Source organism: Linderina pennispora, assembly GCF_002104995.1.
Source record: "Linderina pennispora strain ATCC 12442 chromosome Unknown DL89scaffold_44, whole genome shotgun sequence".
Lineage (NCBI taxonomy): Eukaryota > Fungi > Kickxellomycota > Kickxellomycetes > Kickxellales > Kickxellaceae > Linderina > Linderina pennispora.
In genome coordinates, this window is record NW_024468292.1 from 1 (window position 1) to 63275 (window position 63275).

The window sequence follows — 63275 nt, forward strand, 5'->3', positions numbered from 1 at the left end:
CGTAAATTGTAGTATAATAAACCTCCTCATCGGTAACTAAATGGATAATGAGGATATGAAAGAAGATGCCAAGCTTAGGACCAATACGTATATATACTGAATAGACTATGACAACGTACAGTGGCTAACAGTATTAACTGCAAGCAGCATGCTCAGGGATTATATAGTCCATTTCTGATCGTAGTCGTTCGTCGATTCCATTGGATTATCGACCATGTGTTTTCTGTTCGCCTCAAGTGCTAGCTGTGGGTCAATAGCTATATAAACCGCTATTCAGCTGCTTCAGAAGCGAAATAATACCAGTAATGACTCATGTATGGTTAATGGCACGCCAGTTTCTGAATTCAATAAGCTGACTCTTGGATATTGCCAGCTCCTCCTTAGCTGCTGCATGCCGTGTCTTAATAGCAGCAACAAGCGCGTTAGAACATGCAATTGATTTAGCAGCACGGTCTTTGATGCTAGGCAACCGCCAGTGGTATGACTAATAGAATGAGTAGTCCGGAAGGTAATGACTGTTTCAGCTGTAGCCCAATCTCTGTGTCCATCAGAGGTGCTGGCTATCTTGATCAACTCGATACTAGCAAAGGCAGGCTGAGCTGGGTCAACTCTTGCACCAGCAGCATCCGCAGCAACTGTAGCTGCGACAGACACAAATGCCAGAGTAGACTGTCTCTTGTGCTTATCTGGCTGCACAGATGGAGTAGCAGCGTGTTTACTTTAATAATAGCTTCCTGAGCTAAATATTCAATGCATCCAGGGTCAGAGGCAGACAAGATTGCAATTTTATAATCAGCAAGGGTAGGAAAAACATGCGGAGTGGCCCAGTCAGCTTTGATAGAGAATAGTTTGAGTAAGCGGCAAATGAATATCCTCAGTGCCCAGATCATTTATTGCTGGCATCTTGGTTACAAAGAGCAGAGACCAGATGGTCGAAATGAGGATCATGTCAATTTGTATTGCAAAGAAAAATGGCTATCGATAAGTAGCAGGTTAGAAATAAAACAATGAAGGAAAAGAGAGAGTTGGAGATGATAAGGGGTGCCGGTTTTATAGGACTGGTAAAATAAGCTTACATACTGCATCGTTGGTGCACGAAGGCCAGACACGTCTTTGTGGCTTAGAAAACCGCATGGCATGGGCTGCTATAATTAGACCGCGGTCCAGCACCACCAGGCCCTCCGCAGCATTGTTATTTTTAGCAAGCCGTCTGCTCTCCAAATTTCGGATGCAAGAAGGGGGAGCTGTTGAATTTCCTGAAACCACTCGATGCCTCCTTATCCAGCTATCCCAGTTGAGGAGGACGCTGGTTAAAGAGTTCACTTGCCCTTGCCGCAGCCCCAGACAGATTCCTGCGACCTGCAGCTGGACCCAAGACGAGTCTGGCGCCACCCGGGACTAGGTTTAATTCTCTACGCTGCTCTCATCTAAGGGCTAGGAGGGAGTAAAATTAGCATTCATATCACTCCGTGTCCAGCAACTGGGGATATTCCATTGTAGTCTAAACTGTTAGTGTTTGGAGTATCGGGGAGCTAGCTAAAGCTGTGAGTTATTTGCCTAACTATTTATTTGCAGTTGGTCCACAGATAGTCCTTGCAGGCCCGTAGTGGCAGGAATACTTCTAGTTGTAGTGTATTCCTTTTGAATCGCTATTAGATATATCGACAGCATTTGGCACCATGGCACATAGTATACTAGGATAACCGCTTCAAATATATTTATTCAGATCGCTAATATTAGACTACTCATCATATAGAGTTCACTTCAATTGAGCACAGCAAGAGCGATGACAAGAGGCGGCAAACTCCACACTAACCGATTTGCTAATAATGTCTTCTATGAAGAATAGCAAATTCACTCAGAAGAATATGTAGACTTTCCCGCTAAGCAAACGCGCACATCTGCAAAATAGAACCTGCCGCCGGTTAGGGCGACAGCAGCAAAAGCTAAAAATTCCGCAACGGGGAATCGAACCCCGGCCACGACGGTGAGAGCGTCGGATCCTAGCCACTGGACCATTGCGGATTTGAAGCGCTTTTTTGAGACAATCATCCCTCAAGCTGTTGAAAACGGTGGAAATTAAAACGTACACAATATAATGGGTCACATCCAATAACACTATTTTGCCTTTTTATCCCCATTCTCGATACTGTGAAGGCTGCGCATACGGCTACAGAGGCTCTAGGTGATTCGAAATTGGAGTCTTTTGTACGTGATCATGTCTATCCAATTGGCTACTAGAAATACTCTGCTCGCGATGCGAGCTCGGCTGCTAGTCAGCATGGGTTGACACGTCGATACAAGCATCATGGCGAACCGGTCATTTGAACGTGTCGGATGGTTGTTGGTGCAATGTCGATCATGGACATCTCCTGTCTTGATGGCCTGCTCTGCGTAGACGCTTCAGCGCTGGCTCACTGCTGCTAGCAGCAGAATCGCCTGCTGCTGCACGCCTCTTGTGCAGGTTCTTTGTTGCCAGGGTGGTGCCAGAAGCATCGGCAACAATGGCCATAAAGCGACGGAACCGTTCAGGAATACTGCCTGAATCACAGAGTGACTGGAAAATGAGCCTGAAGTTTAGAACTGCTGCGAGATCGCGGTTCAAGAGCCGAGACGAATAGGCTCGCCTGTATTGTGCCATGGCCCGCTTACATGACTCGCTTGTACAGCGGAGAAGGCCATGGCACTTCACAGTTGGGTTCTTCGATCTCTGGTAGGGCCGCGGGTTGGGAACATGCCGGAATGTCTGCAGTGACTTATCGCAGCAGAACGGGCACACCGACGATGTCCGGAATTCGTCGATCAGATAGACTTCAAAGCCATGGTGCTTGAACTTGTCGCGCCATCCCTTGCCACGAATCGGTGCATGGTGTCGGGCCATTGGCGCACTCCAATTGCCCATGATCAGCACTGGATCTGGACCGAACTTGCTCCGGAGTTTCGTGGCAAGCCTGTGGTCTGCACGGGCCTGGTTCATGAATGAATCAAGGTGCAGCTTGCGGTGAAGCGGGTACACCTTGGGACTGGTACTGACACCTGGATGGGCCTTCCAGCGCCTTTGGTGCTGCTTGTTTGACTTAGTGAGTTGCTGCTCTGGTAACCGCGCTGTCATCGTGCTGGCATAAAACGGTGCTAGGACACACCGCACAGATGCACGGGCAGCAACGTAGGCACGGAATTTTGCTGGGATAAGGGTCCGGCAGCAGTGCTTGGAAAGCTCTGCCTCTGCTCTGCGGACAGCATCTTCTGGGACTTGATCCTTTGTAGCCCGACGAATCCTGTCATAGTGGCGCAGCTTGAGCTCCTTATTGCGCTGCTGCCGTGTGTAGCGGTAGAGCATTTTTTCACCCTCTTTCCCATTGCTGCTATTTTCGTGCATCATGTATAGCAAATCGCCCCAACCTGGATCGATGAATACACAGCGGCCTTTCAGATTCTGCAGCTCTGGCTGTGGGATCTGGTGGATATAGCGACAGTCAGCTATAGTACTGCCTCCCACAGCATCACCTCCTGCAACATCACCTGTAGCATCGCCTGTAGCATCGCCTCCCACAGCATCGCCTGTAGCATCGCCTCCCACAGCATCGCCTGTAGCATCGCCTCCCACAGCATCGCCTGTAGCATCGCCTCCCACAGCATCGCCTGTAGCATCGCCTCCCACAGAATTGCCTCCCGCAGCATCGCCTCCCGCAGCATCGCCTCCTGCAGCATCAGCATCCACTGCACCATCAGCCTTGGATATCTTGTCTTGCAACAAAATGCATATTGCTACACCATCTGTTGTCGCCATTCCGTGGAATTTTCTATCACCATGCGCCTTAAATGGCTTTGATGTTAGATCTGCAACCCGGCCCCACACATCCCACACAGGTTGTGTGATCCCTTGGACTGGGTCATGTGCACAGACTGGGGGTGCTGGTGCATATGCATTGTTAAGTGCTGCAACAGTGTCTGCTGCTGCTGCCGATGCAGCAGCAAGTGAATCAGCCGCTACTGCTGCAGTTGCTGCAGTAGCCTCTGTTGCATCCGATGGCATCTTCGCTGCTTCGTGTGCAGCCTTCTTGGCCAATTTTTCGCCCCTTTCTGCTGCTTTCCTTGCCTCTGTTGCTGCCCTCTTTGCTGCGTTGATCTTGGTAACCTCCTCACGTGTTTTCGAAACAAACACCTGCTTGATTATTTGCTTGTCCAAACGCACATGGCCTGGGATCCATGATGTCCACAGAGGCAAGCATTGGGGAGGAGACTTGCCAAGCTGCTCATTCTCGATAAGCTGGCATAGGCGAATATATGCACGCAGATGCTGAAGTGGATTTGCCTTGGCACCATAGTATCGGCTGCCTTTGGCGAATCTGTACTTGGCATCATAGGCATTAAGGACTGGTGCCAGCTTGTTGTAGATTGCAAGCATCGGTGGGGTGAGCACACTGAGATCAGGGTGCCTAGAAGCAACTGCCTGGCGGAGCTTCTGTGCAGGTGTATAAATACACACTTGACATGCGTTATTGAACTCAGCCTTGGACACATTGCCCATTGTACTGTGCAGTGTGTTTTTGCGGCTGCGAATATCAATCAATTTGGCCAGAATCCGCTGTAGGCAAGTGCCATAGTGCAACACAATGTTGTTCTTGTATGCTGTCATCAGCTCGGTATCCACGTATGTTGCTACTTGATTCATTTCACGTACACCATGTAGCTCGATATCGCCATTATGCAATAGATAATCATAAATATGGTATCTAACTACATCACCGAAATCTGCGCTCAACAGTTCTGACTTGTCCTTCCGGTTGACGAAATCCTTGGCAGATATGACAGTCTTCGCCTTCAGGTTACGATAAATGAATAAATAAATAAAACGAAAAAACCCTTTTTCACAAATGTTGCAGGGTCAAAGGCATCATCGTCAGCTAGCTGATGGAGTAATATCCATCGTGCAAGCATGTATGTATGCTCTTGGATGATATTGACGCTGTATACAAATCGCTCTAGGCAGGGCAACATAGAATCACAGAAGCCAATACCACCAAGTGATGTCTTTATGACAGTAGTGCTGCGGGTAATATTCATTTGAGAAATTTGGTAGGCAAAGTAAGAAGAGAAATGATTCTGTTCAGTTTTGCTTTATTGGGTATGCATAGCATTAAGAACGTTTTTATTAAAAATGATCTGGCTTGCATGGTTCTTGGGGCCCTTAGCATTGATACAGTCTCTTGAATCAGTCTATACAGACTGGGTCCATTGTGGCTCAAATACTACTGCTTACGCATGTTCATAAGACAAATTAATTTGTAAAATAAACCCACAAATATTGCATGACCGCTAGAAGAGCTATATGGCCTTATTCAATAGATGCTCATAAATAAACATCCTAAGAGTGTTGCGCAGCTGGTGATGACTACCATGATGATGCCATGGAAGTTATCAGGCCGACCGACAATGAGAGCAGCTCTTGTGCTGAACCAATGGAGATATCTAGTGGAGACCTGTGACCACTACAATACCAGCTTGTCACCCTGGTTTCACCGATGAGGTCAGATGCCACACAAGATCAAAGGGAGTTTACAGAGCAAGTCACTCAAACCCGTGTTGAAGCTTAAGAGTTTTTTTAACCAATTAAATAATTTCTAGCGGATAGTCGGACACTTTTTTTGACTATAAAATCTTATATAAAGGTAAAGATGATTTAATTCTGAAACACAAAAGTTATCATTCACTATTTTATCCACTTTTAAAGCTGTTGTCATTATTATTGATCATTTGTCTATTTACCACTATAATATATACTTGTAAATGCTATAGTGTATTATTCAAATATTTACTCTTACTATGATTCCTCTAATAAAAAATGAATACTATAGCAGGAGCTAGTAGTGGAACATGTCAATAATTTTGAGTGTAATTAAAGTAATTACCCAAATACTGCATTCCTTAGACTACTTTATCAATGAAATCGACAAGGGTACTGGCATTTTCCTTCATGCAGCTATAAAAATAGGGACAAATGGAAGTGATTAGTTAACTTAATGGTGCTTCATACTGATTTGATAGTGAGGAGTCTATGAGAACTGAAAAATGCATATGAGATTATTTTAATTACTATAAGGAAGTGAGGGTATATAGAACTAGGCTAAATAAGTTATTCTAGTCAATTGTGGGCAATATCAGGTGTCTGGATAGCCTAGCAACTAAGGGTCATAAACTTCTGGACCAGAGCCCACAAATGCAGCAGATTAAGGACATGCAGAGCAGGTCTTTTAGGGGCTGCATCTAGATCTCAAAAGTTTATCATCCATACTAGTTGTATAGTCCATCATCTACAAGTTCAGGAAACTTATCAGACATGTCCTCTGTCCCAATAACTGATCAGAAATCCCTTGTATGGCAGCAGAAGGAGCTATCCTCATAGCCATCGCCAGTGTAGTATGTAATGATCACTCAGAGTGGCATCATCTGTTGGCATAAGCAATTTGTAATGAATAAAACTCATCATCACCTATATATGCACCAGATACTGGCATATTCTTTACTGCAAGGTTTTGATTTTGAGAAGAAAATCATTACATGTCAAGGCTCTACCAGCCCTAGGATGTCCAAGTATAAAAATTTGTGCACTTGCAGGCTGGCCAGTTTCCTTTGTCTTCCCTATAACTCCTTCGAATTATATTTTCTACCTCTTTTTCTACAGAATAGCAAAAGGCGAGGGCCAGAAGCACATGCACATGCACACACATATGCACATGCATATGCACAAACTTTACCCACTTATCCATCATCACCACTTCCCCAGCGCATACTAGAGTTGCTAAGAGCAGCTCCTCTGTTTGGCACACCACCACTGTTAGCATCTGTGCAGCTACCAACAGCATGTTCAATGAAGTCAAAGGCCTCACTGATACTTTTTCTCCTTACAAGTGTTAAGGGGGTATAAGCACAGAAATGTAGTTTAGGCTGAAGAAGATAGTAAAGTGATGCATTAGAGGAGGAGGTGAGAGAGATGAAAATATAAGGTAGAGGAAAGAGGAATTCCTAAGGAGTCAAGAGGTGTTGCTTGATAACTAATGCAAAGAAGAATGAGGGAAAAGATAATAGAGAATCCTCTACCAAAGAGTTGATATTTCTAACACAAGCATCAAACCCAGCAAGCTGTCACTCAGGCTCCCAACATGCAGCCTACCAGCACAGCTATTACTACTGTGTTGGAAGGTCACAAGTTTCAATGAGTGGTTTGGACTGAGTCAGCCAGAAAAATAGAAAGTGAAGAGAGATACCCCAAACGAGGATCAGGGTGATGGTTGTGATAGCACATGGATCCGATGAGAAAAGGAAAGATTGTAGAAACCCAGAGAACCACAGATTCTGACACACCAGAAGCCCTAATATGGATCAATAGCCTCTGGCAAGAAATATCAGTATATAGCCACCTCCCAAGCTATCTACCTCCTCCATTCTCCTTGATGTCCCAATAATATAGTTTCAAGCATGCGAAAGACTGTGGCTGATCTAGTCTCCCTTGGTCATGTCATATTCTTTCTGTCTTTGCTTTGCTCCTAGTTTTAATATATTTCTCCTAGGTCAGCAGAATGTTTGCAAATGGCCTCAGCCCTAGTTGCAGGCTAACGCCCAGGAGCAGAAGTATATGATTGACGCTTGTTTCAACGATGGCTGCTACTATATGCCTTGCAAACCTTTACCACATGTATCTGCTTATCATTTTGCATATTTTCAATCACTTATTACACATGCTTTCGTTCAGCAAGACCCTCTCGGCAATTCATACCGAAGAGTAAGCTATCGTATATGCCCGCTGATATCTGATTGACAACACCAGTAACTACAGCAGTGTAGCAGCTGCGGGATGCACAGGGGATCAAGAAAAATGGATATAAAGCATATATGAAGTGTAAAATCGCAGGTCAAAAAGAAAAAGAAAAATATCGTACAAAAATACCCCCTACATCCTATTACAGGAAGGGGATGCATCAGTGCATACCAGGGTACTCCGAATGGTCCTTGGCATTAAGTTCACTAAACGGCACCCCCAGCTCACACGTCAGGTTCTCCCCTTCGCCTTTGCAGAACTTGATATTCTCATCCCCTTCGTACCAGACTTCCTGGCCATGATGCTGGAACCCAAGGTCCATCGGGGGCATCCGCGGCACAATATCATGCCGATAGACCACGCGAAACACCGGGTGGCCCAGGTTCTCCACATACTCAGCAAATGCCTGATTGCCGGTGCGCGGCTGGCCGTATGTAAACATTTGCATCTTGATGCCCCTATGGCGCTGCGCTGTGTCCACCATGGATATGCAGGCTAGGGCGCCGCCTAAGGAATGGCCAGTGAATGAGATGGTGGCATCGGGGCATTTCGCCAGCAAGGAGTCCACGGCCTCCTGGACTTGCTGCATAGACACCAGATAGGCGTTCAGGAACCCCTCGTGGACGAGACTATTGGAGATGTTGGCTGGCCAGGCGGTTTTATCGAAATTCAGGTTGGTCAGCCAGTCAATCAGTGAGTCGGTGCCACGGTAGGCCACGATGATCTCCTTGCATGGCTCATTAAATGCAATGTAGCCGGAGCTGCCCTTCAGCGTGTGGTCGAAAGAACTGATCAGCGTGGTGTCTTTGGGCACAGTGCGGCTTGCAGGCCAGGCATCGGTGGTCTGGTAGGCGAGGCCGGCGTAGGTAGCGTATTTGACCAGGTCGGCGTGGGAGGCGGTATATGCATCCTGCGGGTTGCCCATGCCGATGAGCTGGGAGATGGCGTCCATTAGTGCGCTGGCCAGGGGGCCGAGCGTATCGAGAATCGCTGATTGTACCATGTTTATAAAAAGTGAGATTTGTGAAAAAGGTTGGTCTAAGAGGGGTAGTAGCCAGTTTGCCTGGTCTTTATATACATTAGCCCAAAGGGCCTGATTTCTCTGCTTGTTTTCTATTCTGACAACTATTGCCATGGGACCTGTTAGCATTAGTTAGCATTATTTCTAGACGCATGTTCGCTCTTGGTGTCCTCGACTGTTTTTTGATTTTTCTATCTCCACATGCAAGCAGTCAATGATCTGCGGCTGGCTGTCTGGGCATTGATTTCTTGGTCATACACGCCATTTTTTGCCAAGAATAGACATACGCACTCACTCATAAAGGGGAGATCAGGAAGAGAAATCAACGTATGCTCTGATTGGAGCCCCAAACATTGCAAGAAATCACACACCATTTCCACCACCAAAAAGGTAGTACTATGTGTTTACAATAATCAACCAAGGCCGCCAGGTTGAGCTAGCAGCAGCAAGAAATAATGAGAAAAAGAAGAAGCAAGTCTATATTCCAACACAAGGCGGGCCATGCTTACGACGCCTGTGGGGCCGACGGCACAGCCAGCTCCGTAATTAGCCTGCAGCACACGTCAAAGAACGGGAACGCATTGACCACGCGCTCCTGCGCCAATCTACTTGCGCCATTGCCGGCGCCGACGCCATCGGCGGTCAGCGACACGTCTGTGCGTGCCAATGACACGCGGCCGACGACGCTGCCGGGCATGTAGCTGCCGGGCGCCTTCCCCTGGCTACGCGGCGTGCCGCCCAGGAACTGGCCAGAGCTCTGTGATTCGGCCAGATTGCGTCTTTGGTTGATGTCGATTGCGCGCACCGGCGACTTTGCCAGCGAGCCGGGGATCGGAATACCACCCGAAGCCTCTATACTCTCGCTGGACTCTTCAAAGCCCGCTGCAGACGACATCGGCGAGCCGCCGCCCAACCGCCGCTGCATGGTGCGTGCTGGTAATGTGTCGGGCTCCGGCAGCATGTCTGAGCGGTCGTGGCCGGCTGGCAGCGATGGCGCGGGCACCTCAGCTGGAATCTGGATAGGGTAGTCCGAGTCCAGGAACTGGTCGTCGAGCGACCGCGGCTCGGCCTGCTCGGCACCCATCATCATGGCGACGTCGTCCAATACCGCCGAAACGGGCCGTGCAGCCGATGACATCCGCCGGCGGGCTGCCTGGATGAACGGTGGTGGCGGAGCTATCAGCGTGTTCTCACCTGCACGGTATGTCGGGATGGTGCCCGAGTCGCTGGCGCCCAAGTCAGCCGTGGACTTGGGGGTCGGGATAACAGCCTTGAAGTCGACCAGGTAGTTGTCACGCGAGTCGAGCTTGTACAGCTGCAGGTCGATCTTGACCTGGCGGCCCTGCGCGTCGATATACATGGCACGCAGATGGTAGGGGTTAAAGTGCTTCCACTTCATGCCCAGCTGCAGCAGCGCCCGGTAGACCTCAGCCATGACGTCGGCAGGCGGCGACCGCGACCGGATGCCGAAATGCCAGCGTGTACGCGTCAGCTTCGCCCGCTTGCGCATCACCGTGGGCTTACGCGCCGCCGGCGTCTCATCGCTGGAGCGAGCCAGCGGGCTCGGCACATTGACCGAGTGCGGCGGCACCACCGATCCTGCCGGGCTGCCGTCGGTGCTGCTGTTCTCGCTGCTGTTGCCCGACCGGTGCGCGTACGGGCTCAGGTGGCTCTGCGATGCCGTGCGCACCGATGCATGCGCCAGGCTCGCTACCGACGAGTTTGACTGCCCCGCCACGCCATTCGCACCTGGCAGTGGCGGCAACTGCGCGCGGAAATAGTTCGATGGCGTCCGTGACGGCACCGCTGAGCCCGTCGTCCCTAGCGCCTGCTGGGCAACTGCTGCTGCACCCGACGATGGTCCGGCGCGACGCAGAGTCGTGAGCGGGCGCCAGTGGCGACGACACGCGCGGGGCTGGGACGGCGTTGGGGCCGCGCAGACGCATCTTGTACATTTGCGATTCGAGCGTGTGGCCAGCGGAGCGCGGCAGGCTGGAGCCCAGAATGGCGATGCTCGACGGCGTACCGTCGTCATCGTCGTTGGAGTTGTTTGCCAGCGGCGATGATGATGCAGTGCCGGTGCTATCGCGTAGGTCGATGGCGGCGTTGAAGGCGGCGGGTGGCGATGATGCCAGCGCAAAGTTGCGGATCCCCTGGGTGTTCGAGTGCCGGCTCTGCTCAAGCATGTGGCGATTATCCAGAGTCAGCTGATACGCGACTTTAGCTGGGTTGGTGCCGCGCTGCCGCAGCTGCTTGACCAGCGACATGCGTGTCATCTCGAGCTGCTTCTCGAGCTCACCCAGAATCGACTCGTCCAGGCGTGCCAGCGACTCAATGTCAGTGCTCTCGGGCAGCGGCTTCAGGTACTCGGGCAGGTCAGTGATGAACCATGGCTGCTGGCGCACCTGCGACAGCGACATGCGCTTGAGCGGGTCGACCTGCAGGAGTCCCGACAGAACCTGCTTGGCGCCCGGTGACAGGAAGCCAGGCATGGTAAAGATGCCGGATGTGATCTTTTTGAACAGCGCCGGAATGTGGTCGTCGTCGAATGGCAGGCGGCCGCACAGCATCACATACAGAATCACTCCGCACGACCACGCGTCGACCTCAGGGCCCGCGTACAGCTTGCCGTTGATGACCTCGGGAGCCGCGTAGTTGGGTGACCCGCACGACGTCTGCAGGAACTCGCCGTCCTTCATGATATTGGACAAGCCAAAATCAGCCACTTTGACGTTATTGTATGGATCCAGAAGCACATTCTCGGGCTTCAAGTCGCGGTGCACAATGTTGCGGCGATGGCAGTACTCGACGGCCGAGACGATCTGCTGGAAGAAGCGCCGCGCGTCCTTCTCAGCCATGCGCCCGCGCTCGACAATGTAGTTGAAGAGCTCGCCGCCAGCATACTCGATGACCATGATGATGTCGGTGGGCGTGGTGATGACCTCGTACAGCTTGATGATGTGCGGATGCCGCAACATCTTCAGGTACTGGATCTCGCGGTTGACCCGCCCGATCATGTCCGAGTGCGCCAGCTTGCTGCGCCCAATGATCTTTTAGCGCCACCTTGTGACCTGTCTGCGAGTGCACGGCCACTATACACCAGCATATGGAAGCAGAGGAGGGAAAAAAGGTGAGGGTGGAGGATTGAGAAGATACCAAAAATGTGTTGGGGGAGGGCAGTTTGAGGTTTGTATTGTACTTACGCTTGACCTTGCCAAAGGACCCGACGCCGAGGGTCTGCAGCACGGTGTAGTTGCCAATCTTCTGCTTTCCGGACATCGTGTTGTGTTGGTGGCTCTTGTCTTTGGAGCTGCTTCCGTCTCGGCCCAAGGAGAACCGTCTCAGAACCTTCTTAGGGCTTAGTGCGTGAATTGTTGCAGGCTTGCTGTTTGTAGGGACTGAATATGCAGGCAGGTTGTTCTGCTGGTATATTCCAAAAAAGTATCGCTTTTACCACAGAGTGGTTATGAAATAAAACTGAGGAATAAGAGTGAAATAATTACACGAGCGAAAAAATTGAGAGGAGAGCAGGAGGAGCTCATGCCAGGGGCGGGTGGACTGAACGTCGTCAGCATGAAAAAAAAAATCGGAGCATGTGTTTGCAATCACGTGTGCCAATCAAATTGTGGCACCTATCCTTCCCGCACCGGTCAGCTGGTGGTGGTGTACCGTCGCATTCGCAGCGGGGCATCGAGCAGCGAGCCGTAGATGACGAATCCACAAGTATCGGCATCACCTGCGTCATGTGGGCCGACGATCTTGGAGTCATGGGCAAGATCACGATCATCGACGAGGATCAGCTCCTGGGCCAGCTCGCCCACCGGCTCGATGCGGTCCACGGTGGACTTGCGAGGCCCGGGGCTGGTCGGCGGCGACCTGCATGCCAGCCTTACCTGCTCCATGCCCTCCAGCGCAATCTCGCCCACGGGCCTGCCCATCCACTCACGCACTCTGACTTGCTCGTGCCAAGGCGCCGGTGCAATGCGTGTCCGGTCCGGCAGCTCATCGAGCCACGGCTCGTGCCGTGTAAACGCACGCACCACCAGGTTGAACGAGCAGTGGGCGTCAATCAGCGGCATGTGGCCGGCGCCCTCGAGCCACACCAGCGGGCAGCCCAGCAGCTTCGCCAATGTGCGGCCGCAGACCGGCCGGATCACACGATCCTTCCGCCCGTGGATCACCAGGAAGCGCGTCGTTGGGTTCTGCGTCTGAATGCGGCGCACGCGCGCGGGCGTCAGCCGGTGGCCCAGGCAGGCCATGAACTGGTGCAGGTCGCCCGAGGTCTCGCGCTTCTGGTCGGTGCCTGGGGTGCTCTGCGTGCCATGCCGGGTCATCTGCACTGTGCCGATTATCGGTGAGGACTGCGTATGCGGGAATCTGGGCGGCTCTGGCGACTCGGTGCTGACCGATGTAGTGGCATGAGCGGTTTTGGGCGGCGAGGCTGTGCGGTACTCGGCCAAGTCGGACTCGATGCGTGCAAACAGCGTCCGCAGCATCTGGCGGTTTGTTAGATCGCAGCCCACAGCCTCTGAGCCGATCGGATCGCGGAACGGCGCCTGCGCCCAGTCGCGCGAAAACACCAGGTCGATCAGATGGCCGGGGTCGCTGCCCAGTGCCGCCATGCCATTGAATGCAAATTTGACTTCCTTGGCCGTCGGCAGCGCCATCGATGCGCTATGCCACGTATCCACCAGCGCCACCGACGCATACCGGTCTTCCCGGTCATTCATCAGACACAGCTCCTGTGCAATCATGCCGCCCATCGACACGCCCACCAAATGCACATTATCATGCCACCCCAGATGCTCCATCACCTGCATTGCGTCCCGGGCCATCTGCGTGATCCGGTACGGCCCACTGGCCAGTGTGGTGCGCCCGCTGCCGCGGTTGTCGAACACACACACAGTGTAGTCGCCCAGGTGCGCAAAATACCGGGTCTGCAGCCGCCAGAACATGGTGCTGCCCAGCATGCCCATCAGCAACAGCAGCCGCCTAGGCCCACTCCCAAACACCTCATAGTATACCTGGCACTCCTCGCGCCGCTTCGGCCCGACGCCCAGCCGCCGCCGCATCTGCGACACATCCACCAGTCCGCAGTCCACGCGGTCCGGCAGGTCCATCAGCCCGTCTATCATTCCCTGCACTGCCAGCGTCTCTGTCGGCAGTGGCGGTGGCAAGCGGCGCTTCTCGGCCATTGCCACTGCCAGCGCACCTTGCTCCGACCACTGCTCCTCGCGAGTGGTGTCCGGCGACATCGACGACTCGGTGCTGCTTGCAGTCACTGGTATAGGTGTCACTGGCTGTGACGCTGTGGTGAGCTTGGTGTGCGGCGAGCTTGGCATTGACTGCGCACCCAGATGCTTCAAGGGCATTAGTGCCCGCCGCAGTCCGTGCGCCATCGAGTGCGATAGCCGCTGCACCGGCGACCCGTGGCTACTGCTGACCTCGCTGCTCGCGTGGTTGAGCCGTGGAACCGGAAATGCGCCAAGACTTTCTGCCGATCGCTCTTTTGAAGAATCCATGCTGGGCGTTTCTATCATGTAATACAAGTTTTCCGAGCTGGAAGGCGTCCCCCTCAGTCGATGGTATGTGAATTAATTAAAACCTATATTAAAGAGGGTGGAGATGGAACAAGAAAGAAAAGAATTTACAACCTGAGGAGAAGAAGGGCGTGTTTTGGTGGTATTTTTTCCGCCAGCCTGTCTTGCACAACTGACTTTCACACTCGCTGGCATCGCAAAGCCAGAAGCTGACTGCGAGAATCCTTGATTTTTCCCCTCTGCTCGGTATTGGGGGGGGGGGATCGAACCTGGCCTCTGCCGGCATGCATTCCAGGTTCTGCGAGTCGTTTTGCGAGGTTTCCGGACAAGGCAAAACACAAAAACATAAAGCCTCCTCTTCACATCCATTATGCCAATGCCAGACACATTGCAATATGCACTGCTGCTGCCACCACCGCTGCTATACCACTTGCCGGCCCCGCCGCAGCCGCCGACGTCAGCGACTCGCTTGCCACCGCCAGCACCGTCGACCCCTCCGATGCCTCAGCCATCAGCGTCGCATTCGGGTGCACCGTGGTTGAATTCACAACCAAGATCTTGTCCCTCTCCAGCCCCGCATTCTGGGCAATCCAGTCAGCATAATACGCCGCATACGTATAGAACCCGGCGCCACCTTCGGTCCCGCACATGTTGCCGCCACTACTCGCCTTGCCCTCCTCGCCATACGATGTCACGCCCACCAGCCCCCAGTCGCCTGCGTCATTATACTGACCCATCAGCGGCCCGCCGCTATCGGCATTGCACGTGTCGCGGCCCACGGTTCCGTCCGTGCACATCTGGGTGTCTTGCTTCCAGTGGGGATTCAAGCTCTTGCAGTGCGTCACATTGCCCAGCCGTAGCTCCACCGCCATCAGCTGCGTGGCCAAAGAGCCCTTCTGGTTCGTCGTCTGCCCGTACCCGGTCGCCACCAGCCGCGCTCCCCAGTCATAGCCCTTGATGATTTTCATCGGCGTGCTAACGTTGGCGGGCACCGACGAGTTCAGCAGTATCAGCCCAATGTCATTCGATACTATGTCGGCAGAATACGATGGATGTGCAATGGTCTTGTTCACAAAATACGGGTGCGTCAGATTGAACCCCTCGCTGCTCAGCTGCCCCACACCCACTGTGAACTGCTCCGGCTCGTAGTTGTCGCCCAGAAGGCTCTGCACACAGTGCGCAGCCGTCAGAACTGCGCGCGGCGATATCAGCGTGCCCCCGCATACTGTCGTCTGCTTGGCCGATGTCGCTACCAGCACAAGTGCTGTAGCGTTATACTGGCCGGGAAGTGCCGCCTGCCCGCCCAGGATCCGCGGCCCGTTCAATGCTAGTGTGAGTGGGAGAGCGAGGGCTAATAGTATGGACAGTGTATGCATAACAGAATAAGTAAATAAATACTCGGCAGAGGTAAACAAAGAGAGGGAGATTGTCCCAGTATGTGTGCACCATGCCTCGCATCTATTTTTGCCCAGCTGAGGAACTTGGCAAAGAGATCTCATCAGTCCACGATCAAATCAACCAGATCAGCACATGCCGTGGGGCGTGTCACAGCACGTGATACATCATTTGGAAGTCACTTTCTCCAAATTTCACGCATGAAAAAGCGTTGGGAGCCGGGCACTCCGTCCACTATTTCGGCCCGCTTCTTCTCTTTCCGCCATACATTTTTTTCCCTATATTAATTCACAATGGCGTACATTCCCTCGCAATACCTGCCCAACCTGAAAAAATACAAGTACGCGGCCATCGACAAGTCGCTAATCAGCAAGTATGTGCTGGCCGAGTACTGGAACCAGCTGGTGAAGATCTTCCCGCTGACCATGGCGGCGAACATGGTGACTTTGCTGGGCTCGCTGCACGTGCTGCTGGCAATGGGTTTAATGCAGGTGTACGCGCCGAACCTGACAGAGACATGTCCGTCGTGGGTGTACTTTGCGTACTCGCTGTGCATCTGGATCTACGGGTCGTTTGACGCGGTGGACGGGAAGCAGGCGCGGCGGACAGGCACGGCGAGTCCGCTGGGAGAGCTGTTTGACCACGGGTGCGACTCGCTGGTGGTATCGCAGATTATGATTCTGTATGCGGCGACGTGCCAGCTGGGCGAGACGTGGTGGACGGCGGCGCTGGTGTTTTTTTCGCTGGCCAATTTCTACATGTCGACCATGGAGGAGTACCATACACATGTGCTCTACCTCGGGTACTTTTCGGGTCCCGTTGAGGGCATCCTGAGCTTCTCGCTGGCCACCCTGGCTACGGGGATCTGGGGCCCAGAGTTCTGGCACACTAAGGTCTTTGCAGTGCTGCCTACGGCCGTGTCGCAGTACCTGCCGGAGCTGACGCTGGCGCACTCGGTGGTGGTGGGCATGGGCGCGATCCTGATCCCGACCATCTACGCCAGCCTCGATAACATTTCCATTGCCTGCCGCGAGCAGAACAGGAGCGTGGCCGTGGCCGTGGCCGATGTGGTGCCGTTTGTTGCCTCGATCAGCAGCGTGACGCTGTGGCTGTATGCGTCGCCGGAGATTCTCGGCCAGCACCTGGTGCTGTTCCTGCTGTTTGTCGGCTTCGCCTTCTCGTACATCGTCGGTCGCGTTATCGTCGCCCATGTCACAGGCGCGCCTTTCCCCAAGCTCAACAGGATGCACGTGCCTATTTTCCTCGGCACCCTCAACGCCGTCATGCCCATGCTGGGGCTGCCCAAGCTGGCCGATGGCGTCCATGAGCTGTATCTGGTGTACGCCTGCCTTGTCTACACGGCCGTGCAGTACGCCCACTTTGCCCTGGAGGTCATCAGCACAATCTGCCAGTACCTCGACATCAACTGCCTTACCATCAAGCACAAGGCCGACGCCAGCAAAAAGTCCAATTAATCGTCCCGGTTTTCCTTCTAAATACATTTCACTTAAAATTCCAGTTACTGCTTGACGGTAATGCCAGCCTTGCGCAGTGCATTGGCCAGGTCGCTAACAAGGTCGTCGACGTGCTCGATGCCCACGCACAGACGGATCAGGTCTTCGGGCAGGTGTCGCTGCTTGCGGATCTCCGCCGGAATAGACGCATGCGACATCTTGCACGGCATCGAGATCAGCGAGTTTACGCACCCGAAGCTGACTGAGATGCCCCACAGCCGCGCGCTCTCCACAATGCGCTCCGACACGCCGACGTCGCCGGTCTCGAAGCTCAGCACCGCCCCGGGCCCGCTGGCCAGCGACCGATGCAGCTCATACTGCGGGTGCGACTTGAGCCCTGGATAATGAACCTTGAGCCCCTGCGCCTCCAGGAACTCGGCAATCTGTTCGGCATTCGCCTGCTGCTTGTCCATGCGGATCGCCAGCGTCTTGACGCCGCGCAGCAGCAGCCACGAGTCGAACGCTCCCAGCCCCGAGCCGTTCGAGTTGATCACAAAATACAGCTGATCCGCCACCTGCGCCGTCTTGCACCCGATCACGCCCGCCATCAGATCATGGTGGCCCGACAGATACTTGGTGCCCGAGTGGTACTCGATGTCGGCGCCCAGCTCCAGCGTGTTCTGCAGCAGCGGCGACATCATCGTGTTGTCCACCACCACCAGCGCCGCCGGGCACTGCTCGTGCACCTTGCTTGCTATTGTGCGGATATCCGCGATCTTAATCAGCGGGTTCGTCGGCGACTCCAGCAGCACCAGACGCGTCTTCACCGGGTCCAGCCGCTCCGCCACCTTCTCCGGCTGCGTTGTGTCCACATTGTGCACCTTGACGCCGTTATACTGCGACACGTATGTCAGCAGACGGTTCGTCCCGCCGTACAGGTCGTCGCCGGCAATGATCTCCTGCCCACTCTTCACCAGCCGCAGAATCACATCCAGCGCTGTCATCCCCGTAGACACTACGAACGCCCGCTCCGCCCGCATGATCTTTGCCATGTGTGCTTCCACTGCCGTGCGCGTCGGATTTCCTGACCGCGAGTAGTCGTACTCGCCGCCCGTTCCGTCCGCCTGCGTCTGCTTGAACGTCGCCGTCTGGTAGATAGGCACCGATGCCGCATTGTAGTTGTCCTTGACGTTGTCGCTGTCCATGTGGACCAGCTCCGTGGCAATGTGGTACTGAGGTCTAGTGTCGTCGCTGCCAGCCATGATGAAGGGGTTTCTGTGCAAAAAAGAAAGAGAAAAGGTGAAGAAAAATTGTTGCTGAGAAGAAAAAAGTGAAAGAATTGCTGGAGTTGGCCAGTGCTGCCCCCACCCATTTATAAAGCGGGCCACAGGCAATTAGATGACCTGTTACCAAGAGCAAATCTTCACACCACGCCAGACAATGACACAATCATTGCCGACGCTGATTGGTGCGGGTCGCTCACAGCGGATTTTTCTTGTGCAAATCATCACAACACTCCGAACCCCCGCTGTCGGTCCAACTGCTTTGCCGGGGAAACGCCCCCTGCTGAAGCTCTAGCACACGGGGGTGTAACGTATACACCGCCCTGCTGAGTCATGTAGACAGGGCAACCCGGGGATCGCATGTTGTTTTCTGAGAGATTACTCTAAAGTTGCCGGTATGAGTCGAAAAGGTCTCCAACGATGTCACTTCACTGTCGCGGGTTGGAAAGCTGAAGCCTGCCACCCTGCTTCTGCTAACTGTTGAGTTGAGAAGGAGGGAACATCAATGGCCGTGGCGTGCACTCTCTAAAGACAGTGCGAGAGGCGCCGATACACAATCCGGAAACATGCGAAGGGGAGACCCCGAGTGTACTAAAAAATATCCTTGACAAATTGACCTTATTACAGCAAGAACCATTCTGTTGTCAAGCCAGCCACCAACTGTAGAGCCGCCATGCTACCAGAAACATCACAGGAAATGCTACTGCTTTATGGTTTTCCTGTCAGGTAATACCAGTCGCCCATCGTCTCGTGGCCAGCATTGATGTAGTTTGGATCTTGGCTGGAGAGAGTGACAATATTAAACATGAGCGAGGTTAAAACAAGGGCACGGAGCTGCTTGTCCATGCTCGGTCTAATCTCCAGCTTTTCAGGATGGAGCTTCCTGATATTGAGTGTCGCAGCAACAGACTCATTGCCATCTCGCAGCTCCTACTGACTACCTTTGATTGGAGTGTTCCACTTGTAGTCAGTACCGCTCGCGTCTTTGAACTTCCAACCGAGCCGTGTAACTCCTTGCTCCAGTTTAAGTGTCATATCTCGTACTATTGCATATCTACAACTGGTGTTGCCTCCGGGCGATCGCTGCTCTTGACTTTGGATATGATGCCAGCAACCAGCATGGCATTGTCATCAAAATCGATTTCAACCGAACTGAGGATCAAGTTCGGGTACTTTACATATGCTCTGTAGACAGGCTCGCCAGAACCCTGGGCCGCATCGATGCTGTCAAAACAGCCGCTGTAGAAAACGACACACCTCACAGCGATGGGAACAGTCTTGGAGAAAATTGTAAATGGATCTGTGGACATGATAGCTAACTGGAGAATGACTGAGGGCGATGCGCACGCCGGTTTTCTGTGTTAAAATAGACTGCAGAAGACATGTGGAATGTTCTTTAGCAAAAAGTAGGTGTCCCTCGCCGTCTTGGCACACTGGTATGTCAGGACTGGACTACAGAAAGCGCGTCTTGCAAACTGAAGGTGTGTGCTAAGGAATATTCTCTGTTGATTTCCGTCCCTTCCAAAAGAAAGCAGACAGCCTTCAATAAAGAACCAACCCCCAGAATCGCCTGATATTACGCTGCCAGGTATAGTCCAGGTGTATCCTTATCAGCACATGTTAACAAAATCGTAAGAGGATATCATACTGCGTGAACAAAAAGCGCATTTCTTTGAGCCAGTAACTCGCCTCACTACCAACCATGAGCAAACCTGGGCTAACTCCATGATGCATATATGGCTACATTGCTGTGGCTGTTGGCATGGGTCCTTGTGATAGTGAGTGCAGTTATGCCAAGTGCCAAAAGAGAAAGCACTCGAAGCTCATTGCTAATTCCAGTCTTGAATTCCAGGATGCCAGGACCGTCCTTCCAGAACTTTGTGCAGTCAAACGTGGCAATGGCTGCCTTTTTGCTGTCAAGTAGCTCCCACTGAGTCTTCAGCGCTTTAGTGTTCCACTTGTACTTGACCCCTTGCGCATCTGTAAACTTCCATCCCAATTGCATATCTCGCTGCTCCATTTTGTAGGGAACACCCCGAGCTATGGCGCTGGCACTTCTCGTCGAGACCTTGTCGATTAGTGCATTAGCTACAGTACTACCGCTTGTCGGCATCACTCCAGCAACAACAGTAGTATCGTCATTCACATCCACCGTCAGGAGGGTTACGTGAGGAAACTGAGCTACGATGCGATAGGCCTGCATGCCAGACCTTGCGGCGGCTTGTCTGGTGTCGAACCTGCCATTGTAGAGCACAATGTTCTTGTGGTATTCCAAGTTGCGCAGGGAGGAGCAGGTATATGTTTCAAGAGACATAGGTTATAGCTATTTAGTAAAGGAGAGTTAGTAGAAGAGCGAGGCGCCCTCAAGCCCCTTTATATTCATTCAAAGCGCCAGACTGCCATTCTAGTACCTGTGGATTGCTTTCACAGGCTTGGTACGCTGATGTCTCTGAATGTAGCCAATAGCCACGAGCCTCTCGGCTACCGAAATTCTGAAAGAAGCCCAGGGAAATAGCTGCAGGTGCAAATCCAGGATTGAAGATCACCTGACCGCTCCTCTCAGAAAACTTGGAATGGCCGACGAATACAAACACGTACAAACCACTTGGCAATTGGCAACACGAACACCCTAAAGTGTGCTGAGGAGTCATCTTTTTCTCTACTAGATATCTACATGGAGACAGTTCTGCAAAATCGCACGTCAAAATCGTACATGGCTGCCCTGTCCATGAAGCCCGCGGAGGTATCCATGGCCGCTTTGCTTGGGAATCAGTCGCTAGGCATTTTCTCAGCAGCTATCCCTTGCGGTATATATCGATACCCTAAAGGCTATAAAAGCGAAAGCAGAGTACTGTCTACGAGCACTTGGAAGGCAATGGACAATGCACCTGCCATCCACCGGGTCATGGATATAGCTGAGAAAGGCAATCTCGGGTGGGATGTGACTCTAGTTAATTAGTGTAGCTCGTCTCGGAATACATGCCAATGTGATTTCTTGCATGGCCCAAATAGTCGCCAGGTGTCTTGATATTTTTGAAACAACTCTGACAGCTGTAGTTTCCTTTTGCCTTAGGCTTAAGAAGAGTGGCCATTGTTCTTGAGAATGTTCTGGTTTGTAGAAATACGATGTTCAAGGCAAGTATTCAACTACCCCAGTGCTGCTACCTAAGCCCATCCTCTGGTTTTATATTGCTCTGAAACATCTTTATCAGCCATGCCTGCGTTTGAACGTCACAAGAGATAAATGACAGCATATTGCATGCCATACAAACCGTCACCATCAACTAATCACAATGTGGCGTGTTCTAGTCAGTGCTTTTCGCATCTTCGTTTACCAGGGAGCTGTCAGCAGCCATATGAGACTGGGATAACTCACACCTCAGGCGTAAACCCACTGGTTGTGATATAAAGCAATGCCCCACACTTCAGCTATTGATTTACACATCAGCAAGCAAGTGACAGTGCACACTGAAGGCTGCTCCGTCATCACCCGCAAATGAGGGTAAGCGAATTCAGGCTTGCTAATTGCGTTGCTGCTACCAAGCTGCGGAACCCAGACTAGGGCTTTTGTGTTTTGCCATTTTCTCTGCCCCAACGGTGGAGTTCCGGAGCGACGAAACGAAAAGGGCAACAGCAGCAATTGCAAGGATACTCACACTTCCCCAAACCCCACCACGTGTTACTTTCAGCGCTTGGTGATGATGCGACAGGTCAATCTCACCAATGCCTCCATTTGGGAAGCAACTCACGGAATAATGTCACGCTGAGGGATTTTGGTCACAATAATCACAAACCTGTCGACTCGGCCTTTGCTCGCCACCTGGACCGCCACCTCCGCTCATCCGGAAAACAAACCTTTAAAAGGTCACTCAATGGCCCAAGAGCTGCAGCAAAATGAATTTTCTCCACATGATAAAACCGGCTTCAGCCGACAATCATACAGCCCGCTAGTGCCATTTTCTACCGTGCACCTTGCATGCACATCGCCTGTAGCTCGCGCGACCACTATAGTATTTCATATATTGCATACTATCATGCAAAGCGTATGTATGTAGTGTTGGTAGATGGCCACCTAACATACAGCGTATTTGCACTTCCGCCACACGTGGCAGTACAGCTGCCAATTGGAATCCCTAGATCCAAATCCATACTCCAAACTCCAAATCAGTTCCCATGGCACCTATTTCGGCATAGCGGAGCTGCAAAGCCTAGACGGATCTACCATTCCTTCTCATGAGCTATCTGCTTCCCTCATCTGCCTTCTGCGGAACAGTATCCTCTCGGCATGAATAAGCATTCATGTGCAAACATACCAAACATCCAGCTTTCCCACCCAATGAGCTCAGAATGATACCGCCTGGCGTGATCGTTGTGCGATATTAGTTGTTCTTCATCTTTCCCCCAAAAACAACGTCGCAACATTTCACCGATGGCATGCTGATCGGCGAATTCTTCGTTAAACTAGCAAGGAGTGCCCAGTATAGCTTGAAGAAGGCAGCTGTTGGGTTGCGCTCGCCATGCACGTCGCCTATAGAATGCCCAGGCTGCAAGCCGATCTGGATGCAGCTGCTTGACACCTAATGTCGGCGCAGCATGGGCAGAGTCATTTGGGCCACACTCCATTCCCCAGCCTGGTCAATCCCTGTTCTGCCTGCACCTGCCTAATACGTGGGAAGGCACAGAAAGGCCGCAGAGGATGTATGGTGCAATCGCCCCATTTTGCCCCTTGCTGTACCACATATGGAAACCGCTACATCTGTGCGGCCCAGTAATATTTCTATCCCAACTGCCTTCGCCCAATGAGTACGCTACAGAGCCCCGCTTTTGGGGGACAACGACCACGGGCGCTGCCAACCAACTCAGCTGTGTGATTTTGGACACAAGGTGCGGCTAGACTGTCGACTATCTCTCTTTCTAGCCCCCTAGCTCTAGCATAAGGATTGAGCTGACCAATGCCTTTGCGACCCGATGGTACCATTGCTAAGCAGAGAGGCAAAATGGCCGAGAGAGCATTCGTATCCACCAGGTTTTTGGGTATAAAACCCCTTGAACTTGCCCTCCAGGAACGCAAAATTTTTCTAACAATCTAAAGAACCCCTCACCACCTTTTTGTTCCGCTCTCTTTGTAATATTCCTACTCAACTCATTACTAGCGAAAATGAGCAATTCCGAGTCAACGACCGCTCCCCCGAGCCGTCCAACCTCCGTCAACAAGAACTTTTCCAACGGGAAGGCTGACTACGCCATCTCCCAGACCGGATCCGAAGCCAACGGCGAGTACGACCACATCCACCGCACCAGCTCCTCCTTTGGCGCCTTCTTCAACATGGTCGGCATGGTCTTGGGCTCCGGTTCCCTGCAGCTTCCCTACGTCCTGGCACGCGGCGGCTGGGTTGGCCTAATCATCATGGGGGTCTGCGGTATCATCGCTGTGTTCAGCTCCATCATCACCATCCGCTGTCTGCACGCCGTGCCCGGCAAGCGCCTGCTCGGATTCGTCGACATTGGCCAGGCCAGCTTTGGCAAGCCAGGTCGCTACGTCGCCTATTTCTTCCATGCCCTGTACTGCTTCGGCAGCACCTGTCTGTACATCATCCTGGCCGGCACTACTATCCACACGCTGCTCTTGCCGACGGGCGTGAACCTGAGCGAGAAGTTCTGGATGTTTGTCTGCACCTTCATCATGTGGGTGCCGTACATTATCCTGAAGCAGATGGCTGAGACCGCAATCATCAGCATGTTTGGATTCCTCTCGAGCGTCGTTGTTGTCCTGATAGCCGTTGTTATCGCCTTCAGCAAGCCGTACCTGCAGAGTGATCACGCCCCCGCCGACAATATCCACGCTGTCATCCAGGGCACCGATATCAACCATGTGTTCTGGGACTGGGCTGGTGTGCCCACCGCCATGGCCACCTTCTCGTTCGCTTTCGCCGGCAATGCCATCTACCCGTACATTGAGGGCAGCATGCGCAACCCGCAGCACTGGCCGTATGTCTCCATGTGCGCCATGGCTATCATCACTGCCTTCTACATGCTCTGCGGTGCCGCTGGATACCATGCGTACGGACATCTTACAGTCTCGCCGATGCTCGATAACCTGCCGCGCGGTGCCCCTAGCGTGGCGGCTCAGATCATGATCGTCATTCACGTGATTATTGCCGTGCCCGTGCTTATGACCTCGTTCGCTATGGAGGTCGAAAAGTCCTTCAACATCACGCCCCAGTTCATGGGCAAGTGGAAGGAGCGCATCACCCGCACCACCATGCGCACTGTGCTTCTGGCCGCACTCATGGGCGTCTCTATGGCCATTCCGTACTTCTCCCAGGTTATGACGCTTGTTGGTGCCCTGTCCACGGGATGCGTGTTCTTGATCGAGCCCATTCTATTCTACTGGAAGCTCTACGGCATCCGCAACATCCCTTGGTATGAGCACATTGTCGGCGTCATCATGCTGTTCCTGGGTATCCTGGCCATGGTGCTGGGCACCAAGGACGGCGCTATTGCCTTGAGGGATGCCATCCACGGCAACTAACCTCACAGGAATCCCCTGCTAGACATGCACTTTCTCACATTAATCATGCATCTTCATGTAATTCTTTTCATTATCTTCCTTTTGAAAAATGCAGCCACCCAGTACCAGCTTATGCTAGTTAGCGATGACGTGACAGATGTGTCGGAGAATTGCATAGATCGTGCTTGAGCAGGGATACTGCATTTATTAAATAATAGATTGAAAAATACGAGAATAGTTGGGTACTTTGGCAAGCAGACAGGTAAAGCAACAGAGGGTCTCAGTGCTTGCTATCACGATTCTTCTTCTTTGATGACTTGGAATGCTTCTTAGACCGCTTCTTGGATGGCTTTCCTGAAGCAGCTGCCTTTGCCGCCACCTGCATAGCTTCGACATCAGCACTCGTGCCTTCACCATCGTCCTCATCGTCCTCGTCCATTTCCATGCCATCTTCCTCCTCGGCGTCATCAGTGTCGTCCTCGGCCTTTGCATGGCCCTGCGCGCTAGCAACAGCTGCTGCTGCCGCGGCTGCCATAGCACTGACATCAACATCAGAGTGGAACGCCGCGCTATGATCCTGCAGCTCCTCCTCTTCCTCGACTGGCGACTCGCCAAGCTTCTCTCTGAGTCTCCTATTCTCTGCCTTGAGCTGCTCGTTCTGGCTCGTCAGCTCCGAAATCGCCTGGTCTGCCAGCAGCTTCTCGATCGTCCACTTCTCAATGTTCTTTGCCTCAGTCGCCTTCAGACGGTGGATGTAGTCAACGGCCTGGGCCAGGATGCGACCCTTGTTCTTCTCTGCGCTCGGCACCAGCTCTGCCAACCGATCAATTCCCTGGTTGATCACCTCTCGCCGACGCCGCTCCACCTCCTTGTGGCTCTCCTTGCGCTGCTTGTGCCACTCATCCGATCCAGGAGGAGGTGCTTCACCGCCGCTGCCGCCGCCACCCGTCCGCTTGCGCTTACCCGACGTGTTTCGGTCTGATAGGAACGGGTTGATGGGTGTGCCATCCGTGCGGCTCTCGGTGGCCGGCGCTATTGGCACAGGCGCCGGGTGTGCGCTTGTCGACGCCGTCTGGCTCGTGTTGGTGATGCTGTTGTTGCGTGGTGCTATCGCTGGGTAGCCTGCTGGCGCGCTGCTGTTGTTCGAGGCGCGTCCTGGCAACACGTGTGCCTTGTCTTCGATTTCCAAAAGTACGCTGGCCTGGTCAGCGGCTGTTGTTGGCGACGCCATTGGCTGCAATGGTCAAAAGGTGGTGTGAATGGAGTTCAAAGCGAGCAGAAACAAGAAATTGTTCTCGTGAAATGTACCTTCCAGCACTTAAAGAGGTGAAAAATGGCAAAAATGTGGGCTCTGTCACGGGAGTGGAAGAGGAAGAAGCAAGCTCGCAGCAGTAGGCATGCACCGCCCTGCCCCTACGCGCCGCCCACCAATCACGTGGTCGGGATACAATCTCACTTGAAAATGGGCCTCAATAATCGACCTCTGCACCCCCAAACACGTGATTGGCTGGAATGCAGCATCGGCAGAACGAGGCCGTAAAGCACAGGTGACAACAGCCGGCTGGCGAGTGAAGCGGGGGCAAACAACAGTATGCACATGCATAACAGGGGTCTGCCTAGGGATAGCACCTCTGCCGTCAGACCATGCTACCGCGAAACAGCGAAGGGGGTGCTTCAAAACTACAAGCAGCAGCCTAATTTGATAGCCAGCACCTGCGTCGCTTTTTTTTTTTTTTTGGACTACTGTACCAATGCAGCTGGTGAACATACAGAACTACTCAGTACTACGTTTGTCTAGGACCACTCTGTTCGCCGTCTGTGTTGGCATCCGATGCATGTTTGAGCTGTCCAGGTGGCTGCCCATACTCAGACACCTATGGCCAAGATCCTAACCTTGAGTTGTTTGATACGGGGTAGCTAGCTACAAATGCCTGTGTCAGAATAAAAGGGCTGCATGTATGGATATCGAGCTTGGTGATGAGTAGTGCATATATACGACTCATCATTGCAGCTAGTAGAAACATGGCGCTCGATACCTGTCCCAGATTAAATTTGTCGCCACTGACAAGCAGAAGTTTTATGAATATCGACTCAACGCCGCATACAGCTAGTATTGGTTGCATCTGTACGGGTCTACCAAGTGAGAAGTTCCAGAATTGTGATGCTTTATTGGTGCCAAAGAAGAATTGAGTGAGACTCGTCCTGAGGCTTGGTGATTAGTGTAATGTCATTGGCTATCTAAAAATGGGCATTTCAAGACTCCGCTTCACACATATGACTCAGGCCGGTTGTGACAGTTGTGCATTGTGTACACAAGCTTCTCTCATTCACATCTCTCTGATTTTTAAGCCTTATTTACATTCTTTCACGGATAGACTTACTTTAAACCTAAACACGTTAGCTGCCGACAAGCTTGTTGCTGGCGTTCTGTCCTGTGTAATCGAGACAACCAAGAAATGTGAGCATTCCCCCGATACATTTTTAGTGGTGTATCGACTATCAGCTGTGTGTCGTCAGTGGAGAGACCACCTAAAACAACCACTATGCAGCAGGGCCATCTTGCACAACAAATGAACAAGCCGCTCCAACATGATAAACTCCCAACGCACACACGACAAGGGGTATACCAATATTGGATTCATCGTTTCCATGGGGCTGACGACAGAAACAAAACAACTCGATATACACGATATCCCACCTGAGGGCACATGCACATTCGCAGCGGCACTAGATGAATTCAAGTTAACTTCACGCTCTTGGGAGAATATCACCTCGCTTCATCTTCGTGGTCATACACCTGGTGATACTGGGCGTTTACCAACAGATATCTCCAACCAAATTCTGTCGCGTCTTGTGCCCTGTCTTCCATTGATTGTCGTGATACAATATTATCCATTTTCCCAGTTAGCTGCTGGTAGCCCGCTGGTCTTAACACAGCTTATTGCTTATTACTTATTACTTTTCACGACTACGCAGCCTTCATGCATACATACCACTGCCTGTTGAGACAATGGGACCAATTAGTAGCCACCTCACCATTCTTAAGCTGGACTTTATCACTGGGCTCATGTCGCCAAGAACGGTAAAGTTTCCTATCACCGCACTACAGAAGCTAACCATCGTTGGGCTTACCAAAGAGTTTCACTGGTCGTGGTATAGAGATGAAACCCCTGACACGGCTATATTCGCCAGCTTAATTTACCTAGTATTGGTATATCGTGCTCACTCTCCCCGAAGAGCCACATCTTTTGCCAGTCTTGGACTACACTTCTCCCGCCTGAGAGTGCTGAATGTATCGAAGGCCCTTTGCTATCACACTGATTTCTATTCGGTGTTCGACCACGCACCTTTACATACACTACAAGCGACTGAGTTTAGAAGACACATGGGTTATTTGAGCCCCAACCTTATCAGGAAAGCTGGCATGTTTATATCATGCCTATATATGGAGCCACTTAATGTCAGGATGACAGCAATGAACCTGTACACTGACATACTGGCCATGTCGTCCAACATCAGAACCGCAGCACTACATTTTATACCATTGACGCCTATATCTACTGTAAACTGGTTTGTCCTTCAAACTTTTTTTCTCAGGGACTGTGGGATTTCATATTCAAGCATTGAAAATATTCTAATGCAGCTTCCGAAGTTGCTGAGATTTACTATACTTCTCCTTCCTTTATCTCAGTCTTCTCGATATGGAATCACCACCATGGATATGGACACAAGTGATTATTCTGTATCATTGAGCACGTCACTTCAAACATTCTCACTCAAGTCGAGTCGAGGATATCTTATCCCAACATTTGTCTAATGCATTTGCTAGCTGATCGTACGGACGCCATCGCTGCTGGACCTCCGTATTACCACACCGGTTACCGAAGGAATCAGCCAGTTCATTGCATTCAAGAGAAGGGACATTAAAACCACAAGCACGCATGTAATACGAACCCATGGGTCATGATAAACTGATAGCCAATGGACGTGCTATGAGCACAACTGTTTTATGCTGGTTTTAATTTATTCAGTAAAAATGGACTAGTAGGAAATAGTAATAGGCGACTTCAGGGTCGATGAAGGTGATAGGTAGCGGTGGCTTTGTACGACTAGCTAGCAGTATCTTCATAAATGATGAACTCCATGCGATGTTTCGCGATGTCCTTGAAAACAGTTCCACACTGGAGCACTTTTGGCTTGGCATTCAAAGCGCCTGAGCCAATCTTGTAATCCGGGGTATATTCAACGGGCTGATCAGCTGGGATCCAGGAAACCCTTAGAACTGCAGCATGACTGTTGAACTTTCCATAGATTATATGGTCATGGCGGCCCGCCAAAGTGTAATTGCCGCGGCCAACGATGCTCACTATAAACGTGTCCTTGCCACATCTGTCAACGGCAGACATCTTGTATTCGTTTCCATGTGGCTCAAATCGATACCCCTTCGGCTTGTATGAGTACTCGCAGACATGGCCAAACTCGTTGGCTGGAAGTGAGAATACACGGCATAGGTTTACCATCAGTTCTTTGCAATCGCCAAAAAAGTCCACTACCTCAGAGCTTTGGAGGTCAACGTATTTTCCAACAAGTGAATGGAGGTTACCGTCACGATTGAACTTGACTATCCGTATCTTTACACCATGCAGGAGTAGAATGGGAACAGTTAGGCGAGTTGGCTGATGCTTCCAAATCTCGAGAGCAAGAATCCCCATTTCTTCTAGAGCATCATCAGGTATGGTGTCGGTGGGTGTCGTCTGTCTGCACACGACAGCTGAATGGGCAGAGTAAAAATCGTACATGGGTGCAGTACTGTAGCAAATAAGATAATCAGCATTCCTGTTAGTCCCTGGAATGCAGTGCGTTTGATAGCTGACAAGTTTGTATGGAAGCGCACTTTGTCTGCCATACAAAGAAATTCTGCATGTCCAGGTATAAACATCCCACAAGCCGGTAAAAAGGCTCAACAATTGCCCCCGAGACATAAGCTCATCGTCGGAGTCTTCATGTTCCGCCATAGCTAAACAAGCTGCCAAAACCAGGTCTGGACTGTAGAACTTCGAAAAAAATTAGCAAAGAGGACGGTCGGAAAGAGACGAGGCGGGCACAAGTGTCTTTGTAAATGCTCCAAACTAAACAGGATTTCGATGGAATAGAATCCGAGAGCTAGAGAAAAGGGAAAGAACAAAAATCTAGTGTGTAGAACCAGCGGGACAGAGCCGTCTCAGTATTTATAGGATTGGATTTGGCCATATCCCAGACTTTGGAACTGCGGCCTACCTCAGCAGTGTCCATTGGCTCAGTGGCGCTGGGGCAACTGCCGTACATGGCTATGCTAAGCTCGGCGATGTGCCGATGGGACAGTGGCTCGGGGGTATCTGCGTGCACCGGTAGGGAATGGTAGCATGTGCACGCCACTGCCTCTTGGGTGGTGATGTGCCAAGAGGTGTGGAGGGCTTGGAGCTGATGCCGCTGTTTCAGTACCGCCCGATCGATTGCGTCACTCTGACAAAACAGGTCTACTCAGGGTTTAACCAGAAAGCACGTTGCCCTCGAGTTCGATTGGCCTATTGCACAAGGAATGCTGCCGCGCCAGCACTGCACCCTTGAGAAACAGCATACAGTACCAAATACGTATGTATGTGAGCCCTGGCCGTTGAACAGCACAGGCTAACCAGGGATCTCTGCGGCGATTCGCTGTAGCAAAGGTCTCAGAAAATATACTTTTTATTATTGTTTTTGTCTGGTATCTGCGTTCCTTACCAAAGCAGTGCAGAAGCTTCGGCTTTGCCTTGTGCCATATCACGTTCGCACAACTTGCATTCCCTTCGCGGCAGGTCCGGGGCTGTCAAGAGACTTACTGAGAAGACCGGAATCTTAAGCGCTGCTCGTAAAACTTTAGCATCTGCATGGGCAGCTTCGCGTAAATAAGCTCTATTGGATACTCGCACTTTTGGCCGTTCTTCCACTGGATCTGGGCAATAAGGCCGTCGTCGGTAGCATCAAGCGTAATGATCTCGTCCAGGAGCGGCACCCAGTCATCGGCTTCAGGGCCTTCCTCGCCATACACGATCTCCTGGTCAGATGCTTCGTTGCTCTCGGCTTCTGCTGCTTCTGGCCCAGCCTCCTGCTGGGGTTTCTGCCGGGGGTTCTGCTTGGCTGTTGCCTCCTGTCTTGCCGATGTGCGCCGGCGCTTGGTAGCCGCTTCTTTGGCCTTGAGCGACGACGCACCGTTAGACGCCGGGCGGCCACGCTTTTTTGCAGGCGCCGCCTTCTTTGCAGCCTTCGCATTATAGTCATCCCAGTACTTCTTTAGTATATCCTTATCGATGATGTTGTCCTCCGTCTCCCATGTGTTGTCCGCAGGATCATCGTACCCCTCCCATTTGATCATGAAGAGTGTCTCGCCATCCTATCGTGCCGATAAACAAAGCTAGTAAGCAGAGGCTGGCTCAGCACTAGTAGCCATCATGGGAATATTTGTAACTTACCTCACCCTTTGTATGCTCAACGATTTTCTCGACGACATAGACGTCATCGTCTTCCTCAGTGCTCGATTCATCGCTCTTGTCGGCAGCATCCTTCTTAACAACCCCTTCCTCGACAACTTTGTCTTCCTCAGCGACCTTGTCTTCCTCAGCGACCTTGTCTTCCTCAACAACCTTGTCGTCCTCGACTGGATCCCAGTTTTCTTCTGCTGTCCGTTTGACCATTCTGATCACTGACACAAAAAATGAAAGATTCTGGGCGCGGAAATTAAAAGCCAGGAATTTGACGCGTAAAAAAAGCGATCCAGCGAAAGGTAGTGTGTGGCAAAGTCACGCGTCATCAGGTAAACCCCTGATGCCTGCCATGATCGATTAACAGATCAGCCAATGGGTGGCTTGGGGACGAGGGGATATGCTGGGCAGCGGGTCATGCATGTCTCATCTCCTGCGGCCCGCAGCTGCACCAATGCAAGCGCAGCTCATCGAGGGACAATGAGACACCTTATCTTGCGTCTCCTATTTCTGTACATGTACCCCCGAGTCAGAAAAAATCCAGCAATTGCTGCATATGCAAGCTGTTCTCGGTTCAGGCATTGGGCGGCGGGGGGCGAGTGGTGGTGGGCAAATTTCCGCCCCTGGCAAGTCTTGACATTCGAGCAGCCAGCTCGGGCATGCAGTCGCTTTTAATTTAAGCTGGCCAAGTGATGTGCCTCCATGCACGTGTCCAACATGACGTCTGCATATCTTGCAGACCCCCTTCTCCCTTCCCACTCTGTCCGCGTTTCTACTGGACGACGACACCTATTGCTACCCACAGTGACCCTATGCCGGAAACAGCCGGTCGGCCCGCATCCCCGTCAACCGCTGGTGCACATCCCTCAGTTGATTTCCGGACTCGCCTACCATGCAGCTGAGAGGAAATTGCCTCCAACACGTTGACGCCCTCATCCCAGACGAAACTTGGGTATAAAAGAGCATTCTGACAGGGGCTTCCACCCAGACATCTCATCTTCTCCTTCCACTATCTCCTGGAATTTAACCCTCACACCTTACTCTCTGTAGCGCGAACGCACCGTCTCACCCAACAACAATGGCCTTCAACAACTGCGACTGCTCCTGCGACGGATGCAATGCTGGTGAACACTGCCACTAAGTGTGTCCCCTCTATGGTTATCTAGGCTGGCAAGCAAGCTCCCACTTCGTCTGACAACAGTCCCGACTCCTTTTGAATAGGTGCCTCCCCACCCCCTGTCCATTTGCCCTTCGCTCCTCGTTTCGCAGGATAATGGCGCACTAAAACCCAGTCCAGGTTATTGAGAGGAACTGGGATTCGAAGACCTACCGAGATGCCTGTGCCTCCCTCATCCATCCTATATTTCCTTCTCTCTTTTCGGTTCACATAACAATATAACAGCTCGACGCCCGTTTTCGTACTCGGGATGACCTCTTACAGCCCCTCTCCTCTGGTATATGCACAAGCGAGAACGAATTACATAGCATAGGCCGCAGCAGCGGCTATTTTCTTGACTGGCGACTGCAAAACGCTTGAAGCGTTTGGCAACAAGGGGGTGCTATTAGGGCCGAATGGGTCATTGCTTTCCTTGGGTTTTGTGGTTGCGTGCTTTCACCTGTTCGAGACAATGGAAACCTAATTAATTTGTGTGTCTCGCTGCTATTTTTCTTCAGCACTATGTGGTGGCGTGGGCATATGCCCGCCAAGCAATCCCTCAAAGCCTGCTACTTTGTCCTATCGATTGAAGCCCAATATCTCTAATTATGACACTCCTGGACGTCCGGCAATAATGCATTTGCCCATTAGAAGTGCTGTGCCTCATCCCCATGGATCCACTGCTGGATTGAGATAGCAACAAGCAAGAGCCCGGGGAATAGGCTAGAGCAAGGAAAATGAAAGGGGTTGCCAGTGGATAAGAGAATGTGTGCTAGCTAGAGCCGCATTCCGCTGTGAGAGAACCGAGGTGGATGTCAGGGCGAACTCTATACTGTAAGTGACACTCAGACACCACGAAAGTCTGAGCGACGATCCTAGAATGAGTACCCTCAAGTACCTGCCAAAAGCAGAAAGTGCTTTACACCAGCGCTAGAACCTGTTGCAAACCAGCTCGGGGTCTGTTGCAGTCCTGAGAACCCCTCCTCGCCAGAGCCTGGAAGGGCCGAGCAAGTTGGCTAGTAGACCCGGGTCCAGTACCCGTGGGTGAAGATGGGGCTGCATATAGGCGATGCAGAACTAGCACCGATTTGCTACTTGCCGTCACAAATGGCAATTCCACGCAGCTCACAGCACAAGGGCGATAGCCTTGCGAGGATTCTATAAGGTTAGTAAGCTCAAAATACATCTATCTATTAGCTGCTAGATGGCTGGTTTGTTTCGCTATCCGTCTGCCAGATTTGGCCTAGGAGACAACAAGGACTCGTGTGCCCTTCCAGGAAACATTGGCTGCAAATGGCTTGTGATTTCCGGGGTAAGCAGCATTTATCTAACCGCACACTCTGTTGCTTCGGGAGGCCAGCCTTCAAGATTAGATATATACAAGCGCACAAAACAGTTAATACTCTCAAACCCGTACTTGCAAATAAGGCAGAATTCGCGAACATTGGGTGCATTGTCGAGAAGGAGAAAAACGGCTGGGGACAAGGCTTTCTTGCTCTTCGGCGCCTAATTCATATCCTCTTCTTCAGGCTGTTTTGCTTGTTTCACAGGTCCGTAATCGCAATTTTAGGTAGTCCAGCCCTCCAGATACAGTGCCTCTTGTCATGGTGCGGTCTGATTGTTACACTTCAGGTAGCGGTCTGGCTATGGCTGGACTGTGGGACCATCTCCGAGGACTATAAAACGCCAAAGCTGGCCCGTAAACACCGCCTCTCTCTCTCCATCTCGGAACAAGCGCACGCCGAATCCCCAAGACATTCTCACACTTTCCCCTATCGCACACACAAATAACCAATGGCTCCCACGAACTCGTACAGCCTAGGTATCCCCGAATCGGCTCGGCAAAGGAACATTCGCTCACTGTCGATCCGGACTGCCGACGGGAGCTGCGTCAGCCTGCTCAATGACGATATCTACTGCGATGTGCGCCGACGCTCATCCATGCCAGATCTGGCTCCTGCCTATTCACCGATGAGCCGCACGCCCTCGCCTGCGATCCGTCTCCCATCGCTTTCCGCACTCGTCGGGGAAATCACACCAAAGCGCCATCTCAATCCGCTGCCGGCTGTGCTCCCGCCATGCACACGCATTATCCCCAGGACTCCCATGGTGCGCAAGTACCGGTGCGAGTATCCAGGCTGTGAAAAGGCATTCACAACCAGCGGCCATATGACTAGGCATTATCGCATCCATACTGGCGAGAAGAACTATGAGTGCCTGCATCCAGGATGCACTAGTCGGTTCTCGCGCCAGGACAATATGATGCAGCACTACCGCACGCACTTGTCGCCGAGGAGCCGCCGTGGTCGCACGCCACACAGGGTCGCATCTGCTGAGGTCACGGCTGAACATTACTGCAAGCAGAAACCACTGGGCATCCGCAGTGGGTGTGAGAGATACTCATGCACCCCTCACTGGCCGTATTAACAGCTGCTTGCCAGAACCTTTTTTCAGCCGAACATGCTTATATCCTTGTACAGACTTGCCAATAACAAAAAGTTAAACTAAAACAATTGACCGCGTTCCGAACTTTGGCTCTATTCTAAACCTGTGGCAAATCTCTGAGCGCTAGCTGAGGGACTACAGCCGCAAACAGTGCCTGGTGAATAGTTTGTCTAGTTCTAACCAGAAGAAATCAATGCACGTTTGACAATAGCTCCCTGTTTAGTTGGCAAATGAGCGCATTGTGGATTGGAAACAAAACAAAAAAGATAGCGAGCGAACAATGCGGTCAGCAAGTGACCAGGATGCAGAATGATGTCGCTGACGCTGTCCTATTTTTAGTGTTTAGAACGCCAGGGCAACGATGGCAGCAGCACACATAGCCACAGCCTTGGCTGGTGACACACCGATAGCGCTGGCCGAGCCCTGCGACCTAGGCGTCGTCACCTTTGCAGAGGTAGACTCGGCGCTCGTCTTAGCGCTCGGCTTGGCGCTCGACTCAACCTCTGTCAGACTCTCGTCCTCAGATGGCAGCAGAATATCAGACAACTCGACATTCGACGCGTCGTCGGCCGAGCTCTCATCCTCGATGCCACTGAGCTGTGTGTGCTTGCTAGAGGTGTGGGCCTTGGTGGCAGAAGTCTTGGTGGCAGAAGCCTTGGTGGCCGAGCCAGAGGGCTTGTCAGAGGAACTGTTACTGTCGCCAACCTCAGTGCTACCGCCATCACAACGAGGCGCAATGTAGCCGGCAGCGCCAGTCAGTACATAGTAGTCAGCCACATAGCAGCCGTCCTGGGTGAGATCCCAAAGCTTATTGCCATAGACGTCCTGGCCGGGGATCTGGCATTCGATCTGGATATCGTCGCTCAGCTGGTAGATTGTGACCTTATCCGAGGCGGCTGTAGGCTTCTTGCGACAGTTAAGCGAGCTGGAATGGACGATGCTGTAGGCAGTTGCCTGGCTGGCAAACAGGGCGGAAGCGGTGAGAATAGAGAGCTTCATTATGTGTAGAAAAGGGCAGATATAATTAGACAAAGTAGCAAAGAAAAAAGTGAGGAACTGTTCAACTATGAAGAAAAAAGGCGAGAAGGAATGGACCAGGCGTCGCTATATAAAGCAGACAGACAAAAACGGTACGCGCACCACCACTGAGCATGCGAAAGTCCTTAGCTCAGCATAGTCCGCGCCGAGCCAATGATGTTCGTCATGGAAGGACGGGCTCGCCGCCCAACATGCATGTTTACCTGATGCAAGTTGATATAAAAATGGAAGGCGCTCTGCATGTCTGTTGATTTCCCCATTCTTATACTATGAACTTGCTATTCTCCCCCGCTTCATTCAACCCGTATGCGCTAATGCAAGGAAAATCGCGCGCATCCCCTTCTTTTGACTGTTAGCGCAATCCAGGCTTTGTGCAGCTACGAGTCCGCCTAGAAAGGATGGAACCTAACACGAAATGCACTTATCCGCTCCCGCAGCAGTGCTGGTATGTGCCAAGTGCGGAGGGGGATATTGTGCGAAAACCTGCTGCGCAAGTGTCCCTGTTGTTGAACTCACCAATGTAATTATGCCGCACATATACAAGGCACACTACCGGTTTTCTAAATCCCTTGTGCTGTGCGTGCGCCGGCTGCCCATTTTCGGTGCTTGCTGATTTGCAGGCCAGCTCTGATTATTGTGCTGTGATCAAGGCGTTTCCCACGTGGTACTTAGGTGTAATCCTCGGTCCCTGCTTTATTTCCACCAGAAAGACTCTGGATGGCTTAGCGTCGGACCCAGCAGTACGTGCAAGTGAGTGGCTTTCGAGCAGCATTATCTAGAAGAATTGCTGCACTATACGTAAGGTCTGGACTGGCACATGGAGTAGCCGTGCTGCCCTGCAGTTTTGGCGCTGGGTGTGAGAGTGGGCTGCATCGTACTCGGGGCAAACGAGGCGGTGTGTTTTCGCACCACGTTCCGGAGGCTCCTCCTCCTCAACCTTGAAGGGGATGGGCTTTCCAGTAGGCATACACGCATGCTGAGGCAGGTGGTTTTATTCGGGGCGTCTGCCAAAGACACGGCCAGACAATCGGCATTCAAGCCGATGGCTTAAGCCAGGATTACCGATTGTTGGTGGTGACGGACAACAGCAGTGTTGGCAGAACGGGGGCATTGACTTGCCGCCAGTTCTGCCCACCCCCAGCGCAGATAATATAGCGCGCCAACAATATACATCGCTGCCGAGTAGGGAACACTATTGTTTTGCGCTGATGGAGAGGTAGAGATGGGGGAGCTTACAGAAACGCTCAAACGAGAGCCATGGGATTCTCCTGTTGTGGCATTCCCACTCACCACGCCAAGTGGGCTTGGGGAGGGAGAAAAGGGAAAGAGACATATAGCCAAGAGACGCAGTTGTCAGGGCAAACTCTTCCTATCGAATTGAGCTTCACTTTTTTCTCTCTATCCTGCTATTCTGCTGTTCTGTCTGCAAGCTGGCGTTATCGTAAAAACATTGACTTTATATATATTACTCCCAGAGGTGGCACATTGACACAACGCACATTGCCATTCCCAACAGCAAGATATTCCCGTAGCTCAAAGCGCATTTTCTTCTGCCCCTTCCATTTACTTCCATTCATCCAAAGCCTACCCTTTGCTTCCAATTCTATTTTTTTACTAACCACACATACTAGCTGCAAAAAGTAGTAATGCCGGATGCAGCGATTACTACTGGTGAGTGCCAGCCAACGGTTCGGTCGCTGGTCACAACAAACGCTAGTACCTGCAGCAACCACAGCATGCCGAGCAAGGAGAACGAGATCATCCAGATTCCACCTGGTAGCGCATCTGCCGAAGACACCACATCAGTCGAAGACACCACCTCGACGAATGGCTCTAGCAACTTTGAGCGAAGCCCGGTGACAGCGCGGCAGTTGTACATGGCAATCACTGGCGGGGTCTTGCTTTATTTTATAGCTGCGCTGGAGACGACAATCCTGGCTACCGTGTACATTGATATTGCAAATCAATACGACGACATGTCGAATGGCATCTGGATCATTACTAGCTACATGCTGTCATCAACTGCAGTCCAGCCATTGTATGGGAAGCTCTGCGATATCCTTGGACGAGTCGAGACAATTCTGATATCGGTTGGGATATTCACAATCGGGTCTATTTTGTGCGCAGTATCAAAGTCGCTCGGAATGCTGATTGTGAGCCGGGTTGTGCAGGGTGTCGGCGGTGGTGGCCTCATGGCTCTGACATCAGTTGTCCTGTCTGATGTAACCACAGAAAGAGACCGGGGGAAATACAGCAGTTTTTTAGCCGCGAGTTTCGGCGTAGCGTCGGCGGTTGGCCCGGTGCTTGGCGGTCTGCTGGTCCAGCACTCGTCGTGGCGAGTAATCTTTTGGCTTAACTTGCCTGTCTGCCTGCCTGCTATGGCTATCATCCTTTACGGGCTAAAGGTGCCGCGGCCGCAGGGCACAATGCGGGAGAAATTCAAGCGGATCGATTTCCTCGGGTCGTTCTTGTTTATGTGCGGCATCATCCCGCTGGTTCTGGCGTTCTCGTGGGCTGGTGTCGGGGAGAGCTGGACATCGGCAAAAAACATGACGTGCATTGTTGCTGGTGCCGTCATGTGTGTTGTGTTTTTGATCGTTGAGTGGAAGGTGTCGGCGGAGCCCATCATCGAGCTGAAACTGTACAAGATCCGCAATATCGCAGTGTCATCAATAAGCCATTTCTTCTTCGGTGCGTCGACATATGGCCCAATCATGTTTATTCCCGTTTGGGAACTGTCGGTGAAACACTCGTCTGAAGTCTCGTCCGGTCTCCATCTGCTACCAATGATGCTGCCCATGGTGATCAGTGCCGCCATATCCGGCGCACTAATGGCCAGAACAGGGAGATACAGACTGGTGATAGCCCTCGGTGGTATGCTGACTGTTATCGGCACCTCACTGCTAATTCTGATGGATGAGGACTCGGGTAATGGAAAGCGTATCGGATTTGTCGCAATACTTGGGACCGGAATCGGCCTGAGCCTACAACCTTTGCTTGTCGCAGCCCAGGTCACAGTGTCAGGGAAAGACATGGCAACAGTCACAACAATGCTGACGTTCTTGCGGTCACTGGGCGGAATCTTTGTCCTGTCAATTCTATCATCGGTAATGAACCGGACGCTGCGCACAGAGGCGGTGAAGCTCATCACGCTGTTTCCATTCAGCATGTATACCATTCTGAAAGCACTTGATGACCAGTCAGTGATCACCAAGGATCCAAGCATCCCAGAGGAGCTCAGAACGGCACTGACTCACATGTTCCAGACCACCATGCACAAGGTGTATATTGGACTGGTTCCGTTCGCCGCCATGTTCTTTATAGCGGTGCTATTCTTCAAACATGTTGAACTCAACACGCGACGCAAGAAAACTATCAAATAGCAGATTGGCCATATCGATAAATGAAGCTTTGTAGTTATTTTCTTTTGAATGGTATATTTTGAACTCAGCCATTATAGACCCAATGAACAACAGCCAGTCGGCTGTGGCGAGAACATAGGGTGTTGATATGAAGTGCAAGGCCTCTTCTTTACCCGTCACTTGTGGCGTATGTGCAATGGCAAATACCTGCACAACCTACTGCCCAGACAGATGTCGAGGCGAAAGTGGTCAGGACGGTAGCACGTAAAAAAGTGATATTAAATATATCCCTGCAAGGTAGTAGCAGAAGCTCGTCGATAGAGCTATTCAGTTTTCCGAAATGGCATCTGACCTGGTCGGGAGAAAGGAGTCCCAGAGAGAGAAAACTGGTATGCTGCTCAAGCACATTAACCCACAGACTCCATTTCTAAACTACTCTCATATCATTAAACAGCCGTGAGGAATGCAAAAACAATGAGTGCAAGACAAAAGAGCTGCTCATTTGAAAGGAGGTCGGGGATACAGTCACCCTTGGCCACAAACATTACCGGCGAAGGACTTGGATTAGTGATGGACGGAATGCCCTATGGAATATGCGAGAGCGAAAAGCCAACGACACCCAACCCATTTATCAACATTGTCCGGCGAGACACATTTGAGACCACCGACCCCATTGGCGAAAGTGTGCTGGACGACGCGTCGTCATCGGCAGTATCCTCTGATGACGATGTCGAGACAAGCCTTCTGACCGGAAAGCGTCTGTACCTGGCGCTGGCCGGTCTTGACACGCTGCTATTTATTGCCTCGCTGGACATGACGATCATTGCAACAGTATACGTGGAGATAGCCGACAGCTTTTCGTCTCTCTCACGGGCCGAGTGGACAGTGACATCGTATATGCTAGCATCAACAGCATTACAGCCGCTGTATGGGAAATTCAGCGACATCCTGGGCCGCGTTGAAGCTATTGTGGTTGCAGTGCTGCTGTTCGTTGTTGGCTCGATAATGTGTGCGCTGAGCAACTCTATGAGCATGCTGATTGCCAGCAGGGCCGTGCAAGGGCTAGGCGGCGGCGGCCTGGTCAGTCTGATATTTGTGGTAGCTGCGGATATTCTGAGTGAGCGCGAGCGCGGGAAATACATTGGGCTGTTTTCGGGCACCTGGGGTCTGGCGTCGGCGGTGGCCCCGATTCTGGGCGGCGCCATTGTACAGCGGAGCTCCTGGCGGCTGATCTTCTGGATCAACCTGCCGATCTGTGCCATTGCACTGGCGCTGGTCATTGTGACCATGCGGCTGCCAAAGCCCCAGGGGTCGATGCGCGACAAGATCAAAAAGATTGATTTTCTGGGCACATTAATGTTCCTCATAGGCACCGTGCCGCTGCTGCTGGGGCTGTCATGGGGCGGCCGCGAGTACACATGGACGTCGCCGCTGGTACTCGGGTGTCTGGTCGGTGGGTCGCTGGCGCTGTGTGTGTTCATGGCCATAGAGTGGAAGGTGCCGAACGAGCCAATTGTGCCCTCGCACCTGCTGGCTATCCGCAATGTCTCGCTATCTTCAGTTGGTCACTTCTTCTATGGCGCTGCAGGGCTGGCTCCGATCATCTTCATTCCGCAGTGGGCGCTGCTAGTAAAAGGTGCGACGGCAATATCAGCCGGCATGCATCTGCTGCCGTTCACAATCGGCACCGTGGTGACATCAGTGGTGGGCGGGTTCATCATGGCACGCACTGGGCGGTATCGCCGGCTAATTGTGGCCGGATCCGCCATGTTGGCCGTGGGCAATGGCCTGCTTGTTTTACTTGACGAGAAATCCCGTCTTACCTTACAGATCGGTCTACTGTTCCTGTGCGGGCTGGGCGCGGGCGCCTGTATCCAGCCGATTATGATGGCTGCACAGGTGGCAGTGTGCGGTCGCGATATGGCGGCAGTCACCACGCTGTGTGCGTTCCTCAGGTCTCTGGGCGGAATCCTGAGCGTGGCCATCCTGAGCTCGGTCATGCATAGCAATGTCAGACAGGGGCTGATACATTTAGCCACCAGGTACCCGTTCAGCATCCGGTTCCTGCTGGATGTCGGCGAGAACCAGTCAATCATCTACAAACCTGATGTGCCGGCTGAGCTGCGTGTGGCAATTGTGCATATCTTCCAGAGGGCGCTGCGTGCCTCGTTCTATGCACTGCTGCCATTCTCGATACTCTTGGTTGTATGTACACTGGGATTCCAGCATCTGGAGCTGAAGCGGCAAAGAAAAAAGACCATCGGGTAAACCGGAAGTCTGTGATGTCACAGGCGCATGTGCCCCTTAACCTGCCACGACTGATGATTAGGTCATGCGTGGAGGCCGAAAAAAAAAAGCATTTTTAACTCCACTACAGACTATTTTTCCCTCTCACTTCTCGTTATTCACACAAAAAACCTGCTCTGTTCGCCATTTACATAGAAGGAATATGCTGCGTGGACAGATCTTGCGCCGACTTACATTATCGCCGCCTATGCGCCTTCGTGTGCCACAGCCTTTAATGGCGTTGTCCATGCGATCGATGGGCTCGCAGCATCAGCAGCACGGCGGCGAGAAGCCGATCAAAGCGGACCAGCCCGAAACCGCCTGGGACCGCACACTTCAAGAGGCGCTGGATCAGGCTAAGCGCGAGCTTGATTTAGAGCGCCGGCTGGCCGAAACAGACAGCCCGACAAAGCCCGAACCAAAACCGGAACCCGAGCCAGAGGAAGACAACGACGGCGACCAGCCGATGGACTATCTAACAACGGTAGGACGGGTGATGGTCGAGCTGCCACACCAGCTGGAGGGGTTCTTTGAGCATGGGTTGGAGCCGGGCATCTACAGCGAGCAGCTGAGGTTTATTGAACGCACTCACACGGGCCTGCACCTGTCGAGCCGTACCCAGTATATGGGCATGGCGCGTGTCTTGCGAATTGCCATGAGTGCGTATTTCAGTAATCCGACGCTGACGGTCGTGCAGATTCGGCAGGTCCCAGTTTCTGATTCGCCGCCGGCCGAGGAACAGGAGGAAGCGACAGATGGATGGACAGGCCCGCATGGAGCAGACGCAGCAGCAGCAGCCACGCAGAATAAGAGGTTCGAGGTGTATGTGCGGTGGGTGTTTGAGGGGATGCCAAGACATGCAGACCTGATTGGCGGTGGCGGGTCGATGTATGAGGGCGAGTTCAGATACAGGCTGGATCAGCGCTCGGGGCTCATTGCCGCGCATGAAGTCACGGCCATCCACCCAACTCCGCCCACCGCCGTGCTATCCAGCTCCGGCCTGGCTCGGCTGGCTGGGTGGTTCTCGCCGCGCGGCTCTCTGTCGCTGACCAAAAAGACACCCAGGAACTGCTTGTAAGAAATATATTTTTATGTTTTGAATCTGCATTAATCAGTGCTCGGCCTTCTTCCCCTTGATGATGCCGTCGAACATGGGGATGAACCACTGGGCCAGCGTGAAGCCAAAGACAAGCTTGGGACCGACCACCAGGATCTTGGGCGTCAGGCCCTTGAAGAACGAGCCGAAGCCCTCCTGCTGCACCATGCGGCGCAGGATGGTCATGCCGCTCTCGGGGTTGTCGAACGAGCGCGCCTGGATACGTGTCTTGATGACATCCATGGGCGCAGACACTGTCAGCGAGGCCACAGCTCCACCGATCGAGGCAAAGAAGTTCTGGATGAAGGTGGCCTTGTTGTAGTCCTCCAGCTTGAACACAAACTCCTTGACGAACGCCGATCCACCAAACAGCGCAAACGAGCCTGGCGCATTGCGCATGACGGTCCATCCAGCACCGCGGTACAGGGCCATGCCCTCATCAGCCACAATGCGGAACAGTCCGCGGCCGCGGAATGCCTCCGGGTTCGTCTGGCGCTTGATCTTCAGCACGTCCAGGGGAAGCAGAGCCACCTCACCGATGCCGATCAGCGAGCCGGCCGTTGCGTGCAGCATGGCCTTGCCGTTGCGGTCGCCGAACGCGCGCGTGAACGACTGCCCATGGTTCCGCTCCAGATAGTCACGCACCACCGGCTGCCCACCAAACTTGTAGATACGCTGCGCTACCTTGTAGCCAGCAGCGTAGCCCAGGCCAGGGAACAAAGAGATGTACTTGCTGAGCGTCGGCTTGGTTGCCGCATCGCGGAAGATGACATTGTTCAGCTTGCCCATCGACTGGCCCATCGTCTGCCCGTTGCCGAAGATCTTGTCCGTGTTGCTCATCAGGCGCTTGGCCACTGTGTCCACCGGGTGGAACGTGAACAGCTCCAGAATACCGCTGGTTCCAGCTCCCAGGAGACGGGCTGTTCCCGACTCGCTACCCTTCTTTCCACTAGTAGGCGACATGCTGTGTATGTGAGAGATCAAGTAATGCTGACTAAACGCTCAAGGGAAAGGCAAAAGGGCCGAGATAACAGAAAGAAAGCAGATAAACGAGTAGCAGGAGGAGATAAGAGACGAGATAGGCACATTCAGCCTTGGACACATGAAAAGTTTTTGGCTCATGCGCTGACTCCCGGTCCTGCTATCATGATTTCAGGCTCGCTTCAAGCCCCCGTCCCCAAAAACGGTGCATAAACACTCATTTGCGACGCGATTGCCCTCCGCTTAGTGTAATTTTTTTGTGCGAGTGCAGAGGGACAGGCTGATCTTAATTATCGAAGGATCATATGGACAGCGATAATTTAGAAATCACCAGCCAATATGAAGTGAAGCGCGTCCTATCAGTTGGCCCAACATGCTGACACGCCATAGCCATCAATCATACTTTTCCGGCATGATATACCTCTACTTTCTCCGCCTGTGGTGCCAAATGTCACCGCTGCTCCTTCGGCTCATCGGGCTTAAGGCTTGCCACTCTAGGTGACAGAGGGGTAATAGAATGCATTAGTGATCTAAGAAACACATCATTGTCTTGCAGTTTCGCTTTGTAGTGTAAACCAAACACTTCGCCCCTTTTCGCTGCGACACTTTTCTCATTGCTTCCATTTTTCAAGGTATGCACCCTGTATTTTACAACCTCGATATCGTCGGCAAGATTTTGTCATGCAATATCCCCTCTAAAGACCGGGAATGAGGTTGCCAGCAAAGCCTAGATCGGAATGGACCAGGTCGAGGTGGTCCAAGATGAGCCCACCAAACTAATCAGAAGAGCTGTAACTCGATGAATAAAAGTCCCCGTATCCATCTGGCTTGAGCCCATGTTCAAAGACGATGTCTTCAATATCTAAATGAAATGGCTTGCTATATTCCATGTATCCCGAATTGCTTCTATATCTCTATGCAAAATGGACTATATTTTGCAACGCTTCATATCTGTCCAAATGCAGCTGCTTAGCGATATCTGAGATCACAGTATCATTCAAGGCTATATGGCCTGCCAAACCGCAGTATCCGCCGATTACTGCATTTACTGGTACGCTTTTCATAATTTATGTGGTTCGCCAGTCAATCTTTGAGTTCTGCATACTATTTGCTTGGTCAAATGGCAGTTAGCAGATAAACAAACTCCATTCGCACCCTCATGCAAAGAAGCAAGGTCCTAAGCAGTTGGGTCCAAAGCAAGTCTGGTCTTCAGATGGAGCAGGTTTTGGTAATCTGAATCGCCGCTTTTCACTGCACATGATGATAGCGGAATCAGTGCATCAAACAATCAAACAATCAGTCGCTGCTGCACAGGTTTTGAGACAGAATTGGGGTAATATTTCGCATTTTTCTTTCTCCGTCCTGCTTGCTCTTGACATTTTCTAGTTTTTGCAGAAATCGACTCAAAGATAAGGATGCTTCGCTCTGCCGTTCGTATCACTGCTGCTCCTGCCAAGCAGATCATGCAGTCTGCTTCGCGCACCGCCGTTATCTCAAGTGTGCGCTCGATCTCGTCGCTGTCGCGGCCGGCTGTTGCGCGCAACATGCGTGTTGCCAGCATGCGTCCTGTGGTGATCCCCAGCGCTGTCCGTGGTATGGGTGTGCGTAGCTATGCTGACAACGTCTACACTCGCTCCAAGCCTCACCTCAATGTTGGTACCATCGGCCACGTTGATCACGGTAAGACTACCCTCACTGCTGCAATCACCAAGGTGCTTGCTGAGGCTGGAGGTGCCAAGTTCCGCGATTACTCTGATATTGACAAGGCCCCTGAGGAGAAGGCTCGTGGTATCACCATCTCGACCGCCCATGTCGAGTATGAGACCGCCAACCGCCACTACGCTCACGTGGATTGTCCTGGACACGCGGATTATATCAAGAACATGATCTCCGGTGCCGCTCAGATGGACGGTGCAATCATCGTCGTTTCTGCCACCGATGGTCAGATGCCGCAGACGCGCGAGCATCTGCTCCTGGCAAAGCAGGTGGGCATCAAGAAGCTTGTTGTCTTCATCAACAAGGCTGATGCCATTGATGACGCCGAGATGCTGGAGCTTGTCGACATGGAAATGCGCGAGCTGCTGACGACCTACGGCTTCGATGGCGACAACACCCCGATCGTGTCTGGATCAGCCCTGTGCGCCCTTGAGGGTAAGCAGCCGGAGCTCGGCCTTGAGGCGATCAAGAAGCTGATGGCCGCCGTCGACGAATGGATTCCGACCCCTGAGCGCGACTTGGACAAGCCGTTCCTGATGCCTGTCGAGGATATCTTCTCGATTGCCGGCCGTGGTACCGTCGTCACTGGTCGTGTCGAGCGTGGCCAGATCACCAAGGGCCAGGAGCTCGAGGTCATTGGCTTCGGCGCTCCCTTCAAGACTACCCTGACCGGAATCGAGATGTTCCACAAGCAGCTGGAGCAGGGCCAGGCCGGTGACAACATGGGCGCTCTGCTGCGTGGTGTCAAGCGCGAGACCCTGCACCGTGGCCAGGTCCTGGCTGCCCCTGGCACGATCAAGGCGCACAAGAAGTTCATGGCGTCGCTGTACATTCTGACCAAGGACGAAGGCGGCCGCCACACGCCGTTCTCGGACAACTACCGCCCCCAGATGTTCGTGCGCACCTGCGACGTCACTGCCATTCTGACCCACCCGCGTGGCCCTAACGGTGAGGACCCCGAGAACATGATGGTCATGCCTGGTGATAACATCACCATGCAGTGCGAGCTGCTGGCTGAGATCGCCATCGAGAAGGGCATGCGCTTCACCATCCGTGAGGGTGGCCGCACCGTGGGCACTGGCCTCGTTACCGAGCTCATCGAGTAAACCCCTCTCCTATTTCACTTCAACCGCAGCACAAAAAATTCCAATATCAATTTCAACATTTCTGACGTCTGTTTGCCACAAACATCGCCGACTACATCGAGCCGATATGCTTGTTGAACCGCTTCTCGCGGTCTCGTGAAGACCGCAGCTTCAGAAATCTCGGATCTTTGCGGTTTTGCTGGCAAAACTTGGCAAACGATAGCTTCTTGGACGTGACCTTTTCTTGCAGTAGCTGGTCGAACGGGTCGCCTGCCAGCTTCGCTGGTCGTGCGGCTGCCTGCTGCTGGCGCCGCTGCGCAATCAGGTCAGTACAGACAGCGTCAAACAGACTGTGTCGCTCTGCGTCGGTGTCGATTAGCTGGAACCGCGGGTCAGCTGCAACCTTTAGCTGCTCGCTTTCCCAGGTGCCAAATGGATTGAGGCTCGCAGATTTGAGCAGCTCATTGAACTGCGCAAGTTTCTCATCCTTTGAAACCTTTTCTGCCGCTGGCTCAGCTGGCTCCTCTACTTCAGCATCACTTGCTTCTAATGGCATGTCGTCCATCAGTTCATCGGCCATCTGCTCCAGCATCCAGTCGGCATCTTCGGCGTTGAGTTCTGTGTTCTCTGCTTCTACCTCGTTTTCTGTGCCAGCCTGGTCCGCGAGTGCTTTTGCCAGATCTTCGGGTATATCCCACCTTGACTGCCCAGTTTCTGAGTTGTAGTAGTAAGTGCGCCCCTGCTCAGTTAGGACACGGGACCAATCGGTGCCTGGAATGGCCGTCTGGGATTTAGGCTTATCCTGCTTGGCCTTAGCCCTGGCCTGCTCGCGCTGCTGCTCCAAGTGCTCTACTTTCCATTGCTCACCGGTTGCGAGTCCATCTGTGTCGTCAGCGTAGTCGAATGGCCGGTGCCAGGTGCTGATACCGTTAGAGCGCTCGAAGAAGTATATCTCATTCGGCATGTATGGACCACCAGGCCTGTTGGGTGCACGGAAGACTGCCCATGCGTGCTGTGTTCTTGGTGGCTCGAACATGAAGAGGATTTTTGAATAGCAAGGAATAAACAAGTGTGTCAGGTATGCTAGAGAGAACCGAACCAGGATGTCAGATATGCTGATAGGGCCACCATGATTCGTCGCTGTCAGTAACATCTGACCATTGGCAGCTATTAATATGGGACTGATGCATATTTATATAGCCACTATTATTGACTACAGCTAAATAGCGTTATCAAGGAGGTAATTGTGGCAACACTGTGGTCTGCTGAAACTACCAGATGTCTTCTCTGGCGACGCACGTCATCCTATACCATTGATATTTGACTGGGATAGCCAGGCTCCCATGTAAGCAGAATGACACTCAATGTTGCACAGCTTGTCTAGCCAAACCGTTGTCCCATCGCAGGAGTTGGCCATGCAGTATGCTAGACAGCTAATATCTTGCACACCGAGCCCCACCACGAACGCATCTCTTGGCGTCGTCCAGATGCTGACTCCATGCCGCAAGAACAGCCTCCAGCAAGCAATCGACATCACTGATCCTTGATTATGATCTGGAAATCTTGCCACATGGCACTCGTCATCGCGCGGCGAGGGCTGGCTGGCAAATTCGAACTGGTTGACGCAACACGTAATTGTGCAAGCTCTGCAGCAACTTTTCTCCTGCTGACTTTTCTCCCTTAACTTCAATTTTATATACACACTCCACTTCACTTTAAAGCTATTAAAATTCGCAGGAATAATGGACGAGGAACGCGCCAGAGTTTTGAATGTCTACCGCCGTACGATTGTCGAGCATGGCGACTGGGAAGACAAGGTCAAAGAGGGTAAGTAACAGACTGCGCCAACTGCTGAAGGCACTGATGCAATTATGCTAGCACTGGCTGAATTCGCTTAATGTGTCGTTTCTGCGCTATATAGCTCGCCTGGGCGTCAGGAGGCTCGAGAAGGAGTACGAAAAGTCAGAGGACGACCTGAAGGCGCTGCAGAGCGCTGGACAGATTGTGGGCGAGGTGTTTAAGCAGCTGGACGAGGACCGTTTCATTGTGAAGTCATCGACAGGGCCGCGCTATGTGGTCGGGTGCCGGAAGCGGGTGAACAAGGCCGAGCTGAAGCAGGGCTCCCGTGTGTCGCTGGACATGACGACACTGACAATCATGCGCAAGCTGCCTCGTGAGGTCGACCCCCTCGTATACAACATGAGCGCTGAAAAGCCCGAGGACGTGTCGTTTGCTGGTGTCGGTGGTCTTTCGGAGCAGATCCGCGAGCTGCGCGAGGTCATCGAGCTCCCGCTGATGAACCCCGAGCTATTCCTGCGCGTAGGTGTGAGCCCACCCAAGGGTGTGCTCCTGTACGGTCCACCCGGAACTGGAAAGACGCTGCTAGCCAAAGCTGTGGCAAACTCGCTGGAGACAAACTTCCTGAAGGTGGTGAGCAGTGCCATCGTGGACAAGTATATTGGCGAGAGCTCGCGCATTGTGCGTGAGATGTTTGGGTATGCGCGCGACCACGAGCCGTGCATCATCTTCATGGACGAGATCGACGCTATTGGTGGCCGGCGTTTCTCCGAGAGCACATCGGCGGATCGTGAGATCCAGCGCACGCTGATGGAGCTGCTGAACCAGATGGACGGTTTCGACGTGCTGGGCAAGGTCAAAATGATCATGGCTACGAACCGGCCCGACACGCTTGATCCGGCTCTGCTGCGCCCAGGCCGCCTGGACCGCAAGATCGAGATCCCGCTGCCCAACGAGCAGGGCCGCACAGAGATCCTCAAGATCCACGCTGCCGGCATCGCCAAGCATGGCGAGATCGACTATGAGGCCATTGTCAAGCTCAGCGACGAGTTCAATGGTGCCGATCTGCGTAACGTGTGCACTGAGGCTGGCATGTTTGCCATCCGCGAGGAGCGCGACTATGTCATTCAGGACGACTTCATGAAGGCGGTGCGCAAGGTTGCCGATGCCAAGAAGCTCGAGTCCAAGCTCGAGTACGAAAAGCTCTAAGTGCCATTCTCACTCTTTGTCAACAAGTTGTTTTTACATTTCCTGCTCTGCGAACAAGGCCGTTGTGCCTCAGTAGATGGCGACTCGTCCTTAGTCAGCAGTATTATTAGCCCATCATGGTAGCGTACGAGAATGGTCTTATCCAACGAACCGATAGCCTTTCCTTGTATGAGGTGCGGGTGGGAGCGGCCAAATCAAAAATGAGTCTCTCTCCCTGCCATTCACCTCCACTGGTGCCCTGTTTGCTAATGGCTGAAGCGAAAACATACCATTGAGGCGAAATGTGTAGAGGGTACTATGACGCGGGTGTATGCACAAGAATGGAACACATAACCATGTGCGTGGGATCATCGAACCTGGTCTAGCCTGGCAACCTGCATGACATGGCACATATTTTTTGTTAGCCGCATGCCATTTTTGCCTTGCTCACAAACCGATGCACATTCGATTTGACAGGGGCGTGTAGTAGGACAGGGGCCCAATGTGCACCGTCCGTTTGCTTACACTTTGTTACCGGCGACACATCATACGGAAGGCACTCGGCAATTGGCAGCAGCCCTAGTACAAGGGCGGCAGGCGGGGGAGGCGAAAGTAGTCTGGACAAAACCGATCGCTAATCTTGTACAGATGGCGAAATATCCGGTGCAGTGGGTGTGGAATGCGAGCGACATGCACGCCACAGGGCGGTTGCCGCGTAAACGCAAATCACCCGAACCTTGCAGATTTCGGAGAAGGGCGAAGCTGGCGGCCGCCAACACGCAAGGCATCAGCCCAAGGCCCTTTAATCCACCTCCCCGTTTCTAGCCTCCGAACGCGATTTGTGAAAGCAGGATTGCCATCATGTATCTGGTGATGGGGGGGAGGCTGAGAGCATAAGCCGGTGCGGCTCGGTATATGACCGAAGGGCTGAGAGGGCGGGGGCGGGAAGAGACGATGACTGTTGCACAGTGTCAGCCAATTTGAACAGAATGCGGCTGAAGGAGGACCACTCTTGGGCTTGGCGTGTGGAGTGACGGCGAGCAGGCATAGTTTTTTGTGGTGCTATTCTTCGGCACACCTTGCTGCGATCGGGTGAGCCCGACGCCTGGCCAGTCATAATCAATGGAAGCAGGATTTATTCGCTCAGTGCTACTCGATTTCTGGGGCCGAGAGAAGGCTGCATACGAAAATAGAAACGCCTTGCTCTCCTCATGCGCTATTTGGAATGCTCCCACCCCTCGCTACACTTGCACTCTTGGGCCATTTGTCGACGACTGGCTGCAGTGAATAATCAGCGAAGAGAAAGAAGCACCATCGTCACAACTGCCCCTTAGCTGGCCCAAACTACCTGCCTCTTTCGGCTTGGGGGTTTCTTTTGCCAGCCTTTATTCCCTTGTATTTCGAGAGGCATAGAATACCCGCTCCTCCCAAAGATAGGAGATGTAGGTGCGACAAGTTAGAGAGAGTGAAAATTTGCGGGTGGTGTGTGTTTTTATCTTTGCTCCTTTTCGCGCATTGGCGAACATTGGACCTGAAGATTTCAGTGGACGTAAACACCCACTGGTGGGGAGACCCAGCAGTACAGCTCATGCTGGATTCGCTCTCCTGTAGACGTACCGTTATAAATCAGCCGGCCATGAAGGCCCTATCTTTCCTCGCCTTCCCGACTTGAGTGTTTTCTTTATTCATCGATATCTGCTTTTTTTCTTTTGTATTTGTTTCGATCTTGCTACATATTTACAGCAACATCTACGATATCAAGTCACTGTAATCTCGTTTGTTCGCCTGCCACCCAACACCCTTCACTATCCATTCACGTTTTACCAACAGAACCCATGACAAGGTCGCAGAAAGGTACCTCAGCAGAATAAAAAAAACAGCATTGTTATAGCTGGTGAATCTCCGATCAATCACTTACATTAATTGTAAGACATTTGCTAGATAAATCCAAGGGCGCCAAGGAAGGCCATGTGCCAACCAAATACGACAAGTGGACGCGCGAGGAGAGCGAAAAGATGCTCGACTACCTCTGCCGGCCCGAGAACCTGCGGGTGTTCCTCTACAACAAAAACTACTGCTACAACCAGATCAGCGAGCATATCCTGCGCGACCGGTCGGCGGGCCAGATCAAGAACAAGCTCGCCAGCCTCGAGAGCCGCTACAAGAAGGCACAGCGGCAATTGCAAAAGTGGCTCGAGGTCCGCTCACTTGAGGCCGACGCCATGACATCCGCGCAGAAAAAGGAGGCTTACGACAGCTTCGATCCGCCTGTTCCCGAGTTCCCGCATCTGGACACCGTATTTAAGGCGAAGCCGACCCGGCTCAGAGTCAGCCTGCTCAGCCTCGAGACCACAGGCCAGCAGCCAACGATTGACGTAGCCAGCGTTGCCATGCCGAGCAAGAAGCGCCGCATTGACGACATGGATGGCACAGGGTTCCTGCAAAGCCCCACATTCAACGTGCGTCGCCACACAGAGAGCGAGCTTAGAGGCCTGCCACGCCCGCCCACCTGCTCTGGTCCGGCCGACAGTACAGCAGCAGATGCCGCCAGTTCCACCAATCACAGCGGGCTTCAGTCGGGAAAACAGCCAGCTGCCGCTGATGCCACCCTCTGTCTCTACCGAGACAACCATTACCGCCGATAGCGGCAGGCCCATGAGCCGTGCCCACAGTCGCCAGGACAGCAACATCTCAGGGCTATCGCCGTCGCCGTCCAACTTCCTGTCGCCATTCAGTGGCTGGGCCATGGGCCAGAGCTCGCGCGATACCTCTTACTATGAAAGCAACAGATTCTTGGGCCTGTCGCCTGAGCCGCCAATCGACCAGCGGCGCAACTCCATCGCTGCCATCGTCCATGCACCGAACAGCTTCATGGCTGGCCAGCAGCCAGCAGGCAATGCTAGCGGAGACATGCACCGCAACTCCGATGCCTCCTCGGCGACGACAAAGATCGAGCATGTGTCGACTCTGCCGAACCGGCCACTTGGCCCAGAAGAGATCACACTGCATAGCCGCGAGCTGATGATCCGCGAGCGCGAGCAAGAGCACCAGCACCGGCTGGGTCTGATGCGGCAGCAGCACGAGTACCAAATCAACATGGCGCAGATTGCGCTGCGGCAGCGCGAGCTTGCGGTACGTGAAAAGGAAGTTGGCCTGGCGTTCCAGTCGTTTGCGACGAGCCAGGCGCCGCTGGGAATGCCCAGGCGTGCTAGCTTTGCTCCCTCGCTTGAGTGCTACCGCATTGGCAGCCCGATGAGACCCGAACAGACGGCGTTCCGTGGCACGCGCCACATGTCGTTCCAGGCAGATACCAGCACGCCACTGATCAATGTCACTGCGCCCCAGGCTGCCACTCTGCCGTCGCCGGCAGAGACCAGTGATCGTGCCAAGGCCTCTACCAGCAGCAGCAATGCAAGCGATCGGGCGGCCATAGACCTACTGAACCTGCCTTCGGACGATCTGCTGAAATACAGGACCACAGCAACCCCCGAGGACCAACAGCCGCACCACTCAGCTGCTTCGCAGAAAGACTCCCCATCACATTATACCATGCCTGTCCAGCACAGCTACATCCTGTCGTCATCGGCTCCTGCACCTGGTGGCAGCAGTGCCGCCCCTGGTGAGATGCTGTTGATAGCCCCGCCCACGGCTCATGTATACAATAGCAGCGATACCCTTCACAGTGCGCTGTCGTCGTCAACCGTCCATACGCCGGGTACTGTGACGACAGTGGCGCCAGCCGACCAGCCTCCCTATGCGTCGAAGCCCATTGAGTCACAGTACACTCAATCACTGCGTTCCTCACACCATTAAACTGCTACATCGTTTTCCTGCTCTCTATCGGTCTACTTCCAATGGCCGGTATCCGGCCCGAAAGAGAAGAGACTTCAACCTGTGGAATTTCACTTGGCTGCTCTAGCTAATGTAGTTTAGAGTTTATTGCCGGCAATTATTAAGAGCTGAGAGAAAATATGAGATCGGAAGGGGACTAGATAGAGGTAGGTGAAGAGGGGAGGCTACCAGTATGTGAGGGGCGGGGGGCCGATTAGACCCAGGGGGGGCTTGAGGAGAAACTTAGGCCTGGTTCTGAACAATGCTGGCGTTCTGCTCCTGGTTGTGGTGGTGGCCACCGGCGTAGCCAACAGGGTAGGCAGCCGGGTAACCGACCGGGTGGGCAACCGGGTAGGCGACAGGGTAGGCGACAGGGTGGGGGACGGCAACAGGGCGAGGAACAGCAACAGGGTAGGCAACAGGGCGAGGGACGGCAACCGGGTAACCAACAGGGCGAGCAACCGGGAAGTCGACCGGCTGGGGGGCACCGTAGCCAACAGGCTCACCACCGTAGCCGCCGCGCTTGGCAAAGCCGTGGGGGCCGAACGAGCCAGGGAAGCCACCGGGGAAGCCACCGGGGAAACCGCCAGCGAACAGGTCACCGATCTGGTTGCCCTGGCCGTTGTTGGTAAGACCAGTGTTGCCCGAAACAGCCGACTGGAGCGGGTTGGTGGTGATCTGGTTGGTGTTGGCAGTGTTCGAGATACCCTTGCTGACGGTCGTGCCAGAGTTGCCCGAGACCACGGCGCCATCGTTCGAGCTCGAGTCGAACACCGAGCCAAGAGCCTGCCAGCCGTTGTTGACATTGGGGGCGGAGATAGCGTTCGAGCCAGAGTCAACAGCCGGTCCAAAGGAGGCACCGGATTCCTGAGCGGCAACGACGGAGGCGGCAACAAGGAGGGCAGTGAAGAACTTCATTTTAAAATGGATGTTGTGGTTGTCGGGGGGTTGAAAAATGAGCGTAGGAGCTGGCTTGCTGCTGGGGTGCTGCTGAGGAAATTGACTAGGCAATGGGGGATGACGCTAAAAGACAAGAGACCTTGAGAGGAGCTTAGAGATTCAGTCTGGACCTGCCTGGACATATGGACCTTATATACAAGACCGACTCCTGGGCTCCTTACCAGCATCTCTTTCAATCCAACGGTCTTGACAGTCATTCACAATGCCCCTTGGACGGAAGCGGCCCAATGGCGACATCATGCCAGCTCTCCATGTCGCTGCCAGTGCTCGGCAGAGGTCGCAGGTATCACAAGGCTGGGACCGCCAAGATGGCAAGCCTCATATTGTGTCAAGGAAAATATGCCGTGAGTTGCCACAGATCAGTCGAAAGAAAAAAAAACCGGGAGCATGATGGTTCGTTAATATATTCAATGTATCCATTTATGCACACTATTCCTAAATCGTTATATTCAATAATACAGTATTCTGGCCAGCCATCGTGCTATTCTTCATATTTCTCAGCGTCCAAGCGAAATACAAGGAAGCGAAGCTCTTTGAGCATGGTGCGGCTTTGACGAAGAAAAAAGCATCCTTGAATGGAAGCCTTTGTGTTGTCAGTGAGCCCGCATCTGACCTCCGCATTTATCATATTCGCTAATTTCTGGCCCGCCCCGCTGACTTCTCCGGGTACTTTCCGTGTGTGCGCCACCGAAATTGCAGCGGTGTACAAGTTGGGATATAGTGCATTGACACTGCACTGGGTGGGTCGTGCTGGTCACATAAAGCCTCTTGGCGAGGAAGAAACAATATCCACAAGCATCACAAGCGAAAATGGGAAGCATCCCGTTTATTTCTTTATCCTAAGGGCATTCTTTGCTAGTGTCTGAGTCCCTGGTATAGTGCAGCTGTGACGCTTTCTTTCTTGCCAAGAGGTTAACTGAGGCGTCAGTAAGGCTCTGTGCGCCTTCGCTGGTGACAGAATCAGCCAGCTGCGCTGCGGTATCGCTGTCAAGGCTGAACAAGACCAGCGCCACCAACGGTTTGCGACAGGCCATTGCAACGGACTGGTCGAAATAGTACGCACTCCAATTGTCTGCAACCATGCTCGCCAGAGCCTCCAAGGCAGAGCCTGTGGGAAGCTGCAGCGCCTGGACACGGTCAGCAAAGAACCACAGCAGCAGCGAGACCACAGGCCGCACCGCATAGTAATTTGCCAGATCCAGCACCTGGACTAGCCCATCAGTCGGATATTGTTTGCTGAGCACTGACGACATTTGGCCAAGCAGAATACGCAACTGCGTCGTTTTCGCTGAAAGAACCATCAGGTGGAATATCCTAAACAGGGACACCAACGGATGGGCGCCGCACTGCAGCTGCACGCACCGTATGCCGTCGCTTGTTTTCTGTGACTCGGCAAAGCTTCCCATGAGCATTGCGTCGAAAACCGGCGACGCCGTCGTCAGAAGCTGCAGAGACGTCACGACCGAATTGTCCGTGCTGCCTGAATCGTCCCCACACAACCGGATTGTGTTTGAATCGGCACCTGTGCTGGCGACAGCAGCAGCCAGCTGCGGTATATGCGGCCGCATCGCGCTGAGCTCGGCACCCATGTTGCGCTCCAGAACTTCGAGGTTCGTGCTCAGATTCGCCAGGATTGTACGGCGCTGGCGCCAGACAAAGAAGCTTAGCGCGCCCGCACACCGCTCACGCTGCTGCGTGTTGCCGTCAAACGTGCCAGCAAGAAGCGTGCGCGCCACGGCCTCTACAGTGTCTGCCAGATTGTCGAGATTGTCGTCCTGCCTGCTGTCAGCGATGTCGGGGAGAACAAGTGCTGCGAATTCGCAGGTATCCAGCAGGCTTGCCGATTGGCTGCTGCCGTCCCTGGGGGCAGTGGCTGAGGCAGTGGCTGAGGCAGTGGCTGAACAGGGCATATGGATCGGAACATACGCCGCAATATCATCACACACCAAAGAGCACCCAGCTTCGATATAGTGCCGGTAGGGCATGAACTGCGAGTATAGCGATCTGAGCGATACCAGCTTGCCAGCAAGATTCGTCAGCACCGCTTGGTCATCGTGCGTGGGATCGGTTCCAGAGGCCAGAGCCGTGTAGCCTGCTGTGCTGACCCGCGGACCGAATACCATTGGGACAGCAAGGCCCCTCAGGCTCCCTGCATATTGAGTCCACAGCCACCCAAGTATCTGGTCGGTATAGTACTCATGAATCGGGCGCTTCCTTGTGGCGCCCGTGTTCGGTTGTGTCGAGTCCCGCAGCAGCTGGCCAACCAGATCGTCCTCACCACCCACATTCTCGCTGTCCATGTCAGGAATTGCAACCAAGTCTGCCTCGTCCTCAGCAAACACCACTGTGCTATCAGCCATGCTGACCAATGCCTTCATGGCGTCAGAAAACCTCTGTGGTAGGTTGCTACTGGTTAGCCAGCACCGCAGACTCGCGGCATACCCGGCGATCAATCTCGGGTGCGTGAAATCGCTGCTGAATACATGGTGGTTGAGCATGCGACGGAGAAACAGCACCGAATCATTGGCAATTCCATAGATATCTCTGCTAACACGCGCAGTACCTATATCGCTATCTTCTGTGGTGTGTCTGAGCAGCTCGACTGAGAGCGGCAGCTTGCACGCAAGCAAGTAGACGATATTGACCATGGGGCTCGGTCGATCTGGGTGCCTGAAGGAGCGCAGCCAGCCAGTCAGTTTGTCGAAGCCTGGGGAACTGCCAGGGACTTCTGGGAACGGCTGTTTGATGAGGTGCCGCATAGTGTCCGTGTCGGCTCGGAGTGTTGAATACCAGGATGTCAGGTGTGCGAGCAGAATGCTGGCCATCCGCAGCTGGCTGGCAGGAACTGCAGGGTCGCTTGCAAGATCGACGAGACAGCGCACGCTGGCAGCCAGCGCAAGCAGCCACCAGAATTCAAACTCCAGTCTCGTAGGATTCGATGCAGCTGTGGCCACCAAGCAGCCTAAGCGCGAGCGTAGAAGGCTGTGACTGAACGCAGTACCGATCATGTCGAGCCAGATCTGTGACATGCGCACAGCCTCTGGCTTGTCCAGTATCTGGCCGCTGCGAGTACACTCGACGAAGCGCTCCAGAACATGCGGGTCAAGCAAAAGCTTTCCAATCCCAGTGTCCAGTGCCTCGATCATCAGGGTCTCTGACGACCGGGGGCTACGTTCACGAATGTGCAGCTGTGGCAATCGAATGTGATCCAGGTCGCTGGCAGAGAGGTATGCAGGCACCCCTAGAATGCTCCCTAATGCTTGCATTGCAGACAGCGACATTCGCCAAAAATGATCGGCTCCCAAACGCGCATGTAGTGTGCGGGCTGCCTCGATAGCTGCTGGGCTGGTCACCACCAGGCATCTCTTCAGTATCAGCTCATAGTCGTCGACAATCAGCCAGCCTGATATTGCCGCCATCAGGCAAACAACCACAGCTACTGCATCCTTGCATGTGCTTTCGCCGACATGTACTACTGGAACCCGCTGCAAGCGAGTCCAGTCGGTCGCTGATCGATGGGGCCGTGCATGCTCGCCGACCACCCTGATCTTGACCGGCGCTTGGTTCTTCAGAATGTGCTCTTGTCGATGTGCATTCAGCCGCGCAGCAACCGCAAACGAGTGGATCCAGTCCAGTGCTGTCTGCAATGCCGATACCACCAGTGGCCGAGTAGAATCGTCGGCATCTGCAACTGAGGTTGCGAGCAAGCTAATTGCAGCAAACACTTTGGCAAGCGTACCCTCGGTCTCAGACTCCTCCAGTGCCTCCCGCTGCTGCTCCTCCATGTCTGTCGGCATCAGCTTCGGTTTGCCTGCCTCAGCAGCATTTGGCACCGGCCCCGGTGGCCGAAATATAAACCCACCTAGAGAATCAAACTTGGGATCAAACTGCTGGCCATAGAAAATACCTGTTCCGTATGGTGCAAAAAGTCCCATCGATGACCCGGATTTCGGAATAATACGGATAGTATGACTACAAGATTTGAGGAGCCGCGAAACAAACAGCACCGTGCCCCGCTGCTGCACCAGCCGAAGAAGCATAGGCCCGATCTTTCCAAGCACCACTGCAACTGCTGAGAATACTCGCGACTGCGTGACCAGCGAGGAGCTGTAGAGCGGCGTGACTAGCGCTCCCGACGTATCGGGGTACTGCAGGTTGATGTTACAAAATGATTCAGACACTAAAAGCATCCACATGGCTGATTGGGAGTCATCTTCAGGTTCGGCCGGGTCCAGTAGCTGGAGCCAACTAAGGCGGCTGCCCTGGGCAATAGCGATGGATACAGCTGCTAGCGGGCTGTCCGAGTCGATTGAGCGCGCAAGCCAAGTGCTGGCACGACACATGGTAGCCCACTGGTAGCACCGGTGCTTTTTTTGTATGCAGTATTGGACCAGACTACCAGGTACATGAGGTTCAAATACCTGCGCAAGTGCTGAGCAAAGTTGGGCAATAGAGTCAGTCAGATCAGTTGCTGGGCTGGAGGCACTGGCAGTAGGTGTCAGCGGGATTGTGTCACGAATCAAGGCAAACATGCCCTCAGTATTGGAATCGTCCGATTTCAGTATCGCTACTCCAAGGTCAATGGCTGTCTTGGCAAAGCGCTGTGGCTCTGAATCGGTCGCTGACGAGCTAATGATCTGTTTAAGAACCACATTGCTGCGAGCTCTCAGTATCTGGATAATATACCGGTGCGCATGCGCCGACTTGGGGTCACCAAATGTCCTGGCGAACAAATCCAAGCAACTGAAATTCCTGGTATCCGCCATACAGCCCGTCGTCGCTTCGATTCTCCGTCGCTTTTCTCGACTATTACCGGGTGCATCCATTACTGCAGCAACCACTGCCATAGGTGAAAATCCAGATTCATCTTCATCCGCGCACACCACCATCGCCAATGCCTTAAACACCTGCCGAGAAACCGCGGGAAACGCTGCTTGTGACTGACTCTGTACCGCAGCAACCGCGCGCAACAGCAGATTGAACAATTTGTGCGCAAATCTGGAATGCACTGGCACCACCGGATGGTCCTGCTGTGCAGTATGCTGTGATATCCCAGGGTATATCTGCTGCATGTGTATGATGGTGATGGCTATAGATAATATACAACGGCGAATGGATGGTAGCAATTTCCTCTCATGTAGGTGTTTTTCCAGTGGCTGTGATAGTCGTGCGAGAAGCGAACCAAGATCACGCCAATTCAGCGATTGCAGCGCTTTTAAAAATACTGCGGAATTAAGCATCCCGCTGGAATCAGAGAGGTCTGTATTGCCTTTCCAGACCCCCGACGATATGGTCGACAGACCAGAGGGATCCGCCATTTCGCAGAGTAATAAACCAATTTCTAAGATGAATACAATAGAGGTATGTGTATTTTGGAAAGCGGGTGGAAGCCAATTTCTGAAGCAAGTGGTACTAGTAATTTTTGGGGGAGGATTCAGCTGGCCTAGTACGTGCTAGTAAGACGCTAAGAGATATGGTTGCTCATGCGTGTGACACTTGTATACAAGACTCGCCTCCAAGATCAAATATCCATGGGCATAGGCGCAATCCACCTTACGGTTGGTGCTGGGGCTCTATCCTTGTCATAAAATACGACAATAGCCGGTACGCCCTCGACAACCGTCGTTTGGTCGCTTGGGTTTTTGCCTGTCTGGAAAGTAAGCACTTTTGTGGTCTTCTCATCGTACGTGCGCTTGTCGCCAAACACCAGATCGGCTACATCGATGGAGCTTAGCTCCTGCTCCCTCTTCACCACCCATGTCCCAATTTTGTTTTGCTCATCGCACTGCTTCTTGTCGATGCTGTCAAAGTCACCACTACCGTCAGATGTGCATTGGAAGTAATTGAATGTAGCGCCTTCGACAGACAGCGTGCGGTTAAGCGGAGTCATGTAGACATATGCAGCTACGTAGTATGCATTCGGATTAAGGTCGCCGGAACTCTTAACGACTGCGTACTGCATTGTTTCGGTGGTCCGGCCCGATGTGCTTTTGTCGGAGAATGGCTGGAACCTTGACGCCCAGATGTCGTGCCGGTTTTTTCAGGTATGAGGGTGGGCTGCGGTCCATGACTATTGCCTTGAGGTCCCTGTCGGAAATGCCCTTCCACCATTTGCCCGAGTCCGCGACATCGGCGATGACCGAGTGGAGAAGAGAAAGGGTAATGAAAATGAAGGAGGGTGATGTGGCATGCATCTTAGAACAACAGAAACTGGCGATGAATATGAAAGGAAAGAAAGGCTGAATATGCGTCGCGGGTGGGAAGGGGGAGGAGCGGGTGCCACAATTTGCTGTTTATATGCAGCACATGAGACAACGATAGTTCAAGTCACAACCACTCGACACATAGAGATGTATGGCCGAGACTTTGCCTGTTTTCCACAAAGAGGGCAAGCATGTTCAATAAAGTGAATCGGAGGGGGAGGGGGTGGTCCATTTGCTTTTCGGTGAATAGAAAGAGATGTCCAAGCTCACAAAGGAAATTTTGTTTTACTGAACGGTTTTCAAGACCCAAACTTTAGAAGGCCTGCTCGGCGGGGAACTCAAAGACGACATCCTTGCCGGTGAGACGCTTGTAGACAGCCGAGAAGGTGTCCAGCTTGTACTCGAGGCTGGTGGCATCCTTCGAGTCAAGGAAGACCTTGAGGACCTTGGAGCCATCAACCTTGACGCGGGTGCGCTTGCCGACAATCTCGGTCGGGTAGACCAGGTCATCGAGGATCTTCTCGTTGACGGCGGCAAGGGTGCGCGACATGGGGGCGCGGGCTGCTTGGCACGCGAAACACGGCCCGGCTTCTTCACGATGCGGCGCTGAGCAATGAACAGAACCTGGCGGTCCGAGAACTTCTTCTCGAGCTCGCGGGGTCACGCGCTGCTGGACCTTCTGGGGTGGCCTTGAGCAGGGGCACCGGGACGAAGATCACGATAGCCTTGCGGCCGGCCGAGACCTCGACCTCCTTGGCGGCTGTGATCTGGATCGGGCGCAGGTCCTTCTTGAGCTCGGGCGAGTGGGCCTCGAGATCCTGCAGGGCACGGTCGACCAGGAGCTCGGTCTCGGTCGGGGCAATTGTCGTTGCGCTTCAGAATGTGGGTGGTGGCCATATTTCGAGTATTGCGAGAAAATTCCTACAGTGCAGCAAGGGTTTGGTGGGAGGGGAGGGGGAGATTTTAGCTCCTGCACGCCTTTTTGCCAAAATGTCGCGGGAGCGGGGAGCTCTGCAAATGTCCATTTCCTCGGGGGCTCTGTTCTGTGTCGCGGGCCAGGGTGAAGGGCGCACGCCAGGCGCAAATTCTGGCGCTGAAATCGGCATGCCTCAGCCCATTTTCAAATTCGAATTGCAGAGTTTCCGGTCCAAATTCTCTCCACTGCAAGCGGCTGTCTGTCTGTTTCCCCTTTTAGCTGCGTATCCGAATCCGCCCCCCTGCCCAGTCCCGATCATGGATGGATGCTCCCCGAAAAATGGAATAATAGTATTAAACCTCGGCTTACCCGTTTGTTAGTATCGCGCTGAAAAGAGGTCGGTCAGCAGATACACGGCGTGGGCTCTGTTTTCTCGGGGCGCTGGGCGGCCGGCAGGCTCGCCGGCTCAGTGGGCGGATGCCAAATTCGCAAAAACGCCAGCATTAGCGTCGATCTGATCTATCAGCATGTTTGATCACTCACCGGATCTATTGATTCTGGCCCATTTCCGATTCACGCCTTGGCGCTCGGTCATTGCTCGTGCGATGCAGCAAGAGTGAGACCTGCAGCCAGGACAGTAAAACCCCAGCGCATTGCCTCCCTACCTGCCCTTACTCCCCGTCAAATAGAGCCGTACTGACAATGGACAGCGCGCTTTCCAACTACCCGTACCTGACCTACGACGAGTTCACAGCCACCATTGCAGCATTTTGCAGGCAGTACCCAGACTGGACGATTGTGCAGAGCCAGGGCCAGCAGTACCTCTACCACGAGCAGACAACAGCATCCACTGCATTGTTGACACAACACCCAGGCGAATCGAGCGACATCGAAGACGATGATCCGGCCTGGGACGCAAGCATGAATGAACCCCCAAACACTGCGTGCCGCGCCGAGTACCACGCGGTGTTCAGCCGGACATGGCAGGTGCCCGTGCTGTACCTGCGGGTGTTTACGGGGGTGAGCACGTGATGGATGTCGAGAAGGTCAAGCGACTGCTGGTGCGTGACGCGGGGCTCAGGGCGTCCATGGACGCAGTGGGGTTTGGCGGGGCGCTGGGGATCCAGGACCACCCGCTATTGAATGTGCCGTTCCTGTACCTGCACCCATGCCACACCGCCACGCTGCTCCGGAGCGTCGCAGCAGCTGAGCATGGCATTGTTGTCGGGACATCGGCGTACATGGCCGCCTGGCTGAGTCTGACGGGCCAGGCGGCAGGAGTGGTTCTGCACACACCCCCCGCAGAGTAGCATGGGCACCCAGTCATGACCGACGACCAGTGTTGTTTGGAAGGAAAAGAGGGGGCCATCCGGCGATCAATCCGCCAGGTGTCCGCATAGGGAAACACTGGGGAGGAAGGAACGGGCAGATTCCAAAACAAAAACCTGGGCTAAATTGCGCATAAAGAAGTATGCTTTATCCAAATAGTTCCTGTATAGAAGCCGGAAACAGCCAACCAGAAAGAACGTAGAGTTTTGCACAAAACTGCACTTTGCCCAGCGAGACGCACTGGTGCGCCGGTTATTGCATTCCAGCTCGCTCTCTTGCTTGTCTGCTCTGATACCTCTCCTCTTCTATTTCTGCCCAGACCCACCCTCGCTCGCTTAATACTGTACCCCCTACTATTTTCTTCTT

General features: G+C 52.9%; 4 protein-coding genes and 1 non-coding gene across 5 annotated transcripts; 1 reads left to right on the forward strand and 4 right to left on the reverse strand.

Annotated features, from left to right (window-relative positions):
• Positions 1–1953: 1953 nt before the first annotated feature.
• DL89DRAFT_t170 lies at positions 1954–2025 on the reverse strand. The gene has a single exon. It is a non-coding gene; the product is annotated as a tRNA-Glu (tRNA).
• A 7132-nt stretch (positions 2026–9157) lies between these two features.
• On the reverse strand, positions 9158–10990 carry DL89DRAFT_132061 (uncharacterized protein). The gene has a single exon (XM_040883328.1). It carries the CDS (start codon positions 10873–10875, stop codon positions 9346–9348), a length of 1530 nt encoding a protein of 509 aa, XP_040739480.1. The 5' UTR covers positions 10876–10990; the 3' UTR covers positions 9158–9345.
• An 8914-nt stretch (positions 10991–19904) lies between these two features.
• Positions 19905–20828, reverse strand: DL89DRAFT_271380 (uncharacterized protein; the record flags this gene model as incomplete). Its single annotated transcript, XM_040888918.1, has 1 exon — positions 19905–20828. A coding segment is annotated over one exon (599 nt), but the record flags the coding sequence as incomplete, so codon positions are not given.
• A 4838-nt stretch (positions 20829–25666) lies between these two features.
• Positions 25667–25933, reverse strand: DL89DRAFT_211530 (uncharacterized protein; the record flags this gene model as incomplete). Its single annotated transcript, XM_040884204.1, has 1 exon — positions 25667–25933. A coding segment is annotated over one exon (267 nt), but the record flags the coding sequence as incomplete, so codon positions are not given.
• A 1882-nt stretch (positions 25934–27815) lies between these two features.
• Positions 27816–29006, forward strand: DL89DRAFT_132107 (uncharacterized protein). Its single transcript, XM_040883329.1, has one exon. The coding sequence runs from the start codon at positions 28034–28036 to the stop codon at positions 28838–28840; it is 807 nt and encodes a 268-aa protein (XP_040739483.1). The 5' UTR covers positions 27816–28033; the 3' UTR covers positions 28841–29006.
• The last annotated feature ends 34269 nt before the right edge of the window (positions 29007–63275 follow it).

What these genes read in the sequence shown, in the direction of transcription:
- DL89DRAFT_132061 (XM_040883328.1), bottom strand. Translation starts at nt 10,875, where the DNA reads ATGACGACGGTACGCCGTCGAGCATCGCCATTCTGGGCTCCAGCCTGC.
- DL89DRAFT_132107 (XM_040883329.1), top strand. Translation starts at nt 28,034, where the DNA reads ATGGGACCAATTAGTAGCCACCTCACCATTCTTAAGCTGGACTTTATC.